This window comes from Lolium perenne, chromosome 7 (genome assembly GCF_019359855.2).
Source record: "Lolium perenne isolate Kyuss_39 chromosome 7, Kyuss_2.0, whole genome shotgun sequence".
In the NCBI taxonomy this organism is placed as follows: Eukaryota; Viridiplantae; Streptophyta; class Magnoliopsida; order Poales; family Poaceae; genus Lolium; species Lolium perenne.
The window spans coordinates 65,222,931-65,295,019 of NC_067250.2; the positions used below are offsets into that span (position 1 = coordinate 65,222,931).

General features: G+C 43.8%; 1 protein-coding gene and 1 long non-coding RNA gene across 2 annotated transcripts; one reads left to right on the forward strand and one right to left on the reverse strand.

Annotated features, from left to right (window-relative positions):
• The first annotated feature begins 4,875 nt into the window (after positions 1-4,875).
• LOC127317241 (achilleol B synthase) lies at positions 4,876-30,701 on the forward strand. The gene is made up of 18 exons (XM_051347765.2): positions 4,876-5,139; positions 5,873-6,055; positions 14,258-14,347; positions 14,436-14,630; positions 14,771-14,855; positions 14,985-15,151; positions 24,082-24,270; positions 24,349-24,462; positions 25,493-25,615; positions 25,709-25,828; positions 26,551-26,649; positions 26,949-27,005; positions 27,474-27,520; positions 27,669-27,812; positions 27,891-28,068; positions 29,786-29,860; positions 29,988-30,071; positions 30,401-30,701. Exons 1-18 carry the CDS (start codon positions 4,942-4,944, stop codon positions 30,515-30,517), a joined length of 2,265 nt encoding a protein of 754 aa, XP_051203725.1. The 5' UTR covers positions 4,876-4,941; the 3' UTR covers positions 30,518-30,701.
• On the reverse strand, positions 18,758-20,180 carry LOC127317242 (uncharacterized). Its single transcript, XR_007861001.2, has 2 exons — positions 19,875-20,180; positions 18,758-18,945 (listed from the first exon to the last, which is right to left on the reverse strand). It is a non-coding gene; the product is annotated as an uncharacterized lncRNA (long non-coding RNA).
• Positions 30,702-72,089: the final 41,388 nt, after the last annotated feature.

Here is a 72,089-nt window from a genome sequence, read left to right on the forward strand (position 1 = left end):
TCACATATGTACGCAACTTTCATTCAATTTGAGCTTTTTCATTTGAGCAAGTCTGGTGCCTCAATAAAATTCGTCTTTACAGACTGTTCTGTTTTTGACAGATTCTGCCTTTTATTTCGCATTGCCTCTTTTGCTATGTTGAATGGATTTCTTTGTTCCAATGACTTCCAGTAGCTTTGGGCAATGTCCAGAAGTGTTAAGAATGATTGTGTCACCTCTGAACATGTGAATTTTTGATTATGCACTAACCCTCTAATGAGTTTGTTTCGAGTTTGGTGTGGAGGAAGTTTTCAAGGGTCAAGAGAGGAGGATGATATACTATGATCAAGAAGAGTGAAAGTTCTAAGCTTGGGGATGCCCCGGCGGTTCATCCCTGCATATTTCAAGAAGACTCAAGCATCTAAGCTTGGGGATGCCCAAGGCATCCCCTTCTTCATCGACAAATTATCAGGTTTCTTCTCTTGAAACTATATTTTTATTCGGCCATATCTTATGTACTTTGCTTGGAGCGTCTGTGTGCTTTCGTTTTTGTTTTTGTTTGAATAAATGCTTGTGTGGGAGAGAGACACGTTCCGCTGGTTCATACGAACATATGTGTTCTTAGCTTTTAATTTTCATGGCGAAGGTTGAAACTGTTTCGTTAATTATTGTATGGTTGGAAACGGAAAATGCTACATGTAGTAATTGGTATGATGTCTTGAATAATTTGATACTTGGCAATTGTTGTGCTCATGTTTAAGCTCTTGCATCATATACTTTGCACCTATTAATGAAGAAATACATAGAGCTTGCTAAAATTTGGTTTGCATAATTGGTCTCTCTAAGGTCTAGATAATTTCTAGTATTGAGTTTGAACAACAAGGAAGACGGTGTAGAGTCTTATAATGTTTACAATATATCTTTTATGTGAGTTTTGCTGCACCGGTTCATCCTTGTGTTTGTTTCAAATAACCTTGCTAGCCTAAACCTTGTATCGAGAGGGAATACTTCTCATGCATCCAAAATCCTTGAGCCAACCACTATGCCATTTGTGTCCACCATACCTACCTACTACATGGTATTTCTCCGCCATTCCAAAGTAAATTGCTTGAGTGCTACCTTTAAATTTCCATCATTTACCTTTGCAATATATAGCTCATGGGACAAATAGCCTAAAAACTATTGTGGTATTGAATATGTACTTATGCACTTTATCTCTTATTAAGTTGCTTGTTGTGCGATAACCATATTCCTGGGGACGCCATCAACTACTCTTTGTTGAAAATCATGTGAGTTGCAATGCATGTCCGTCTTGTCTGAAGTAAGGGAGATTTGCCGCTAGAATGGTTAGAGCATGCATAATGTTAGAGAAGAACATTGGGCCGCTAACTAAAGCCATGAATCATGGTGGAAGTTTCAGTTTTGGACATATATCCTCAATCTCATATGAGAACATTAATTGTTGCTACATGCTTATGCATTAAAGAGGAGTCCATTATCTGTTGTCTATGTTGTCCCGGTATGGATGTCTAAGTTGAGAATAATCAATAGCGAGAAATCCAATGCGAGTTTTCTCCTTAGACCTTTGTACAGGCGGCATAGAGGTACCCCTTTGTGACACTTGGTTGAAACATGTGCATTGCGATGATAATCCAGGTAATCCAAGCTAATTAGGACAAGGTACGGGCACTATTAGTATACTATGCATGAGACTTGCAACTTGTAGGATATAATTTACATAACACATATGCTTTATTACTACCGTTGACAAAATTGTTTCTTGTTTTCAAAATCAAAGCTCTAGCACAAATATAGCAATCAATGCTTCCCTCTGCAAAGGGCTATTCTTTTACTTTTATGTTGAGTCAGTTCACCTATTTCTCTCCATCTCAAGAAGCAAACACTTGTGTGAACTGTGCATTGATTCTTACATACTTGCATATTGCACTTGTTATATTGCTTTGCATTGACAACTATCCATGAGATATACATGTTACAAGTTGAAAGCAACCGCTGAAACTTAATCTTCCATTGTGTTGTTTCAATGCCTTTACTTTGAATTATTGCTTTATGAGTAACTCTTATGCAAGACTTATTAATGCTTGTCTTGAAAGTACTATTCATGAAAAGTCTTTGCTATATGATCCAGTTGTTTACTCATTGCATTTACATTGCTTCGAATCGCTGCATTCATCTCATATGCTTTACAATAGTATGATTAAGATTATATTAGTAGCATGTCACTTCAGAAATTATCTTTTATCGTTTACCTACTCGAGGACGAGTAGGAACTAAGCTTTGGGATGCTGATACGTCTCCAACGTATCTATAATTTCTGATGTTCCATGCTTGTTTTATGACAATACCTACATGTTTTGCTTGCACTTTATATCATATTATAGCATTTATTGGACTAACCTATTAACAAGATGCCACAGTGCCAGTTTCTGTTTATTATGTCTGTTTATTGCAGAAAAAGCCCAAAAACCAAAGTGCTCGGAAAAATCCAGAAAAATTACAGAAATTCTATTTCGTCGGAAGACTCACGGAGCCAGAAGGGCAAGCCAGGGAGAGGCCCAGGGCCTCCTCCCAATAGGCCGGCGCGGCCTGGAGGGTGGTCACCCCACCCTGTGAGGTGGGCCCCTCGGGACTCTTCCGACTCCGACTCTTCGCCTATTTAAGCCGTCGTGACCTAAAACTTCGACACCAATTGACGAAACTCCAGAAAGACTCCAGGGGCGCCGCCACATCGCGAAACTCCAATTCGGGGGACAGAAGTCTCTGTTCCGGCACCCTGCCGGGACGGGGAATTGCCCCCGGAGTCATCTCCACCGCCGTCTCCACCGTCATCTTCACCGCCATCGCTGTCTCCATGATGAGGAGGGAGTAATTCACCCCCCGTGGCTGAGGGCTCCGTTGTAGCTATGTGGTTCATCTCTCTCTCTTTGTGATCAAGATGAATATCATCTATGTGCTACTCTAGTGATGTTATTAAAGTAGTCTATTCCTCCTGCACGGTGTAATGTGGACAGTGTGTGCATCGTGTAGTACTTGGCGTATGCTATGATTGTGATCTCTTGTAGATTATGAAGTTAACTATTACTATGATGGTATTGATGTGATCTATTCCTCCTTTCATAGTGTGATGGTAGTAGTGTGCATGCTATGTTAGTACTTGGTTTGGTCGTGTTGATCTATCTTGCACTCTAAGGTTATTTAAATATGAACATTGAATATTGTGGAGCTTGTTAACTCCGGCATTGAGGGTTCGTGTAATCCTACACAATTAGTGGTGTTCATCATCCAACAAAAAAGTGTAGAGTAGTCCTATTATGTGATCATTGTTGAGAGTGTCCACTAGTGAAAGCAGGATCCCTGGGCCTTGCTTCCAAGCATCGAATCTCCGTTTGTTTACTGTTTTGTTGCATGTTTACTCGCTGCCATATTTTATTCAGATTGCTATTACCACTCATATTCATCCATATTACTTGCATCTCACTATCTCTTCGCCGAACTAGTGCACCTATACATCTGACAAGTGTATTAGGTGTGTTGGGGACACAAGAGACTTCTTGCATTGTGATTGCAGGGTTGCTTGAGAGGGATATCTTTGACCTCTTCCTCCCTGAGATCGATAAACCTTGGGTGATCCACTTAAGGGAAACCTGCTGCTGTTCTATAACCCTCTGCTCTTGGAGGCCCAACACTGTCTACAAGAATAGAAGCTCCCGTAGACATCACCCCTCCATGCTGTGCATCTCGATGTCGTACTTCGCCTTGAAGTACGTCGTCCACCAGGCGTCGTTGTTGTCGACCGCCCACGCTGGATCCAACCGCTCCTGGGCGGTGAGTTGAGCCCGACGGGCCTTCACGGCATCCCACCATTGGTCCGTGCGCGGCTTCGGCGGCGGCGGAACGCCAATGCCGTTCACGGCCATCTTCCAGCCGCCGCTGCTTGGCAGCCGCATGTCCGGCGGGACTGGATACCGGGCGTGGTACAGCGCCCACGCCTCCGCCACGGTGAGGCTTCCGCGGCCGAAGCCGTTCGCCCTGGCGATCTTGCGGGAGGACGAGCTCGACATTTTTTGGAGAGACGAGGAGAAGATCTGGGAGGGGGGAGGCGGCGGCGACGAGAAGGTTTGTGAGCGGTGAGAAACTGCAGGGCGTCTTTAAACAGCGGCGACAGCGGGTGGTTGCACGCAATAACGCCGGCGCGGACGGCCACGCGGCCATGCACGACGAGACGCGTCCCTACGTCGCCTGGGAAAACAGGGACGCCATTAACTTCGCTTGACCAAAGGTAGGCGATGGGGTTTTAGGCTTCCGAGCCGCTGACGCGTCGGGCCCGCGTCGGTTCGCCTCGCTTTTCGTTGTGTCCGGCGTCCCCGGTGCGTCCCCTGTGGGACGGGGATGGGCTTGGGGCGCCGGACACCGTATGGGGGCGCGCCGGACAAAAATGGGCTTTGGGGGACGCGGCTGGAACGGTTTTTTTTGTCCGGCGCGCCCCAAATCCCTTTGGGGGACGCTTTGGGGGACGCGGCTGGAGATGCTCTTATGCTTACAAACACATTTCCAACAATCTGGTTCAATTAGGCCAAAGGTTGGATCATGTGTGCGTACACCTCTTAATTTCTCCGATAAAGTATACATCATAATTGAGTTCATCTGGGCGTTCATCGTTCCACATGGTGCTTCCACATGCCTACCCCACTTCTTTCTTCATGTTGATGAACTCGATTATGAGGTATACTGCAAACGTACCAAAAAATAAATAGTGTTAGTCTACAAGGCATGTGGACAAGATGTCGTCCTCCACTCAGAGATCATTCTCGAACCAAACTCCTTCTATTTAAGAAACGCTAGGCAACTTGCTGCCATATATTGTCCAGTGCTCATTGCGCCACACACGCTTCACTAGCTAGTACCTCATAGTTGAGTTCATCTGGGCGTTCACCGACCACCATGTGGAAGCTGACGACCGGTGAGGGCCGGGGACCGTGGCTGCAGTCGAAGAACGGCTTCCTTGGCCGGCAGGTGTGGGAGTTCGACCCCGACGCTGGCACGCCCGAGGAGCGCGCCGAGGTCGAGAGGCTGCGCGAGGACTTCACCAAGCACCGCTTCCAGAGAAAGGCGTCCCAGGACCTCCTCCTCCGGCTGCAGGTATATATATATACGTCAAATGTACCACAGTACCAGCTAGATCACATTGTTTCTCGCTTTGGCATAACCGACTGCAATTTGCTGCATCATCTAACATTTGCTTTGGAATCTGTATAATTCGATAAAAAAAATTACGTTTTCCACCAAGGAACACAAGTTTCGTTTTATTTCTAGAGACAGAAGGAGTGTCGCCTAGTCCCTCTCGACCTCATGGTCGTTCTCCTCTTCAAAGAAAATAGAAAATAGAATGGTGGAAAACGTAATTTTTTTATCGAATTATAAATAGAAAATAGAATGGTGGATAATCTGATATAGAAGAAGGAAAATTCTATCAGACTAGTCCCGTGCCATTAGATTGATTCTTACATTTTCCCTATAAAGGACGCTTTAATATTTAAGATTTAAACATTACACCCGCCATTAGATCGATTCTTACATGGAGGGTGATGTCCAAAGTTTATCATAATTTGTTTACTCTCATCAAAGAAAAATACGAAACACACATGATCTGCAAAGTTTATCTTAACTGATGAAAATATATACATGTTCTCTAATACATGGGTTAATTGAATTTCATATCGCTGGATGATTTACGTTTTTGCATCTAATTATATGTATAGGTTTTTCAATCGCTAGTCAAATTGAAATCTTGAAAAACATGTATGTCTAACAATTTTGGAACATCATCTTATATCTACTACTTGATCCTCATGGTGCTTATTATTTACTGCAGTACGCAAAACTAAACCCTCTGCCGAATATTCCAACACCGAAGCCTGAAAATATTACAGAAATCACCGAAGAATTTATCACTACTTCTTTGAAAAGAGCTCTATATCAATATTCCACTTTACAAGCAGATGATGGACATTGGCCCGGTGATTACAGCGGAATTATGTTCATCATGCCTATTATTGTAAGTATTTTGTTAAGAAAATTATTGTGCATTGAAATATGGATAGATGCTTGATATTTCTAACATTGGCACCGTACTTTTTGGTTGTGAAATCCCATATTTTTTTGTGTTACTATATACACCTGATACATTAATATATATTATAACATTAAACCAGGAAGATGTACTTGTATTAGTTGTTTATTTCATACATACACACGGTATTGTTGGTTGTAAAATCAAAGATTTGGTGGTGTAAGCATATAGAATTCACATAGGTAGCCATCCATAAATTTTATAGCAATACTTCCCAATAGGAATTTGTTTACCTGGAAAAAAAAGGTGGTCTACGATCTTAGGGTTTGAAAAAAATCTACGATTAGTAATATAGGAATGTCAGTCAAAATCAATAATATTTTTGTGGAGCATAATTACGACTCTGAAATATATTCTTGAGACCCGCATTATTCATGGTGAACAGAGCCTAAATTAATAAAATAAAATTTCCCTAAATGTAACCTTGCGATGGTGTTGGGGCCATTGTTGTGCAGAGCCAAACATCGTAGTCCAGTGTCTACATGTAACTATAGCGCTATTAAAAAAGGAATTTCGAGGTTGCAGATCCACGGGATGAAGATCACATCTACATCGTTATAACAACATTTGTACATCTGATACAGAGTAATTGTTACAAAAATTTCAAAAAGAAAGAACTAGCTGTCAAAAATAATTACAATTGGTTGCTCTGTGATGTAAGTTCTGCATACTTTAAAAATAATTGTTCCACTGTATTCTTCGCATTTTTGCGAATCTGCAGATATCTTGTTTACGGAACTAATATTACCAATTTTTCAAGTTATACATATTATTTGTATATTCAATCGATTGTCCAAATCAACAGAAAGTAGGACAGCACACGGCGAGTGCCAATGCCAATTCGGTGAGTGAGTGAACCATGGCCGTTGGATTTTTAGCAGATCTGACGACCGAGGTCTATTGTGCGGGGCTCACCGGCGATTACGCGGTGATTGTTTGAGGAGTTCAAAAAAATCGCATGATTGTATGCTCACCGGGGATTTTAAGAAGCACGGGATGGTGATTGTGCGGTATACAAAATATTAGTGGTGCAAAAAAATCAAAAACAGGTGTAGGTAATCTTTTTGATAAACTCCAAACAAATTATAGGTACACACGCAACACACCTTCCACTGATGAAGGGTATGTGCTCTTTAGAAACAAGCATGAGATTTTGCAGCGCATTTGGATTGCCTTTTCTTTTGAAAATATTTAGTCTGTTCACATTAACTTTAGATTTTATTTGTGTACAAAGTTTTGGAAGTACAAATTGAAGTGTAACCCACAATAGGAAATAAAAACTTTCACAACCGTGTGAGGAGTTCCAATACAGAAATCTCAACCCAATAGATGGTATGAGAGAAAGTACAATGACGGTTGAACGAAAAAACGATTCGCTCGGGTCGTCCCCCGCGGGCGACGACCGGGCGAACCCTAGCCCCTCTCGTCTCCACACCCCCTGCTCCCTCCTCCTCCGCCGCCGCCGGCGAGGGCCGCCGGGCAAAGCCCGCGCGGTGCTGGCGGCGGCGGGACCTCCCTTACCCGCGCGCGTGGCGTCTCTGCGCGAGGCAGTAGCGGACGGCGGCGGTGCTCCTAGGGGCTCTTTGAGCTCGGTCCAGCGGCGGCGGTACGGCGGGTCGACGGCGACTTGTGGCGGAGGGGCGGGCGTACGCGGCGTGTGGCGGAGGGCAGCGGCGGTAGGCAGCGGCGGAGGGGAGATGCTGGTGGCGGCGCAGCTCAGGTTGGGCCCAGGCGGGCCCCGATCTGGGCCGGAAGGGCCTCGTCCTGGACCAGGAGGGTCTGGATGTGGCCAACGCATCGCCGGCGGAGCCCCTCCCATGCTGCACCACTGCTGGTTCTGGATCTGGGCCAGGTGGGCTCGGTTCCGGCGGCCCTTGGCAGCGCGACCCGCGAGGTTCCTCCTACGTCCGAGAAGGTGGAGGCGTTGCTCTGGCTGCTGTTCGGTGGCGAGTTTGGAGATGCCGACAAATGGACCGGCTTGACCGGCGGCGTGGTGGCGTCAGTAACGGCGCGGCTATGTCCTCGGGCGTCGTGGCAGGGGTGCTTCTTTGCGGTGGTGCGCGGTCTCGGCCGGGCCGTCTTGCGAGGAGTGAGGTTGCGGCGGCGCCGTTCATGGCTTATGGCTAGCACATGGCGGCTCGGTGGTGGCTTGGGTAGGTCCGGCATGAAGCTGCAGCTGGATGGCGGCGGCAGCCTAGGCGCAGCAGCGCGGTGGCTTGGCTAAGGGGCTTGATCGTGGCCTGGCAGGCGGCCGGGCCTGATCTAGGCCTCCTCGGCCATGCTACTGCGTCCGGACAGCGTGCTCCTCTTGTGGCGGTGGGTGGATCCCCTCCCCTAGGTTGCCACTTGCTTTGACGGTTGCATGCTATGGTGCTGTCATACCCTGCCCGTTTCGTGTTGCGCTGTGATGATCAAGCCATGGGCTCGAGTTCGTGGGGATGCCGGGGCGGCGGCCTCGGAAGGTGGACTGCGCGGGTGGCTCTACGGCGGGCAACGTGGCGGTGGTGGTGGTCTTTCTCTTCGGTCATGGGGATGGCGAGGAGCAGACGATGGGGGATCCTGGTGTTGGCGGCGCTTCGGCTTTGGCAACTCCCAGATCATGTTTCGGGAGCCTGCCTTGGGGACAGGGGCGGCTTAGTTTCGGGTGCGGTGTGCGGATGCTTCCGGGTGAAAACTCAGCGCCTCGGCGCCAACAGCGGCGATGTCCTACGGGTGTCGTTACCCTCTTGGGGGCGTTGTTGTGGGTATCCGGCCCGTGGTAGGGCTCCGGGTGAAAGCCTTAGACCTCACGGTCTCGACGGCGGCGGCGCGCTGCGTCGTTACCCTCTTGGGGGCGTCGTTGTGGAGTTCCGACTCGACTTGGTTTCGTGCATCTATCTCCGGTGGCAAGTTTAGGTTTTCTGTGTTCTTTTTTTGTTTTATCTGTGATCTGCTTTGTAAGAGGTTCTCCTCTCCACCTTGTATCGGTTCGGCCGTTGCGGCTTTATTTATAAAGCGGGGCGAAAGCCTATTTCGAGGAGGATGAGAGAAAGTACAATAGAGTGATGTAAGCATGCTATAAGAATTGAAATAGTATATATTTTTATTTAGTTGAAGATGGGAGAAAAAGAGTCGGGTCTCATGCAAGATCTAGTTCTAGCACGTGCTCTCCTAGCTGTTGTGTGAGTGAAATGTGGATCACATATTAGTAGAGTAGTACATGTTCGTAGCTAACTATTATAGATATTGGTTATAGGGCTAGCTATAGCTGACATGTCAAATCTTTATAGCTAACAGCTAGCTCCACTATTAAACTTGGTGTGAGAAGTTTGAATAGACAAATCCCAACCCAACGATCACGCCAAACCCATAAAACAAGCAGTAGTAGGATATCTTGTTGAACAACGGGGAATGAAGGATGGCCCCGCGGGACGACATCGCAGAGAAGATCACAACAGCGATCAGCAGCATACATGAGAAATGGGGAGCGGAGATCAACAGGCAAGCAGGAGAGGAATTAATGGGCCATGCATTGGTGCGCCGTCTAATGACACGAATAATCCGCTGGTACGCCTGGTCAGCGCTTCAACTCTTTGTACGGACGCAATTACCCTGGACCGTGCCAAACTGGTCTGACAGAGGCCTATTTGACTAGTTCCATTGAAGATTCGATCGGATCACTGGAAATGCTCAACTGCCAATCTCCCAGAAAAATGATCCTAGCGCCTAGGTCTTAACGCCAGCGTTGTAACGGAGGTTAGAGCATCCCCACTCGTTGGCGCTCCCCACGCACAAATCCGGACGAAACAACTGCCGGATTGGACGAAAATAAGTCGTGGGGAGTACCGTATTTCCAGTCGTCCACCCGGAGTTCGGCGGATAGAGTTTAAATTCAAACAAATCGCCGTCGCGCACTACAAGTACGGCCAGTTGATCGGCAAAAGAAGCAAAAGGATCAGCCACAGATCGGCGATCGGAGGGAAATTACACGGAGACAGGCTCGTCGGCAGTCCCGGCCGGCACGGCGGTGTCCGACGGACCAGTTTCCTCACACGTCGTGGCCGAAGCGGCTGCGGCGGCCGACGATGAAGCAGCGGCAGTGGACGTCGAAGCAGCCGCAGTCGACGAGGTAGATGGTGAGGCCGACGAGGTAGGAGCCGGCGGAGACGACGAAGGACTGGCCGGAGTGGCTCGGAGGATGTCGCTGCGGTGGCCCTGGTACCAATTCCTCGTCTCCTCGTCCATCAGTTCCATGTCGCCGCCGCCCATGAGGAACGCCAAGTCTGTGTTCCTCTTCTTCGCCGCCGCCGTCGTCTTCAGCAGGGCGATCCGGACGCCTTGGTTGGCGAGCATCTCCCGCCACCTGCCGTCGAACTTGTCGTTCCTCCCGTCGGCGTGCGACCTCAAGTCGGCCCAGCACTTGTCGATCGACGCCTGCATCCTGTCGGCGGGATTGCCCGTCTTTTTGAGCTCTTTGAGCTTCTTCTGGCCGAGTTCAGGGCGCCCTTCCGTCGCGCTTGCCGCCGGAGCGTCGGGGTTGTACTGCTCGGTCTTGCTCTTCGAGAGGGTCGTGCGGACTTCCTTCCACTTCTCGCAGTTCTCGAGGCGGGCGTAGACGTTGAGGAACTTGAACTGCAGGCCGGTGTCGTCCGTGTACATGTCCAAAGCTCGGCGCAGCTGGGGAAAAAAGAGCACGGCGATACGGGTCAGCTAACGACGATGTACCTCGGTGATGCAGGGTCGACGGAGCATACCTTTTGCTCCAAGTCGTGGCCGCTGATCGGCCGTTTGTCGCACTCCTCTTGTATGCCGTGCCATTTGCTGCACGCCGTCTGCATGATCCCCCAATGGGTGGCCGTTGCCTTGTCTCCCCGGTACACGTTCATGTTCGTCTTGTTGAAGTAGGGATCGACGAGTTTGCGCTCCTCGTACGCCTGCTTCACTCGAAGCCAATATGTGTCGAACGACTGATTGGCCCCGATTATGCCGTTCGTGGACACGGTCTTCCAAGCTTCGGCGAGGCACTCCTCTTCTTTCGGCGTCCATTTGATACGCGGTTCGGCAGGCGGCGAGTCCTTCTTCCTCTTCTTCTTCCCCTTCGACAGGTTGGCGGCGGCTTGTGTTGGCTCTTCTTCTTCCTCGTCTTCTTCTTCGACGGCTTGGCTTCCGTCGGCAACATCCTCCCGATGCTCGTTGCGCGCCGCCACAGCGGCCGTCGCCCTCTGCTCCTCTTGCGTGAAGAACCCCGGGCACGCAGCGGCGGCGGCCATGAAAAACCCCGGGCTCGCAGCGGCGGCGGCGGTGCCGGAGGGGCTGATCGCGTGGATCTCCTGGTCGTGCGGCGCCGCCATCGCACCGAACGCGGCGACCCTCGTCGCATGGCCGGCGAGGTGTCCTCGGGCGGCCGCCGCCGCCGACGTCAAGCTCGGGCGGCGACGGCGTGGACCTGGACGGTTGGACGTGGCGCCCTCTTGGAACACGGCAGTCGGCGACGGCGAGTACGGCGAAGGGGAGAAGGACGACGGGGAACCGGTTGTACCTTGCGTCGGCCATTGGCCGGGGAACATGCTGCCGCCGCCCATGGCCATGCTGATCATCCTCGCTTGTTCGTCCTGGGCCGCCGCCGCCGCCCTCTTGGCGGCGGCTTTTTTCACCCTCTCCGCCCTGCCGCTTGTTTCCACCTCGCGCCGTTTCTCGTCCGCCGCCCACTCGGCGTTCGACATGCCCGGCGGCTTCGTCTTCTTCGCCCGCATCTTCCTCGCCGGCGCCTTCGGCGGCATTTTGGTGGACGAGAGGACGAGGAGGAGAGTGGTGGTGGACGAGAAGACGCCGCCGGGAACTGGAGCTGGAAGACGAGGAGATTGGGGAATTTCGGCGGGAGAGAATGGGGATATGCAAGCAAATTGGAGGGAATGGGGATATGCAAGCAAATTGGAGGGAAAATCGACAGGATTTGGTTTTCCAGTCGCCGACTACGTGGGTCCACACGACGTTTCGCGCCAAAATCTTTCGTCCGGAGTCCCCGAGCGCGCCCCGGGGGGCCGGGGATGGCGTGGGCTCGCCGGATGGATGAAGGGCCAAATCCGGACGAAAACGAGGAACCGGGGGCGCGACTGGGCCGAATTTCGCCGTCCGGATGGAAAAAACGTCGCTCGGGGGCCTCGTCGGGGGCACGAGTGGAGATGCTCTTACAGTCAAATAAGGAGTATTCCCTCCGTCTCGATTTAACAGACAAGCACACAGTGTAAGATAAATTTTAACTATTGATTTGGTTAATGGAATTTAAAATTTATATCTACAAAATCTATATCATTAGATTCGTATGTAAAAAAGGTTTTCTAATGATATAATTTTTGTGACATATATCTTATATTTTATTGACCAAAATAATGATCAAAGCAATCCTTAAACTATGTGCGCGTCTGTTAAACTGAGATGGATAAAGTAGTATGTTTAATACATGCCGTGGATGCACGCCACGGCGTGGCTGCCATGGGATACTAACCTCGAGGCTCTCTTGTCTCTACCCATATCCTAGCCAGTTGATGATGTGTTTCATATGCTCACCCCAAAATTTTGTCGAGTGTTCTATCTGAAATCTAAAACAAAATATGTTCTACAGAACTTCAAACAAAAACTTTTACGCTTATATTGACTGTTTGCGCCCTCGCATGACTACATCGACTAGTGACCAGTAGCGTCAGGAGAATTGGCGACAATTTCTCAGTATCCGGGATCAGGCGCCATGGATTTGTCGACAAAGCCTAACTTCATATCAAAATAGTGGCGCCTCCTGCGCTTTCATGGGGCTAGATGTCGGAAGACTTAAGTCACTCACCTTTCTCACGCTGCTCATGTCGTTCCTGGCCCAACACGCAGGTCCATGCACGAAGCAGAATCCTTCCACGACAAGAACAGCCCACGAGCACATGCATTTATTTATTTTCTTTATGTATACTTTCTTTTTTGCTTTTCTCTTTATTTTTAAATCCTTTATTTTATCGCAAGTTGCCTTCTTTAAAATGACAACGTGTAAAAACTTCATGATTTTTACAAAACATTCAGACTTTGAAAATATTCATGATATAGAAAAATATTCATCTTTTGAAAACTATTCATTATTTGAAAAATGTTCAGATTTAAAAAGTTGTTCACCTGGCAAAAAGTTTCAGATTCTAAAATTTCATGACTTAAATAATGCGTAGTTAGGAATTTTTCAAGGAATTTTTAATGTTTTTATAGAAAAAAGTTCAGTTTTAAAAATATGCATGCATTTAAAAAAGTTCAAATTTTAAAAATTGTTTCACCGAGTACAAATGAAAAATAAAAGTAGCAAAAAAATCATGAAATAAAAAATGATAAAGAAACAAAAATAGCGAAAAAATGAAGAAAGAAAGGAAGATTAAAGGAGAACAAGAAAGACAGAAAATTAAAAACTGAAAAAAAATTTAAAAATGAAGCAAAAAAATGGGAGAGGCGTACTTAGTTACTACTACCTCCGTTTCAAGAAATAAGACGCACGCGTATTCCAAGACGAACTTTGACCATAAAAATTAAACAACAAAATCTTGATTATATTATATGTAATTAGTATCGCTGGATACATATTGAAAAAAGCACTTTTTAATGATATTAATTTCATACAAATAATCCTTATCTATTTAAAGTAATTCTTGATCAAATAAAAAGCTCGTAAAATGAGGACGCCTTATTCCTTAAAACGGAGGTATTACTTACCAGGCAGCAGCCCCTGTTCCATGCGGATGAGTCGGTGCTTTTACTCACGACAACCGAGAAATTGTGTTTGCACTTCCATTGTGCCCCATTGGTGCCGCACACCCATGTTGCCAAATCCACCATAAACCATCTTCCAAGTTGTACTACCGTTTGTAGAAGCATCAGCTGATTCCGCTCGGACGCTCAATACCCCCTATGAGTCATCCAAGGGAGCAGTAGACCTAGCTGATATGTGGGACCATTAGCATTCAGAAATTTGAAGAGACTCGAACAATTACATGCATAGAGAATTGTCTTGCACGTTACTTATGACTCATATTTATATGGTTTTGGTATTTTGATTATCGTGGGGATTTATTTTCGCTTTATATTTATGTTTGTAAATAATCATATATTTTATTTATCTTGCAGATATTTTCATTATATGTTACAGGATCACTTAACACTGTACTATCGTTGGAACATCGTCGAGAGATATGCCGCTACATTTACAATCAACAGGCATGCATGGAATAGACTATACCATATAGTTGTGCGTTGCTGGTGTGAACGTTTTACCTTTTCCTTATGTCATCTCTATTATGGGCAGAACGAGGATGGAGGATGGGGGAAACAAGTTCTAGGCCCAAGTACCATGTTTGGATCATGTACAAATTATGCATCATTAGTGCTTCTTGGTGAAAAGCTAGATGGTGATCGGGATGCTTTGAATAAAGCGAAACATTGGATTTTATCTCATGGAAGTGCAACAGCAATGCCACAGTGGGGAAAAGTATGGCTCTCGGTACGTGAAAAAGAAACACATCATATGATACTCGATCCTTGTTACTTAGCAATAATGTGATAACAATATGCTAATTTTCTTTACTATCATTCCATGTCTAAGCTAAGATTAATGTAAGAAACACTTGTGTGTCATCCCAGATAATTGGAGTATATGATTGGTCTGGAAATCATCCAATAATACCTGAATTGTGGTTGGTACCAGATTTTCTTCCAATTCACCCAGGTACTTGTTTAAAACGATCAACATAGGACCATCACCAATTAATTTATTACATAATATGTACTCTTTGATCATGTTTTAGTATGAACTCTTTATTTTGTATATCATTGTGAAATATTCCTTCATATGCAGGTCGATTTTGGTGTTTTACCCGGTTGGTGTACATATCAATGGCTTACCTTTATGGGAAGAAATTTGTTGGGCCCCTAACTCCAACAATATTATCACTCCGTGAGGACCTCTATAGTATACCGTATGAGCAGATTAATTGGGAAGAGGCTCGTGATTCTTGTGCCAAGGTTTGTCAGCGGGTTTCTATATTTCCATATTTTGTATGCATTTGTTAATTCATAATGTAGTCTTAGTGAAGATTTATGGAGTTTTTTCTCGTAACGGGGAATATACCATGGCCATTATTATACACACAACCATTTTTTACTTCAGATTTTTTAACATTCGCGGTTTTACACTTCGTGGATCAGTAAAATTGGATACAAGAAAAAACCAGCATAAGAGAAAAGAAAATCAAGCTTCCACACATCATGAATTCTAATTAGTAGTCAATCAGCTTCTCTTCTATTGTGGGTTTTTTTTAGCTCGGCCGCAATGTTGAACAACTTTTCTTTGGTAAAGGAACTCCCATCCCAAAGTGTTTGCCTAAAACCGTTTACTGATTTCGTTGGTGTGGACTTTCTTCTGGTGAAATGAACAATAATTGGATCTTGTGATGGTAATTCAAACCATGAATTCACTTTGTGTTGATTAAACAAAGCTTTCATAGTTGTTACAAATTGTCTACAAAGTATAATAGGTGATTTGGAATATTTTGTCATATCTACAATAACAAGATCAATGATTCTCGGTTATTTTAGTAAGAGTATTCTTTTGCTTAGTTTGAGCTTACATTGAATTTTAAGAAAGTCCTATAGTGACCCGCGGTTCCTATTTTCTCCAATATTATTGTTGTAGTTCTTTGGAGCAACTGTAGGGTTACGATCCGGTATGTCGGTTTCTGAAAACACGAGCCATAGTTTTGGATCCTCCATGCCGGGTTAAAGTTTAATCCTTCAAGGTTGGCATCGGTGATGGCATTAATTTTAGTTTCCTCTTTACCTTTTATCATAACCACAAGCTCATATTCCGTTGCATTAAGTTCTCCATTATTCCTCGGTGATAGAGTCGAACTTTTTAGGAGGATTTTTTCACATGCTGTTAGGTATTGTTATCATGCATATTATTCGTGATCTTCTTATCTTTATAAATTTATTTTCCCATGAATATTCCTCCTAGTGCAATGTCGAGCATAGATTTCGACATTGGATTCATAGCATCATAAAACAAGTGTATAATTAATGATTCTCCCATTCCATGGTCAGGGTAGTTCCTTAGAGCATTCTTTATATTTTCCCATGCAACCGCTAGTGGCCAACGATATTCATGTCTAAAACGTTTGAAAATTTACCGTAGTGACATAGTGTTCACAGGTGACAAAAACTTAGTAATGAATATGTTGCAATTATTTTTCCCAAGAAGTTATAGTGCCTCATGGAAATGCTAGCAACCATTGTTTTTTCTATTTCCCTCTAATTGAGAAAGGAAATCAGCGTAGCTTCACCGCATCAGGGTCAACATTCTTTATGCGCATCGGATCTCATACAACAATGAAAATATTTAAGTGCATACCTTGCAGCCTTATAAGATGAGCTACCAAACTGATGTTGTTGACCTATCAAGATTTTATGTTTAATTTTATAGTTCTCCACTGTGACATTGTGTTGAGTGATGGGTGTACAAAGATAATTATCATTGGGAGTAGCAAACTCCCAAAGTTTCTTTGCAGCCATACTACTTAATTGTTTTCTGATTTTAGTTAAGATTAGATAAGTAAAATAAGAACAAAATAGAAACTAATATTTTTAGATTTTCAAAATAAAAAATGAATGAATAAGAATATATAAACTAAAATAGTAAGTAAACAAAATAACATAATCTCTAATGATCTCACTAGGGTATCAAAATTTTCTTCCCCAACAACAGCACAAAAAAAAGGTTGATACCTTCATTCCAGCTTACGTATGTAGTACAATTTATTTATTTTCCTATTGACCTAGGCTTATTGAATACTTTGGAAGTAATTGCTTGATGTAAGATCATTACAAATGAGCCTTTGAGAACTTTGTATAATTACTTGTTTTATCGGACCAATTTTTTACTTCATGGGTTTTATCAACAGATGGAAATAGGCCAGGATCAAGATTTCACCTATAGTTGTGCACACGCAAATGGGATAACAAAGATAAAATAAATTTAGTGACCAGGAGATACGTGAGCATAGTCTAGCCATCGTTAGATCAACATTGAGATTCTCTCTGTTTCACGGCGACCAAACGGCCGTGAGCGCTGCCATCCTCCGGGTTAGACACGCGGCCATAGCTATTGAACAGAACGAGACAGGCAAAGTGGCCCCACCCACGTTCTCATCCATCTTATCTTCCTCACATCTCTTCCCGTCGTCTTCCTCCACAGGCCCCTCGGCTTTCTTCACACGAAGGCTGCCATGGAGAGCTCTGCAAATCGTCTTCCTCGATACAAGCCGCCGCTGCCCAGCCACACCTCGCGCGTCGGCATAAAATCGTTCCCGTCCGCTCGCTCGTTTCTCTTCGGTGTAGCACCTCACCGCCCGCTCTGCGTGCGGCTGGCTGGCAGCGCGGCCCTCCCCGTCAAGTCCTAACTACTGTTGCGCCTCGGCGATAAACCGATAGGAGATGGAGAGCAAGGACCTGGGGCGTCAGCTGCGTCTCTCCTCCTCAAGCCGCGTCGTCGCCTCGGCCCCTTCCTCCCACGCGCCCTCCTCCCCGACCATGGAGGCCGCCCGCACCCGAGTGCGCCCGTCGACCTCGCATACCGCGTGCGCAACTTCCCGGGGTTTTAATTTTTGAAAATATGGGACGAAATACGGGATCTGCTAGACGGAATGGCTCTTCCATTAGCAATTTTTCGATACGGGGTGAAATGCAAGCATTATACGGGGCATAGGAATAAATAGGAATAAGCTCTAATATCCCCTCCTCACCCCGCGATGCAGCGACGGTTAGCGGTTAGCGGACTCTCTTCCAGATCCGTATTGTATAAAAATCTTGCAAATTGCCTTTTGGGTTCATTGGGGAAGGAGAGAGAGCACGAAGACACATGTGAAGGAGCTCGCTCAGTCAATTCAACTCGCGGCCAGTACTCAGTAGCTAGCAAAGCGTGTCCACGAGAGCTGAATGCAATCGCGCCGCCCCTACCTCGAGCGCCACCCCAACTAGCATGGTGGCCTCCCCCTACCTCGAGCTCCTCTGCAGCTGCTCCGCGTCGGCCTCCGCTGAGACGACCAGGTGCTAGCTAGGCTCCCCTACGTCGAGCTCCTCCGCGTGGCCCTACGCCCCTACCTCTACCTCCATGATGGTCCCTGATGTTCAATCCCTACCGAATCTGGCCTAGATGTGCTGCCCGTTCTCGATCCCCGGAGCGTCACTTCACCTGTACGAAATTGAACCAGGTCGCATCAGCTAGCTTGGGCGCGATTCAATTGAACCAGGTCCCGTGCCCTCCGGCCATGCGCAATCGAGCAGATTTTGGGGAAGGCGTTGTGCGGCGGTCGATTTTGGGAAGGACGTGGCTACACAGTGCCCAGGCACTGGGTAGTCTTCCACGGTGCCCCTCCCCAAATTAGAAAGAAAATGATGTCCGTTACCGCGCCTTACCAGAAAAGGAAAGTTGTGGTCCCCTAGTCCCCCATGTCCCCATTCTTTATTGTTTCCACAAGCCCGCCCAGACAACCGCTTTTTCGTGAGGTGAAAAAGATGCAACGGCAGGTCCGTTGCTAGTTCATCACAGAGAAATAGTGTAATCACTAATCAACGTACATGGGTTGGCAAAAGCCAAAAAAATCACAGGTACCTCGCCTGCTTTTTACTCCCATAGATGAAAATTTTGTTCTAGGTGATTTACAAAAGCAACGCTTCTCTAGACCTCTCGCCGCTCCGCCCCTGGTAGACGATGTAAAATATCACTGCTGTTACATCCTTGTGTCGATCTTGCATTGAAGAAACTGCAGGGAAATAAAATACGTTGGATCTAGTGTCTGAGGAAATAAGTGAATGAGAAAAAAATGAAAATAAAGAAAAACAGATAATAAATCATTACGTTTTACAATGAAAGTACATATTGGAAAAAAGCACATGGCAGTCGATAATTGCAAAACCACATCTAGATTGCTTGCGTGAAAAAATACTAGCAAATGCATTACATGGGAAAAATGCATGGCGGTATATGAACAACTACATTATGGCTGTGCAACCATTGCAGTTTAAAGCTAAAAACTACATGTAACAATACCCGCAGTGAATGGTTCAACCCATGGGAAGAAAATACATCCTGCACACATGATCATGTACAAAGAAAAACTCGTGCATGTAACAAACACACATCTACTAAATAAAAAGTACATGCTAACACAATAACTTACAGCAGGCATAAGTTTTATTTCGAGACTATACAGATTTGAGCATTGAAACTGTACATTATACAAAAGATCATGTAGATCATACATGTAACTAATGCTCTAATACTACATCCAACCGTTCAAACCATGCATCAGACCATGCCGATTTAAACATTCAGAATTTAACATCGTATACAAAATCATAATCATATAGGCTATGGTCTACGGATGTACAAAAACAGCTCGAGCACAACTAAAAATACATAAAAAAAACATGTTATTGCTGCATCAGATCAATGTGAACAATTAAATGCTAGTTGGGAGAACTACATCCTATACAGTTGTTGTACAGCTCATGGGTGTAACAAAATACAAAAATAGCTCTAGTACTGCTAAAACTACATGCAAGAATCAAATACAACTAAGTTCAGTTCATCATGGATCATCAGTCAAATTACCCAAAACAAATATCACCAATCAAAAACTATGCAACATTAACTTTATAAATATAAATTCAAGATGCGAGAATAGCTTACCACAACCCAAAGGACCATGCTGCTTGGTAATCAAATCGCTTCTTTCCTCCTCTATTAGCTTCCTATATTTTAATATGTCCAACACACCTACAGGACACTTGCAGTCAGTTGTAGGTTGAGAGATAAGACTCATAGGTTATAATAAGGAATTGATCAAAAGCACCTGAACCATGCCCAAAACACACAAAAAAGTGTTATAGCTGTGTAATAACATTCGTATTTTAAAGCTCCACGATCCGTTGTTTAGTGCCACTTGCTACAATACTGAAAATACTATCTGGCAATAGCTCTATAAAATTATCTCAAAAGTAGTACACAAGAGATTTATTTTAGACACGAAACAAGATGGGGAGCATCACTAGAGAACACATAATGCAAAGACCAGCAAGTGCTAGGCCAGAAAGCTCTTCTATGCCAGAAAACTCATGGCAGTACATAAAAAGGAGCAAGGCATGGAAAGTATAGTGTAAGGCATACGAAGCTAGCTCAAATATATAAAGAAGATTAACTGGGCAAGGAAACGAGATAAGCATATTTCTAAAGACTTACAAGAATGCAAATGTTATTAAGAACATAAATGACCAAGTTAAAACTGGATGAAATAGGACTACACTGGCTACAATACAACCCTTTGACGAAAACTACTATAGTTGCAAGCAGCAGATTGCTTCAAATATATTAGTCTGAAACAGTGGACCTACTTGGTTCATCAGGTGCACTAAATATATCATTAAGAGAGCAAGACGTTTAACTTGCTCGATTTCTGAAAATTAGTACTAACTTAACATGAATAATACATTATCAGAGAACTATTACAGCCAAGTTAAATTTCAAGGGATTAACACATCTATGAGACTATGACCAAACTGCCCCTCAGCAAACTAGTATCAAACAAGACTCAACGTGGTAGTTAAGAACAAACATGAATGGCATGGACGAAGAACCAGTCAAGCCCTGGCTGGGTTTCTGCGAGTAGTTCTAGTGCTAGTAGAGTGCAAGATCGTGAAGCTCAAGTATCGGTAGCTGGCTAGTTAACATGCCGATAGGAGGCAGTTGAGCAACATCATGTTGTATGGCACGCCAGATAAGTCCTCTGTTGATTTCCTCTTGTTGATCCTCGAGAAGGTGACCCTGCAACGCAACACAGCCCATGCAGAATTTCTCACCAGTGAGAAGAAACAACGGAGAAGGGCAGGAAAATGCAGTAGCGTTTCATAGAGGACAGAATTGGAAGCTTCAAAAATAATAATGATAATGGAGTGCGGCCAAATCATATGCACATATAATTGCAGTGTTCCTAGTTTACCACACCATATGTACATATTATTATATCACTACCAGCCTCAAATCATATCATCGTGAGCACTGGATGTGTAAATACAATCCTAATCATCCTGCCGTTAAATACAAGATGATATATTGCACCCACCTATATGTCTAGATGACCTTACTCTGCTTTATGTTTGATTCTTTCAAGTAGCTGAATGTGATTGATGCAAGTATGCTCACAGTTTTACTTTGAAGAAGTACATGACATCTGGCTTCTGTTAATGACACCGAGACAGGAGATTAAACACCCCAAGGACAGTATCATTCTTTGGGAAAACCTACTATTTGTTACAGCCAGATCTGGAGGAAGCTACTATTTGTTACATCCAATATCCTGGGGAAACCTACTAATCAAGATCCTAGATGTAGAAAAAGAAAAAAAATACATCTACCGCTACAAATTTCAGAGTTTCCACGAATTGCTGAACACTTCCATCTAATGCCCAAGTTGGTCAGGTAAAAAGGAGAGGTTCAAGCAGCTGAACCGGGAATATCTGCCAGCATTCAACCGGCAAAAAATATTACATGCTACAACAGAGACACACACCATTAAGAACTGAACCTTCATGACCACCAGTCCACCACCGTATCTGCGCTCGTAAATATACATCCTATAGTATTGACCACCACTAGCTCATCCATACTGAATGGCAACGATGTAGAGCCACGAACTGCTGCGAGTAAACCTGCTACAACACTAGTTTAGCTGGGGTTGTGTCTCCGCAACTAGAATCAAACGCGAATCAATCCCTAAGCAACTAAAATCAAACGGGCACGATCCTAAATTACCAACGCGGAAAAGCAAAAATCGGATGGGGAAAAGCTCAAGATTGAAGCACTCACGATCTCCAAAAAAGGAACAGAAGTACGCCGCGGTCTGGACGCAACAAGACGCCGCCGATGCCCTCTCGCCGATGCGTTCAAGCTCATCCAGCCCAACTCGAATGCGTCGAATTACATGGCCCGCGTCGGACGCGTCGATCCACACGTCCGCGACGGCGAGGTTGTTACAGGGCTCCCACCTACCAGGAGGAACGCCCCACAGCTTCACGGCGGTCCGCTCGCCGCCGTTGAGGTCGATCTAGTGGGGGATTGACGAGGGGTTGAGAAGAAGTGGGCGCGGATGAAGAGAAGAAGGGTTGAGGACGAAGTTGACTTTCAACAGGGGAACGGGGAAGAGGTAGTCGTCTTTTTTTCCTCGCTTGCGTTGCTTCGTCTGAGCCACTCGATCACGATCCGACGACTACGAGAAGGGAGCACCCTGTAAGACTAGAGCGTGCCCAGGCAATAATTAGAAATGGGCGGGGCAACGGGCCCGTGGCACGGATGCTCGTAGGCAGGCTGTAGGCCGACATGCTCTCCCGGGCGGTGCCGCCGGACTGGCGGTAAGAAATGGCGGTGCCGCCGGACTTCATTTTTTAACACTACTTTTTTAGAACCACATGCAGCAAACGACAAAGCAAATGACGTTAGACACGTGTCATGCAATAAATACGTGCTCACCTATACATGTGTTCACCGAGCTTCTTCCGATAAAATGAAACGGAAATATGTGTTACAAAATATAAATAGAGATTCATGACACATATAGGCAATGCTTCCTAGTAACAACATTGATTGCTGCCGTATGCAATACGTATTATGTTGTCAGACTATGACTCCACCAACTTGCGTGGGGCTTCCACATGTATTTTTTCAAAATGGGGAAGCCCCAGCCTTTACATCAATCGATGCATACGGCTCTTTATTGCATAGTATTACATATCAAAATATTAACAACTATGACATCATTGTTGATTCTTGAAGAGCCACTTTCCAACTAGCCTAATAACCAACTATCACCGAGGTTTGTGTGTACCTCTCCAGTTCATCTCCACTCTCACCTTTTACCATTAACACATCATAGGGTTGAGACAAACACTAGACACAAATAGATCGATATAAATTACTCAATTACACAAACAATACCATAACAATTAAATGCACATACTGCTATGAGGCTAGGCCGTAGGCTCGGCCCGTGAGGACAACCCACACACGATTAGATCAATAATCATAAACATTATACTAAAAACCTTTTATAGATAAATAGAAAATCATCTTAATATGTCGTCAACTGGGAAGGAATTAATATTACTAATAGATGGGTATGGAGATGGAGCGGCGATAGTGTTGATGGCGGTGTCATATATTTGGCGATGGAGAATGGAGATGGTGGCTTCTGTACACAGACTTGTGTTTTTGTCGTGCTCTATAGCTCCAATGACTAAGTTGCCATCACAAAATGTACTCCATATAGTACGGAGCCACCAAAAATTGGTATGGCGGAGGGTACAACGAGGCCTGTGTCGTACTGTAGGTCATTAAGTCTTTTTTTGATTGCTCTTGAGGGCTGGTTGACTTGGGAAAACTTCTAGCTCTTAGTTCTTCCTTGATTTTCTTAGATCTCATCAATATTGTGCCCATATCTACAAAAATATAACAAAAGATATTTGCACATCTATAAAATTAGCAGTGATTCATGGAAGGTCTAGAGAAATAATCTCATTATAATGGTGCATAATATCCGATTTAAATGATGATAAAACTGAGTCAACTTTACACTAATACAACTTTTTTGTAGATAGAATTGGACCTTAAACGAATCATTATTTTTTTGTGCCACTGTACAATGGTGTCACCCACCTACCAGCATCAAGAGGGGTTCTGATGTACATTCTTATTTATGTTTCTTTAAACTCGGGTTTTTGTCAAGATTGACCTGATTTCAATTTGTCACCAAAAACTTACTATAGAATAATGCCACATTGACTTGGTAAATCCGTACAAAGATATATCAAAATTTTGTAATGCTTATTTGGTTCACATTTCTTTACAGGAGGACCTTCTATATCCACGTTCACAGATGCAAAACCATGTATTTAGTTTCTTAAACAAGTTTGTGGAGCCAATTTTGAATTGTTGGCCAGTCAACAAGCTAAGAGAGAGGGCTTTGATTAACATCATGAAGCATGTACATTATGATGATGAAGAAACTAAATATGTTAACATTTGTCCTATTAATAAGGTTAATAATTTGTACTTTAAGTTGCATTTTATTTTACTAAAATTTACATTTAGTTATAAATTAAATTTTTGATTTCAGGCATTGAATATGATTTGTTGTTGGATAGAAGACCCAAACTCTGATGCATTCAAACAACATCTTCCAAGATTTTTCGATTATTTGTGGTTGTCAGAAGATGGAATGAAGGCACAAGTATGTACTAAGTTAAATTTTATGTAGCTCAAATGGTCAAATATGTGTCAAAGTTTCCTAGCTTCTAACTTGTTCAATGAATAACACTTTTTCGTTAAATAAAGTGTGAAGACCAGTAGGTTTAGAGGAATTTATTTTGGTCTCTAATTATGGACTCGTCCAATATGCGCGACTTAATGATTCCAATGTCCAACAACTATCAATTTGTGCTCAAAAATTGTATTCCTAGTTTGATTAGCTAGAAAGTTGATATCCCAAAGAAGAAAGGCCACCTTTAGTCCTTGAATTGTAGTGAAATTTCACTTTTGGTCCTAGAACTTCAGTTTGGTTCAAAATAAACCCTGAACTCTCAGAATCATTCACATTTAGTCCTTATCCCGGTTGAGCCAGATAAATATTTGCCACGGTTTGCAAGAAAAGGTCAAAGGCAACGGTTCATGAAAAGATAGGCATAATGATAGTGATATGCAAAGCAAGCGGACCTTCATGGCGCGACGCCTCAATAAGATCGGTAATGAGAGAAATCGAGGGTGAGACTGGTTCCGGGATGCAAGGGTTTCTAATTTTTTGCATTTAAGATGTTGGGTTTGACATCTCACCTGGCTTGGGCTTGGTCCGGTTCAAAACCAGTTCGGTTGCTTGCATGTTTCTTCTTTTCATGTTAGCGATTTTTTCAAGTCAACCAAAAGGGATGAGAAGTGAACTATTTCGAAAGTTCAAGGTCAATTATAAACTAAATATAACTTTTAGGACGAAAAGTGAACTTCTCCAAGAGTTCAAGGATGAGAATTGGACTTTCTTCTATCCCAAACTAACTTGAACATTTTTATCATCTTGATCAGTTATTATACAAGAAATGAAAGCATCATTCTCCCGCTTTTGATTGTAGTTTTTAAAGATGGATAATATATGGATATATATATGTCTATGTAATTCCCATTCTCATACTATAAAAATACTTTTGTAAACATTTAGCAAGTTTTTTTTCAAATTAAAACCATGATGGACTCAAGTTGCATATGAAAATCAGGTGTATGATGGTTGTCATAGCTGGGAGATAGCATTCATAATTCACGCCTATTACTCCACCGATCTTATTGAATTGTTTGGCCCAACTCTACAAAAAGCTCATGAGTTCTTGAAAAAATCACAGGTTTGCTATTTTTGAGCTATATAAAAGGTTCCATAACAAGTCTACAATATATTCCGTTTTTAACATGCTAATATGTCTTTCTTATACTTGTAGGTTCTAAGCAACCCTCCAAATTATGAAAGTTATTATCGCCATAGATCAAAAGGTTCTTGGACTCTTTCAAGTGTAGACAATGGTTGGTCCGTATCTGATTGTACCGCCGAAGCTGTTAAGGTTAGTTAAGTACATTATTCATTGGGTCCTAAAATTTGATAACGTTATCCAACACACAAGATGTAGAAACATTATTTTGCATCCAACATGTTTATAGTTACAAAAATTTATGTTTTGTATAGTAATTGTTACGTTCATATTGAACCACAACAACAATAACAAAAAGTAGAGCTAAGAAACATATTGTATGAGCCATTAGGGTGTAAAAACACAACAAATACGTATTTTATGTTCTATTTTTTGTATGTTACATAAATAATACAAAAAATGCACTGTGTATATTTTTTCTTATGTTCTTCTCGACCTCCAAAATAAGAAATAAACTACGTGATGTAAAAATCACGTACGATTGCAAAGAAACAGTTTATATATATACTTATATATTATACTATATATGCAAATATGTGTGTGTGTATATATATAATCTATTTACCTAGATATATAGGCACCGTACCCCAAATTCTATACATACCCTAGGTATACATGCAAAACAAAGTTCATACCCAAGGTATATGTACATGGTTTATGGCTATTAGATTTATAAAAGGTCTACATACCTCGAGTATGTACAATTATAAATGTATCGTAAGAGTATTGGGTATGGTGCCCGGCTCCATGGTGCATAAGTTAATTTACCTAGCTATATATATTATTTGTACCATACATTGAACTGATTACCCACTGCAAATTATATGCTAATGGTTTAATAACATTTCATCTAGGCATTGCTACTGTTATCGAAGATTTCACCTAATCTTGTCGGAGACCATATTGAAGAACACAGGTTATATGATGCCATCGACTGCATCTTGTCTTTCATGGTATGAATCTTTAAGTTAACTCAATAGCAATAAATTAGTATAGACATCATAAAGTATTATGAGAAAAATTTGTAGATATATATGAGCTCAAAATGTCAACATGTCTAGCTATTTAATCTATCTAAAGACAGCCGCAATAGTTCATATTGTTGGTAACTAACTATAATAAATCATTGTAATCAATACTATAGAAATTAACAAGTTAGAGTAAAATCATTTATTTCGGCACTATGTGTAGAATAGCTTGCTATTTCCAACTAATAAAGGGTTCTCTTTTCAAATTTTTATTCTTTTTGAAGAATAAGGATGGCAGCTTTTCGACCTACGAACGTCAACGGACATTCTCCTGGTTGGAGGTAAACCATTCACTTTATTAGTTTGACGTATTTAAATATGAAAATGATTTACCGGTTTATAGGCTTTTGCTTTTTAAATGACCATCCTAGGAGAGGTAAACACAATGCTTTACTTTAAAAATAAGAACCTAAATTAGTGTTTGTGAGGATTTGAATTTGGGTGGCTCATTTGTGCATAGACATTCCCAAATAAGTGATATAAGGTCAATCAGTTTATTGCTTTAGAGGAGTTCATCATAATCGTAGTTAAGCCACAACGGAAACATGACCTTGTAGAACAAAAAGAGGATAACTGCAAACTTATTTTTACATGCAAAATTTAGAAACAAATAGTGATTATTTGAGGTGTTGTTATTATATATGTTATTCTATTTTCGATCCATGAACTTCTAACTTATTCACTATGTACATTGTATTCCCAAACACCCTTCTCCACCATGACAATAAGTTTTTGTTTTTGCATTCTAGGTTCTCAACCCATCTGAGAGTTTTCGAAACATTGTCAATGACTACCCGTAAGAGAGCCAAATCCTTCTTACTTGACAAGTATATTTCTTATATATACACATGGACATGAAATATTTTGTAGTTCTGTTGAATGTTCTTAAGAGAGACAAATCGTTCTTATTTGAGCTAACTCATGGAACATGAACTATTTTGTAGTTCTGTTGAATGCACATCCTCGGTGCTTGATGCTCTTATACTTTTCAAAGAGACATATCCAAAATATCGAACAAGAGAGATAGAAAAGTGCATTCAAGATGCTGCTTTATTTATTGAGAAGAAACAAAACAATGATGGTTCATGGTATGTAATTTGTTTGGGACAATAATTTAAACACCTAATTTGGAATTTGCAACTATCCTTTATCTTTTTATCTTATAGGTATGGCTCTTGGGCTATCTGTTTCACTTATGGAACCATGTTTGCGGTACGGGGATTAGTTGCTGCTGGAAGAACTTATGATAATAGTTATGCCATCAGGAAAGCATGCAACTTTTTGTTATCAAAGCAACAAAGTACAGGTGGATGGGGTGAAAGCTTTCTTTCAAGTGAAACTGGGGTAAGAAATGTCTCCTTTTTGAGAGAAGAGGAATTATGCCCAAAATTCATCAACCAATTTTCATAAGTAGTAATTCCTAATTAGTTCTTATTTATGACTACACGTATAGCTGGTGGTTTATATCCATTTTGTCCAAGCAAAGTCCAAACCTACGAGGATAAATAATGAATTGGTTGTAGTGTGCTTTCTAACACGGTGCAAACCAATGCTAGTTAATGCATCTCTTAATCCCCGCTTGGTATACCTCAATGTACCTGAACAATATATTGCCACTGTTAAAATTCCCAGTTGAGGCACTTCAGGTAATAAAACCTAAATGTGTCATATTCTATTGAATCCCCCACTCTCTTATGCTATTAATTAAAAAATGGTAACCTACTTCTTATCACCTTTTCATTCCTCCATAATTCACAATAATCTTCTCTTTGCCGATAAACCTTAAGTAACATGCAATTGCCTTTCTCACATCAATACCAGAGAACTACACCACTAGAACAAAAGCAAACCATAGTTTATTTCATCTGAAACCCAACAACTAGAGTTCTTTCATGTCGTCAAGAACTATATCTTGACAAACTCACAATCACACATATGGCCCTGAGAAGATCCATATGGATACATATTGCAATATGAAAGTATATATACTATACCATAAGAGACCAGGCTCATTCAACACCACATAGACAAAAACAAATGAGTTATGGGAACCAATGTACTCCCTCCAATCTGTATCAATTCTCTCTAGTATAGATGTATCTAGACATATTTTAGTTCTAGATACATCCATACTAGCGATAAGTAATACGAATCGTAGGAAGTAAAACATTATAGAGAGATGGATAAGATTTAGTCGGTGAAGATACATTGATGAATAAAACAAAGATCAATATATGACGGTAGAAAATACACATTTCAACTCCCTCTCAACATAAATAACTCATGTGTTCCTCATATATTTCTTGAACACAACCACCTTCAACATAGACTGATTCCACATAGTAAGGGTTCCACTATATTTAAAAATAAAGGTCCACAGATACCCCCTATGAGGCCTATGCGCTAAAGCTTGGCTATCAGACCTGTCTTTTGCCTCATTCAAACGACTAACAATAATTATTATACAAAAATGATTTTATTAAATATGTTTGATGTACATTGAAAAGGAAATGAAGCATGATTACTCTAGTTTTCTTTAATTATGAAGTATATTAACATACATATAGCTTATTCATATAGTCTTTTTTCATACTTCATGGAATACATAATAGAATATGATACAAAGTTAAGCAGTTCAAAAATAATAATGTGCGGAATAGGAAACATTGTTATAACATAGAAGGATTCATTGGGTGGATAACAAAAAATTATGTCGGTGAAACGAAAGATCGGATTATATTTCTGATATGTATATCAAATGTATGTATGTGCGGAAAATCCATCAAATTGTACATATATCTGTACAGACAAGATTTGAATATCTATTTATCAATATATCTTGTATTTTGTTAAGCGAAATACCTATAATATTCATGATATCAGTAAATATGATTATTCTTCATATATACTTTATGTTACTTCATCCATGAAACTGAATTTAAATCAATATTTTGCAATATTGTTGTCAAATATTGTTTGCCAACATTGTAAGTTGAAGTTCATTTCATATTTTTTTTGAGAGTACATATTTTATTATGTTTTCTAATAATATTTTGAACAGGAGTATGTTGATAGTGGTAATCCGAATGCTGTGAACACTTCATTTGCAATGTTGGCTTTAATTTATGCTCGGCAGGTTTGTTATTTTTTGCTTGATAGTGTATTAAATTTGAATTAGATGAAGCTTTTCTCTTAAGATGCCATAATTATAAATCTGACACACTATATAGTACTAAAATTTAATATATGGGTATTCTAAATAGGTTGAACGGGGTCCTCTACCTATATATGGTGCAGCAAGACAATTGATCAACATGCAGCTTGAAACAGGAGAATTTCCTCAACAGGTAAATATTGCTTTACCTTATAGCTTCTCAAATAAACATCTACATTATTCTAAATATGATTATTTGGATGATAAGAACAACACAAAAAGACACTTGCTAAAATTTTAAGCACCTTATGTGGAAGCAACAAAACAGCATGACTAACAAATTCTAGATGGTGTTTGCATTCAATCATTCGTGAAATGTGCAATTACATTGAAATTTAACATGCATAATCTTATAATTTCATACTTGTTTAATTTATATAGTTCAACCAGATTCAATGATATAACAAATAATTACAATTTAAGTTCCCTTTACTTCATTGTTTCCTTCTACTATTATATCAGGAACATATTGGATGCTTTAATTCCTCCTTGTACTTCAACTACGCCAACTACCGCAACTTATACCCCATTATGGCTCTTGGGGAGCTCCGTCGCCGACTTCTTGCAAACAAGAACTAGTATGAATACAAAAGGTTGCGGTGTACATAATACAAATGTCCAAGATGGGTTGTAAGCAAGAGTAATAGTGCTCCCAACAATATTTGTTTATGATATAGTATATATGCAAAGTGTAAAAATTAGGACAGCTGATTGGGAGCGGTGTTTTGGAACATGGGTGCATATGCTCCCTATATCTCGAAATGCATCTTACATACATTTTATTTTTTTTTAAAAATGAAACTAAAAGTTCGCACTTACATCTTCACGTGCTACGTGCTCACAAATTCATTTCATAAAAAATCGACTTATCATGTGACGTGTGTAAAAATGACAAAATTCAGTGCTAAAAATAATGCTTTTTACAAGATAAATTTTCTCTTTTTTATATAGACCACACAAAATATTGGTTTTTCGTGAAACTTGACGAACGCATGTTTTTTTTTCGATAAAGGGAATATATTAATATCGAGAGATACCAATTACACCCAGCCTCTGCAACAACGCACCACCCTAATGGCACTACGGATGCACACAGCCAAAAAAAGGAAAAGAAAACTAAGAAACAAAAGTCCCGCTACAGTATCACGGACCTAACAACAGCAATACATCCACCACCATGACAACACCTGAATTGCAGACTCTCCAAAAAACGACGCCTCCAAGAAGGGAACAGTGCTCCAACACCGTCGTCGCCCGATCAAAGATCTTAGGTTTTTACCCTGAAGATAGTCCCCACTCTCAAAACAATGCCTCCACCAAGGTCACTGCCAGGCACAACCAGTTAAGGCCAGACCTTGGGTTTTCACCCTGAAAGGTAGGACTCTGCGCTTCACATGTGTTGTCGCCCCCACTTTCATACCGCTGCTGTGAAGCCCGGACACCAAGCAAGCCCCTCAACAGCGCGGAGACTTGAACCTCCCTTAGCTAGTCCTCCCCTCCGGCCTTCATGAAATTCTCTTCTTTCGACTTTCGTCATGGATCCATAGTCACTTGATGTCAACACAGAAAAAGAGCTTCGCGCCGCTCCCTCCAGAACCAAACGGTCGGAATAAACGCATGGGTGCGCACGACCGAATACCTCCGATCCAGCAAACTCCAGGCAAAGCACTGTTACATTCGCCGGCGGAGCCTTCCGGAACTCAACCCTCCGGCCAGATCACGAGTCCAGGCCTCCGGTAGGTCCTCCTCTTCACGCAAGAGAGGCCCTAGGACCGCCGCCTTTATTCAGGCTGGACCCCCACGTCGGCGTCCATCCCGAGCTGGCCAACCCAACCCTCCACCGGCGACACCATCGCCGGCTTCCATGCACCTCCATCTCACAGCCGGATGGCGATGATAGATCAAAAATCCACCACCACCAACCGCAGGCCGACCCTCTCCGGCGAAGAAGAGGCCACCTCCTCCGTCAAACCCAAGGCTGCTGCCTTGGGCGCCCTCGTGTCGCGGAAGATGCCCGAGATCGCCTCCACGCACCAACGAGAGGCGGGGGTGGATGGCATGGCGCATACCGAGGGTCTGGCCGCCGCCCACCACCAACCCCTGCCGGAGTGCTGCGGGAAGCCGACGAGAAGAGGGAGACCACAGCGCCGCCCAACCCACCCGCGCCGACCGGTCCGCCAGGGGACAGCCGACGGGAGGAGGGCCGCCGCCGCCGTCGCCCATCCCACGCGCGTCTGCTCCACCAAGCATCGAGGAGGTGGGGATCCGGCCGCGGATCTCCACGCGACGACGAGGAAGGGCCCCCGCCGCCGCCACGCCCCGAGGGACTTTGCCCCGGCGGCGCCACCGGCGGCGGCGGCGGCGGAGGGTTGGGGGTGGAGGGTTAGGGTTGGGGGCTGACGAACGCATGTATTATGGAGATGTAGATGTAGAATTTTTTATCCAATTTTTTTGACATTTCGAAATATAATTTTTTGATAGAGGGAGCATACGCACCCGGGAGCCGAATTGAATTTCCGAGATTTGTACTAAATACATCAATTGAACCCATCTTATTTAATTCCATTGAGAAAAAGAAATAAAATTAGACCTCTCTGCCCGTCGAGCACGATGTAGTAGATGCGCACCCTTGTGCACGAACGATGTGAAGCAGGCATGGTCCATGTTTTCTGCAATCGAACCATCGGGTGAAAAAAAAAAATCTAGCGCTACTGCTAGATGCTGGCAGTAGGTTTCTCAAGAGCCGTGCTAGCACCGCATTACCAGCTGCATTAGCTCACACAGCAGCCCCAGTCGTGGAGGAAGCATTTTGTATACCTTAATAAGATAACTAAAACGGCGGCCGGAGGGAGGAGATCAGGCTGGCATTGCCGACCGCTTCGCCCTGGACACCACCAGAGCAGCTAAGGGCATGCCCAATGCATAGCCCTAGGGGTGTTGCCTCACACCTTTAACTAGGTTTGGGTGGTCCAAAGTAGGTTCGGATGAGGAGGCAGCCTCTTCATCAGGAGGCAACCTCTTCAGCCATAAAGTGGAAAATGTGAGAGAGAAAGAGAAAAACCAAATCAGCTTTTGAGAGAAAGACATATTAATGGGACCATAACATGGCATGCATATGTCAAAAGTTTTATCCAAGCCTAGTTGGACAGCTGCCTCCATTGCTCATGCCCTAAGAGCATCTCCAGTAGAGACACTATATTGTAGCGCGTTAAAATCGATTTGTAGCGCGCTGGATTGTGTTATAGCGTGCGACACCCGCTGGTCCTTCACCGGAAGCGCTAAAATGCAGCCCGAAAACTCCTCCAATAGACGCGCTAAAATGCAGCGTGCTTCGCCAGCGCGTCATGTTTTGCAATATGTGAATGAACATCTTAATGATCAAACAAATCAAAATAAGAACAACAATGGGCCCAAATCTCAACCTAGATTGTTCAACACACATGGACATAGTTCAACTGACATAGTTCAAATGCAAAAGGACAAATTCATCACAAATGTGACTCAAACACAAAGAAAACACATCACTTGCCGCCATTTTGTTGTTCCTCTTCTTCGGAGTCTTGGGCGACGTTGTTGGCATGAACCGTTGAAGGTGATGGACATACCCAAGGAGGCCATGAACCCTCCCGGTGGTGCTCCCATGGCACCCATGTCACCCATGGCACCCATGCCACACATGCCACCCATAGTGCCACTTGTGTTGCGCGCATCGAAAATACTCCTTCATTCTCACCCAACAAGTATCTCTAGTTTGGTCTGTGACAACCGCCAGATCCATATCAATTGCCAATCATGTTTGGCAAAGCAACCTATCCTCTTAGATGGTGTAGTTGGATGCTCTACCTTTCGGCGGTTCTATCAAACCATCACCATGCTCATCCATTCCAATGTCCTCTTCTTCGTCACCATTTTCTTCATCCAAATGGGATTATGCAAAGGAAGAGCCAACATTCATTTGTGCCATGAACGACTCATCGTCGACACTATATTGCCAAGCAATTGAATAAACACATCATTTCACAAACAACAAACAATGTACGCAATGTATGTCACCAAAGAACAAGTTTTACCTTTTAGCCATTTCGTTGATCATGTTGCGCGTGGCTGTAGCAACTCCGGACGATGATTCGCACGGGGTGGCGGCGTTGGATGCTATGGAGCGCTCGCAGATGACGGTCCACCTGTTCGGCCAGGGTGACGAGAAGCGCTGACCTTCGGCGCCTTCTTCACCGGCGCTTGGGCGCCTGGCGCGGCGGCTGCCGCGGGCCGCTTCGAAGCTCTGGTCTTTCCTTTCAGCGCCGGCGCTGGCGGAGGCAGCGCGAAGCCGGGTTGCACATTCACCCGCGGCGGCACAAAGATGGCACGGGTGGCGGCGGTGGCGCCGTCGGCATTAGGGTTTGCCATGGGCAGCGGTAGAAATACCGTACCGCGGTGCCACCGTCTGTGGTGTGGACAAAGTAGGGAGGGGTCGGCGGAGAGGCAGACGCACCGTCCATCGCTTGAATTACGCCGACGACCGCGTGAAATCGACGGGGAAGCGAGAGCGCGGACGCAGGGGAAAGTTGAGCGTGGCGGTTGGTTCTTCGCGCGCGAGCGAGAGAGATAGCGCACGCCCGATTGGAAGCACCAATTTTGGGACGCGGGAGTAGGCAATATGCTGCGCGCGTAAAAATATTTAGAGCGCGCGATTTTACCGCGTCCTGCTGGAGGGAAAAAATGGCCAGGCATACTCTATACTAGCGGTTATTTTGGTGTATAGCGTCTCTGGTGAAGATGCTAAGGATTCGCGTTGGGTGAAGTGAAGATGGGTGAAAACTGCGGCGATTTGCAAAAAATAACCCAAAAGTTAAAGAAAAGCACAGACTGACCCTCCGGCGAAACTATTTCACCAATCTAACCCTTTTATGTGGCGCCCCTCTCACGGGCGCCACACATGCCCATGTGGCGCCCCTCCTGCCGGCGCCACTCTCCCAGCCGATCCGACGTGGCAGCATGTGTGGCGCCCCTCCCAACGGCGCCACACATGCACTTGTAATTTCCCAAAACATACTGTGAGACAATTCGTCTGGGACTTAGCCGTTTTGCGAGGCTCTATGTGTGACGCCGACGCCGCGGGTGCCACAGTAGCACGTGTGGCGCCGATGCCGCGGGCGCCACACATAGAGGCTCTCGAAAACGGCTAAGGACTTATCGTCCGGAGCCCATGGATGTTTTCGACCCACAAGTTTATATAAGTTGGCATGTGTGGCGTCGATGCCACGGGCGCCACACAGTGCAGTGTGGCGCCAGTGTGCAGGGCGCCACACATTGACTTGTGTTAAAAACATGAAAAATCCTACCAAACTCCAACAGTTATGAATACAACATTGGACACAACAAGTAGCAATTTCATGACATACACATATAACACTTCATAGGTCACATTGTAGCACGTAGATTCAAACAACAAGTAGCATTACAAACCATGGTTCGAAATGACATAGGGTTCACAAATCGATACTTATGAAGATAGAGTTCACAACAACACGTAGCACATCCTAGTATCGTCCTCGACGTGCCGTCCTCGCGGGCTGCTTCCGGACGGCCATCCTCTTCGTCTGCTGCAGTGGCTGTTGTTGCTGCTGCTCCTGCTGCTGCTCCTGCTGCTCCTCCTCCTGCTCCTCCTGCTCCTCCTCCTCCTCCTCCTCTGAAGAGAACGGCTCGTCGTTCCTCATCCTCGACAAAGCTGATCTCCGCGGCGGCCCCTCATCCTCCTCAGTGACAACCTTCTTTCCTCGGTTGACATAATCTTCCGGAGTGTACCGGTTTGGACCCTTACCCCTTGGCTTCAACTGGTAAGCTGACCGGGGGGCTTGCTTGGAGGTATGCTTTGGAAGTATGCCTTGACTCAGAATTAGCTCGTCCTCAGGAATCTTCACAAACATGAACACATGAGATTACAAAAGTTGAAATTAGTAAGAACATGTTTGACAGCAACAAAATAGTCCATACCTCCCGCTCTTCTGAAGAGGAAGATGTAGCGATTTCGCCTTCCCGGCAACCTAGCAAGCTGGCTAACCGCCGCATCTTTCGTGCAGTGTTCTGCGTCATGCCGTTCATGGTTACAAAGCCACCACATCATAGTAGCGTACATTCAAAGTTGGTGATCATACCTTAATGAAATACCGCAACGCTCCGACAGGCTTGTCATCTCTCCCGCTCTGCTCCCACATAACCTCGCACTCCTCAGCTGTTTTTTGGATCTCCTCCCGCTGTGACAAACATAGCATACACAATTGAAGCGAGCACATGGCAATGTAGATGATGTACTAGTTAGTGAGAGAATCCATTACCACGAAGTTCAGCTCGGAAGCAATAGAAGTCGATCTCCCTCTGCGAGCAAAGGTGTCATGCTGGCTTTGCCCAACCTCATCGAACTGGATGGGGTCGTCCAAGATCTCCTCAGGATACGCGTGCTTAACTAACTCGATACGCGTGTTCTCATGGAACCACTCGAGGTAGTTGTTGAAAGCGGCGAAGTCGTGAGGCACAATCTGCTCAGGGCCAGCATTCCGTGCCGCTTCCAAACAGTGTTGGAACGCTGCGACGTGGCCGCTATGATGGACTGGCCAATTTGTGATCTTCCTCTGCCGCTGCCTATCAAGCCTGCAAGAATCAACAAGTTAGTTTATACCTCTTCTATGAAGAATCTTCCATCGCATGATTCCAGAAGTTTACCTATGAAGCGCCTTGTCCGTGTCTTGCCACACTGGTGGGCACTCCTGATACAGCCCAAACTGTCTCATCACTCTTTGCGGCTGGTGGTGTTCAACAAGCCACATGCATATGAGTGGGCAACGCATACGCCAGAACCGTGCCTCCTCCGTGCATTTGTGGTTGAGGTCAGCCATCCCCAAGCCAATATGGTAGTAGCTACCATATGGCTCCCATTCCACCTGCAGCATACAAATATCTCAGAATTTAGAACATGCCACTAGAATCAATGAAAACTAGGATTGCAAAAGTGTGATCGGTTACCTGCTCAGCGGTAAGAGTGTCCAACTCCGCAGTGTACTGCCTGTACATGACCATTGGATCGCTCGTCATCTCCGATACATTATCCCAAAGGTATGCCCAAGTGGGCTCCCGATCAGGGTTGTTCGGGTGATGAGGCCATGGCCTCTCATTGAGTACCCTGGGACGCCCAACTGATAGGTGGTCCCAGCTCCATACGGAAAGTAGGAGCATGCATCCACCAATACCGCCGCTCCCAGTCCTGCGACAAGCTTCATCCAACTGCGCACATAAGACATTTGGTTAGTACTTTGTCTAGCACACTACTATAGGAAAATAGTACATAGAGCAAATCATCACCTGCCGGTAGAGGTAGGCAAGTGCCGCTGTTCCCCAACTCCACCGGTTATCCAACACCGTAAGCGCCTTCAGCCAACACCAATGGGCCAGCTTCCCCCCACTGTCAGGAAAGAGAGTCCTTGAAATCATGTACCATAAGTACACGCGGGCGTACGTCCTCCGAGTGTCCTCATCGGCCTCTTCCGGGCATTCTCCAAAGTTAGTCCTGATCCAAGAGAAAGACGCGCCGGCGGGAGCTCTCTTCTTTGGTTGTTCTGGCAGCGGAGGAGCCCTGCCAATAAGCACCTCCATCTGCTGGCACCACCCATCAGAAGCTGTGTTCATACACAGTGGCTCGCCCTGAATAGGTAGTCCAAGGATCATGGAAACATCCTGGAGAGTAGGGGCCATCTCGCCGGCCCTCAAGTGGAAGGTGTGAGTCTCCGGCCTCCACCGGTCGACAAGGGCGGTGATTGCCGAGGGGTTCATGTTCGGCCCCCCACGGCTTACAAGGGATATGAACGGCATAAGACCGGTAGGCTGGATGAACTTCGTGTACCTCTCGTCATACGGTATATCCACTGTGCCATGTGAAGGAGATATGCCCTAGAGGCAATAATAAAGTGGTTATTATTTATATCTTTATGTTTATGATAAATGTTTATATATCATGCTATAATTGTATTAACCGAAACATTAGTACATGTGTGATATGTAGACAACAAGAAGTCCCTAGTATGCCTCTTAAACTAGCTTGTTGATTAATGGATGATTAGTTTCATAATCATGAACATTGGATGTTATTAATAACAAGGTTATATCATTATGTGAATGATGTAATGGACACACCCAATTAAGCGTAGCATAAGATCTCGTCATTAAGTTATTTGCTATAAGCTTTCGATACATAGTTACCTAGTCCTTATGACCATGAGATCATGTAAATCACTTATACCGGAAAGGTACTTTGATTACACCAAACACCACTGCGTAAATGGGTGGCTATAAAGGTGGGATTAAGTATCTGGAAAGTATGAGTTGAGGCATATGGATCAACAGTGGGATTTGTCCATCCCGATGACAGATAGATATACTCTGGGCCCTCTCGGTGGAATGTCGTCTAATGTCTTGCAAGCATATGAATGAGTTCATAAGAGACCACATACCACGGTACGAGTAAAGAGTACTTGTCAGGAGACGAGGTTGAACAAGGTATAGAGTGATACCGAAGATCAAACCTCGGACAAGTAAAATATCGCGTGACAAAGGGAATTGGTATTGTATGTGAATGGTTCATTCGATCACTAAAGTCATCGTTGAATATGTGGGAGCCATTATGGATCTCCAGATCCCGCTATTGGTTATTGGTCGGAGTGAGTACTCAACCATGTCCGCATAGTTCACGAACCGTAGGGTGACACACTTAAAGTTGGATGTTGAAATGGTAGTGCTTGAATAAGGAATGGAGTTCGAATATTTGTTCGGAGTCCCGGATGAGATCCCGGACATCACGAGGAGTTCCAGAATGGTCCGGAGAATAAGATTCATATATAGGATGTCATTTTATGTGAATTAAAATGTCGCGGAAGGTTCTATGGAAGGTTCTAGAAGGTTCTAGAAAAGTCCGGAAGAAACCACCAAGGAAGGTGGAGTCCACATGGGACTCCACCTCCATGGCCGGCCAACCCTAGGTGGGGAGGAGTCCCAAGTGGACTCCCCCTTAGGGGGCCGGCCACCCCCCCATATGGGAGGTGGAACTCCCACCTCTAGTAGGAGTCCTAGCTTGGCTAGGTTTCCCCTCCATATGGAAGGTTTTTGGTTCGGGTCTTATTCGAAGACTTGGACACCAACACTTGGGGATCCACCTATATAATGAGGGGCATAGGGGAGGGGGCTGGCCAACACAAAGCCACAAGTTGGCCGCACCCCCTTGAGGCCGGCCACCCCCTCCCAAACCCTAGCCGCCCCCCTCTCCTCCATATCTCCCGCGTAGCTTTAGCGAAGCTCCGCCGGAGTTCTCCACCGCCACCGACACCACGCCGTCGTGCTGTCGGATTCAAGAGGAGCTACTACTTCCGCTGCCCGCTGGAACGGGGAGGTGGACGTCGTCTTCATCAACAACCGAACGTGTGACCGAGTACGGAGGTGCTGCCCGTTCGTGGCGCCGGAAGCGATCGTGATCAAGATCTTCTACGCGCTTTTGCAAGCGGCAAGTGAACGTCTACCGCAGCAACAAGAGCCTACTCTTGTTGGCTTTGGAATCTCTTCAAGGGTGAGACTCGATAAACCCCTCGTTGCTACCGTCTTCTAGATTGCATCTTGGCTTGGATTGCGTGTTCGCGGTAGGAATTTTTTTTGTTTTCTATGCAACGTTATCCTACAGTGGTATCAGAGCCGTGTCTATGCATAGATGGTTGCACGAGTAGAACACAATGGTTTTGTGGGCGTTGATGCTCTTGTTATCTTTAGTTTGAGTACTTTGCATCTTTGTGGCATAGTGGGATGAAGCGTCCCGGACTAACTTTACATGACCGCGTTCATGAGACTTGTTCCTCGTTCGACATGCAACTTGTATTGCATAAGAGGCTTTGCGGGTGTCTGTCTCTCCTACTATAGTGAAGATTCAACTTACTCTTCTATTGAAAACATTAGTATCACCGTTGTGGTTCATGTTCGTAGGTGTAACACCCCAAATTTCAATAAAAAGAAAGTTAGAGAATTCCAGAAAAAGCAAAATTTCAAACCAACAAAAACTTTTATATTTGCATATAGTACCCTGCATAGGACTTGTGCATTTGAGTGATATGCCATGATGATTGTTATTACTGGTATTTGATATGCTCTAAAACCCTAGTGTGATCATATGAAGATCACCAACCAAATAAATCAAAAAGGAAGAAAATCCATAAAAGGCAAAACCCTAAAAACCCCCACGTATGCCCTATGGCATTTTTATAAATTTTGACCCTAGACCTATTTGGTCTTCACCATTAGTTGAATAATGTTATTAAACACCTATTACAACTTTTGGAATCAAAGTTTCACAATTCAAATGAATTTCAAACACCAATCCCACTCACATATGATAATGGTCAAAACTGAAATTTATAGTCTGATCACCACTTTGAGCCCTTGCCATTCAATTTTCCCAAACCAACTCTTGATAACTCTTTGCACCATTTCAAAGTCAACATCAAGGTGAACAACTTTGATGAAGATCACCATGCCAAAATCATCTTTGATCATGAGCAAGGCTCATCCAAAGATTCAACTTTTTAACATATGCAACAATCTCCACTTAGCCAATTTTGGCAAATTCTTGAATTCTAAAATTCCACCACCACCTCTCCTCATCTCTGGTCAAATACAACTTATCTAAACCCACACATTTCAAATAGATGCACCATTTGAATTATTTCAAATTTAGACATTTTTCACAATTTCCAAATATGGCACTATTTACACACTATAGCAAATAGTGATCTACTCCACCTAATCTACCTCAAACCTACCCCAAATGGTTCCCTGGTCCCCTTAAACCTTTTCAATGCCAAATAGCACACTAGGGAGAGAGAGAGCAAGGCTAGACATGGCCATGCCGGCCATGTCGCCCAACCCGACGCTCTCCCCTCCCTCTTCTCTTCCTCTGCCCTGGCCCTGGCGCCACAGCTCGCCACAGCACACTCCTACACCTTCCTAGCACCTCCACGGTCGAGCTCGACGCCAACCATCGCCGGAGATCGCGCGCCCAAAATCGCCCGGCATGCCGCTCGCGTCGCGACCATGCGCGCCATGGACGCGCACTGGCCACGCGCCGCGCAGCCACCTCGCCCATGCCCTGGACCCCCTGCGAGCGCCTTGAGCACGCACTCGACACCGCGACGCCGATGGACACGCTCTCGACCACGACCCGCACCCGCCGTCGCCGGAGAAGCCAACCCTGGTCCGCCGCGGACGCGACGGACATGGAAGAAACGCGACACCGCCAGGCCCTCCCCGACCAAGCTGTCGCCACCCAGAGGACCGTGGCGACGCCACGAACACACCTGCGCCCTCGCCTAGTTCGATAGCTCGCCGGAGCAGCCGCGCCCATGTCGCCCACCTCACTGCCCCGCAACCCTCTCTCGATTCTATAAATAGGAGGTTCCCTGGACCAAACCAACGACACCAGCTCACTCCCCACCTCTCACTGCCACTCAACCACCCCACCGTTCGTCTGATTCACGCCGGAGAAGGGCCAATCGGAAGCTCACCGCCGCGGAAGCCCTGCAGCAATCGCCGGCGATCCCGACCACCTCAGGCGACGCCACCTGTACCAGGAGAACCGCCGTCGTCCACAAGTTCGTCAAGCACACTGCCAACCCTAGCTGGAGCCGCCGTAAGCTCTCCGACCCCCTACCATCGCCGCCAGCACGTCGGGTTCTCGTCGGCGACGATGATGAACCACGACCGTTGATCTGGATTCTAATCCGACGCTCCCCTTTAAAACGTACCGCTTCGGGCGTTATGAGCCACTGACGCCTGGCCCCCACCCTGTCAGGCAGCCCGCGCGTCTGTGGACCGTGGTGGGCTGGACTGGGCCGTTTTTATTCGAATCGGGCCCAGTTTCGTTTCCCGCCGGCCTTTTTATTCAAACTAGATTTAATCAATTCAAATAGTTTTGAATACTGCCTCCACTTTGAAATTCAATAGATTCAAATTGGCCAAACCAAATTTAGTGAACTTTATATGGTTGGAAAGCTACTGAAATTATCTAACCAATGCCACTGGCCCCATGGTCAGATTCTTTGTAGAATAAATGTGATAAAAATAACAAGACAGGGACTTTTCCCTATTCGAATAATTCTTAAAAATCAACCAAAATAGATATTAAGTTAATTCCAACTCTAATAGCTCACATTTGACTTACACTAATTGTTTATGCAATAAAATGGTGTGGTCACTTTGCATGATCATGCCCTAGTTTAATTAAATGGATGATATGGCTAGTTTAACTAGTTGATATTGTCCAAAACTATTAAAGTAAATTTTGTGAAGTCTTATACTTCATTTAAACTTGTCTCACATGGATTCATCGGATGTTTGGACCCCTGGTCCCAAACTCTCTTATATGAATTACTTGAGATTTAAATCAAATGTAGGGTTATTTAAATAGTATGAGGTGATCCACCTCATCTAAATCATTTTCTCAAATGATGATGATGAACATTTGACTTAGGTCAATATGAGTTCATCTATGATTGTATGAGAAATTAAATCTTAAGAAGATTTCAATGAGAGGAAATTATTTCTCAAGAACCCTATGGAAACTATCTTTTACATATGAAATACAAAGAAGTGAATTCTATTTAAACCCCACAACCCATGCACCCTAGTTAATTTATTTTGTGTGCATAGATTAGTTTGTGTGTTATATGTGATGTATGGAATAGCCATTGAATTAGTGAGTAATTATACTCGTATTCAAATTTAGACGGTAGCACCGGAGAGTACGCCGACGAAGAAGGTTGCTACCAAGAGGAGGAGGAGGAACAGTTTGAGAACTACCAAGGCAAGCTAATATTCTTGCAAAGTGCAAAGCCCCTTGGGGCAAGGCACCATGTTTCTTATTTTTTCTTATATGAGCCCATCCCAAGTTTTTACTTTACAAGTTTTTACTTGTTTTCTAAATGAGTTACTTTTATAGTTAACTTTGGTTCAAGTACAAGTTGATTACTAGAGTAGTGAGTTAGTCTTCTCCAAGCAAAGCAAGTTAGCACCCCTCATGAATTAGAGCTAGTGCAAATGAATTAAAACTTGACTACTCTAGATGGGAACAATGTGAATTTGAAGGATTTTTGAAACCTTGGAATGAAGATGCATTCCATTGAATGATTTTTGAAGGTGAATGTGAACAAGAGAAGATGGTGATTTTTGATAAAACAATGATGTTGGTTTGAATGCGATACCTTTCCAATTATTAAGTACCCCCACAATACCTGATTATGGGTAGGGCTTAACTGGAAGTTTATGCGTCTTAGTATGGGTTCCCTCTAAACAAGCGTCATCGGGGTTATGCCGAAAGCTGCCTCTACAACAAAAGAAATGATATGATATAATGCGAAATGAGGTGAATGTCCGGCCCAAGCCCTGTGCAGTTCCCAGGTTGACAGTTGGTCTTCACTGGGAGGCCAAGCTCATGGGGAGAGGTGCTCATACTAGAACTCGTAAGTGAAAGGTTATGGTTGATGATCCGCGTCGTGTTACGATGATTCGTGGTAATCCCGACGGATGAAATCAAATGTTGTGGCACAAGTGTGCAACCTCTGCAGAGTGTAAACCTATTCGAATAGCCGCGTCCACGGTTACGGACGGTTGGAAAGGCCATACAGTTTCCGATGTCATATCTTTGAAAATGATGTTGTAAAGGATGATGGTGAAATGACTTGTGGTGAATTGAATTGAAATCACCACTTGAATGGTGGGAATGACACTAATGTTCCCACTTGAGTTAGTTAGCACTTGAATAAGCTTTTCTCAAACTTTGTGAACTAAAACTAGCTTTATGCAAATAAACTAGAGCTTAGCAAACCATACTAGAATGTCTAGCACTTACATTAGTATTAGTTTGCGAGTACTCAACATACTCACGGCTTTGTCCCTGGCTATTCAAATGGCCAGAGTATGAAGATGACCAAGGAGATGACCAGCAGGACGCCTACGACAACTAAGCGCCTTCCGACGTCAAGCGTTGGCCTGTGGACTAGAGAGTCCTTGTATCTTACGCTTCCGCTATGTTGAACTATGAACTTGTGTTTGTTCGTTGATCAATAGATCAACTATTCGTGTAATATGGATCATGTGATTCCAATTTGTAAGACTTATGGTTTGTAATGAATGATGACTGTGATACTTAACTATTATGCCTCGCAACAACAATATTCCTGGGATTGCGATGTATGACATAATAGGCATTCGGACTTAAAAATCCGGGTGTTTACAAGTTGGTATCAGAGCCATTGTTTGACCTTAGAAGACCTTAGTTAGAATGGGCGTTCTGAAAATCTTAACTTTGAAATCAAATGAAAGAAACTATTTGTGAAAATTTACTACACTCTTGTCTTTGAGACTTTGCCAAAATTTGACGAATCATGTCTATCTTAATTGAATCAACTTAAAACTTTGCCACACTTTGCACTCTCTAACTTACTCATCCAATTCTCTTTCAGATGGCGTTGAATGAACCCATCAACACCAAGTTTTACCAGCTTGGGAACGGAGGAAGCTTGATCTTCGAGCACGACCTCAACGCCCTCTCTGACTTCCTTGGGCGCCCGCACCCCGAGTTTCACGGGGTTCAGCTGGACGACACGCCCGGAGGAGAGTTGCAGTGGGTGATCACTGCCGACTTGAGGGGCAAGATGGAGCCTCCCACTTCTGAGAGGATCCTCTTCTCCTTCCGCGAGAGCAACTGGCTCGACGGACTCGCCCGTGGCCTACAGGAGGCACTTGCGCGCCTCTGTGGACAGAACGTGGTGAGCATCCTCGCCTCTCGCTACGCCCACCTTGTGAGGCGTGATGCCGCGGGAGTGCCCATGGAGCTGCAGCCGCACCCGGAGTTGAGGCACCATGCTGAGCACCTGGATTTCATGCTCTACCAGACTCAGAGGGACCTCGACGCCACTCGCGCTTACGCGAACCAGACCCATGCTCACATCACCGAGCAGGGTGAGGCGATCAAGCTACTCAACAACGACCGCAAGAGCCTTCGCCAGTAGCGTGCCAAGAAGGACGCTACGATTCGTCGCCTTCGCGCTCGGATCGCGTCACTTGAGGCCACTGTCAAGGCCCAGGAGGATCAGATTCGCCAGCTAGAGGATGACGATGGAGGTATCGACATTCAGGGAGGAGACGCCTTCCTGAGTGACGACAACGACTTTGAGGAGGACGAGAACACCGAGGAGGAGGACTATGAGTTCCTGGAGGCAGGACCCGACGACTACGTCCCGATCGATGTCGATGATGAGGAGTAGTTGCACTAGTTCACTTATAGTAGGTTTGAGTTGTATCCCGTCCCTTGTATCGTAGCAGGAGAATGGTTCTTAAAACCATTGGAGTATGTGTGTAGTTTGTACTGTGTGTTGCATGAATGAATGAAGGTTATGTTTGTCATGAAAAGATTACAAGTTTTCAAAGTGTTTTCAAACTTAACCAAAATGAACCATAGAATGTTCCCTCTTATCTCATAATCTTCTACATCTTCAGATGGCCCCTCCGAATCGCACCAACGACGCGATGCTGCAACTTCTGCAAACCATGCTTGCAGACCGGGAAACCGAAAGAGCCGAACGCCAAGCCAACCTCATCGCCTTGCAGAACATCGCCAACCAGGGCCATGGAAATCATGACCACCCCGGATCCAAGCTCAAGAACTTCCAAAACACCAACCCTCCGGTGTTTAGCAAGACCGAGGAGCCCCTCGACGCCGACGATTGGCTCCAGACTATGGAGAACAATCTGGAGGTAGCTGGAGTGGAAGCCAACGAGAAAGTCCTGTTCGCCACTCACTATCTCGCTGGACCAGCCCGCGCTTGGTGGACAAGCACCCGTGCCATGAACGGAGGTCAATTCATGACTTGGGAGGATTTCAAACTCAAGTTCAGCAAGTACCATGTACCCCCGGGTCTTATCAAGAAGATGAGGGATGAATTCCATGAGCTGAAACAAGGTCGCATGACGGTGGTTGAATACCGCGACAAGTTTCTCACTTTGTCGAGGTATGCCCCTGATGAGACCGACACCGTTGAGAAGAGGAAGGAGAGATTCCTGAACGGACTGCATGATGAGATGCAGACTATCCTCGTCAACATCCCCTTCGCCGACCTCGAAGCCCTTGTTGACTCTGCCATCCAGATGGAGGGCAAGTTAAACCAAGCCAATGAGAACCGTAAGCGCCGCATGGCCAATCAGAGTGGATCAAGCCACCCCCAGAAGTTTCGCCCTAGCTCAAGCGGAGGTTTCACTCCGAGAAACAACAAACCCTAGATGCAGAACTCTCGCCCCGGTTATCAGAACCGGAGTGGAGGAAACTCCAAGCCAGGAGGCTACAACAATAACTACAACAACAACAACTACAACCGCGCTCCACCCCGAGCCCCTAGCAACAACACCACCAACACCAACACCGCTCCCAGAACCGGAAGCAATGCCGTTCCCGTTGCGAACAAGCAGGACAAGACCACTATTACTTGTTATGAGTGTGGTGTAGTGGGGCACTACTCCAACGAGTGTCCCAAGCGTCTTGCCAAGCTCGCCGGCAACACCGCTGCACCTGCCCAGCAGCAACGCCGTGTCTCCACCGGCAAGAAGTTCGCCCCCAACAACCCCAACAACCGCAACGGCCGCCTCTACCACATGAGTGCCGAAGAAGCCCAGGAAGCACCAGATGTTGTACTGGGTATGTTTTCTGTCAACCACATCCCTGCCAGAGTGTTGTTTGATTCCGGAGCATCTCATTCTTTTGTCACCGAAGACTTTGCATCAACAAGTAAAATTCAACCCCTCAGTTTGAAGCATGTTATGATAGTTCAAATCCCCGGATCAACCACCAAAGCCAGAAAATTTTGCAAAAATGTGCCAATCAAAATCCATGATGTAGATTTCTTTGCAAATCTAATCATACTTGGAACCAAAGGTTTGGAAGTTGTCCTAGGAATGGACTGGATGTCCAAGCACAATGGATTGATAGACTGCGCCAAGAAAGCCATAACCATGACTAGCAGCACCGGTATTGTAGTTGAGCACGTCTCTGAAAAACTACCCAGAAAATTCACCTGCAACCAAAGTGTATCCAAGCCAACTCTGGATCAAATCAGGGTCATTTGTCGCTACCCTGATGTGTTTCCGGATGATCTACCCGGTATGCCCCCGGATCGGGATATCGAGTTTATCATCGAGTTAATCCCCGGAACTAGACCCATCGCCCAGAGAGCCTACAGCATGAACGCAACCGAGCTTGTGGAGCTGAAGAAGCAAATAGATGATATGTTAGCCAAAGGTTTGATTAGACCAAGTGCATACCCCTGGAGATCCCCCGTCTTGTTTGTCGACAAGAAGGATGGTGCAAATCGTTTATGCACGGACTATCGTAAGCTTAACGATGTCACCATCAAAAACAAATACCCCTTACCCAAGATCGAAGACTTGTTTGACCAACTCACCGGATCCCGAGTTTTCTCCAAGATTGACCTTAGAACTGGATACCACCAACTGAAGATTCGAGCCAGCGGTGGTTCCAAAAACTGCCTTTACCACCAGATATGGGTTGTATGAGTACAACGTCATGTCGTTTGGACTGACCAATGCCCCCGCTTATTTCATGAATCTCATGAATAAGATCTTCATGAACTTTTTGGACAAGTTTGTCGTTGTTTTCATCGACGACATCCTCGTCTACTCCAAGTCCGAAGAGGAACATGAACAACATTTGGAGATTGTCCTAGAAACCCTTAGACAGCACAAGTTGTATGCCAAGTTTAGCAAATGTGAGTTTTGGCTGGAAGAAGTTGGATTCCTGGGACATATCTTGTCTGCAGGAGGAATTGCCGTAGATCCCGCCAAAATCAAAACTGTTATGGAATGGCAAGCCCCAACCACACAAACCGAGGTCCGCGCTTTTCTTGGATTAGCCGGATATTACCGCAGATTTGTAGAAGGTTTTTTGAGCATTGCTCGACCAATGACCCAACTGCTGAAAAAGGACAGAAAGTTTGAGTGGACCGACAAGTGCGAAGAGAGCTTTCAACAGCTCAAAAGTAGACTGACAACAGCCCCAATCCTGATCATGCCAGATATCGCAAAGCCCTTTGACGTATATTGCGACGCCTCCAAGACTGGACTTGGATGCGTACTTATGCAAGAAGGCAAGGTTGTATCCTACCTTTCGAGACAACTCAAGCAACATGAACAGAACTACCCAACCCATGACCTCGAGCTTGCAGCCGTGGTCTTAGCCTTGAAAGTTTGGCGTCATTACCTCATGGGTAATCGATGCGAGATCTACTCCGACCACAAAAGCCTCAAATATATTTTCACCCAGAAGGAGTTGAACATGAGACAACGCCGATGGATCGAACTGATCAAGGATTACGACATGGAGATTCACTACCACCCCGGCAAGGCCAATGTGGTAGCGGATGCTTTGAGTCGACTGCCGTGCCAGTTGAACTCCATGCTCGCAACCGAACAGCCCAGCTTGCACCAAGAGTTTGAACAGTTCAGACTTGAACTTGTTAGTGAAGGATTCCTAGCCAGCATAGAACTGCAACCCACCTTGGTTGGTCAGATCAAGGAAGCCCAGAAAGACAACACTAGCATTGACGGAATCAAGAAACAGATAGCCGCAGGAAAAGCCCCTGGATTCACCGTAGACGAAGCCGGAGTGCTTTGGTACAAAGAACGTCTCTGCGTACCATCGGACTCTAACTTAAAACAAGTCATTCTGCAAGAAGCCCATGACACCCTTTATTCAATCCACCCCGGAGGTACCAAGATGTACCAAGACCTAAAGGAACAATTTTGGTGGCACGGAATGAAGAGAGAGATCGGTAGCTATATCGCTAAGTGTGACATCTGTCAGAGAGTCAAGGCAGAACATCAACAACCCGCCGGACTGTTACAACCCCTCCAGATTCCGGAATGGAAATGGGACTCCGTAGGAATGGACTTTATCACCGGACTGCCCAAATCCAGCAAAGGCAATGATTCAATATGGGTAGTTGTCGATAGATTGACCAAAGTCGCCCATTTCATCGCCGTCAAAACTACCTATCAAGGCCCAAAGTTAGCTGAACTTTACATCTCCAGAATAGTCGCTCTGCACGGAACCCCCAAATCGATAGTGTCAGATAGAGGATCACAGTTCACCTCAAGGTTACGCGAGAAAGTGCATGAAGGACTAGGCACTCGCCTAAATTTCAGCACCGCCTATCACCCTCGTACCGACGGACAGATCGAGAGAGTAAACCAGATCTTGGAAGACATGCTTAGAGCATGCGTACTGGAATACGGATCCAAGTGGGAAGACTGCCTACCTTACGCAGAATTCTCTTACAACAATAGTTACCAAGCCAGCCTACAGATGGCCCCCTTTGAAGCCTTGTACGGAAGGAAGTGCCGTACCCCCCTGAACTGGTCGGAAGTCGGAGAGAGCCAAGTTTTCGGCCCAGACGTTCTTCGTGAAGCCGAAGAGAAAGTACACAAGATCCGCGAGTACCTCAAGACTGCGCAATCCAGACAGAAGAGCTACGCCGAGAAGAGACGTCGGGAGATGACCTTTGAGATCGGAGACTTCGTCTATCTCAAAGTATCCCCCTTGAAAGGAATGCAAAGGTTCCAACTGAAAGGAAAGCTTGCACCCCGCTATGTCGGACCTTTCCAAGTCCTTAGCCGCCGAGGTGAAGTATCTTATCAACTGGAGTTGCCAGAAGAAATGTCGGCGGTGCACGACGTGTTTCACATCTCACTTCTCCGGAAGTGCCTTGAAGTCTCGGAGAAGACCGAAGTGTTCAAGAACATCGATCACCGATCGGTGGATATCAACAAGGATCTGACTTACCGCGAAGTGCCGATTCGCATACTGGAAGAAGCCTACCGAACCACCCGCACCCGAAGCATCAAGTTTCTGAAGATCCAGTGGAGCAATCATACCGAGGATGAAGCCACATGGGAACGCGAAGACTTCATGAAGAAGGAGTACCCAGATCTCTTTAGTACCTAACTTTCTTTTCGATCTCGGGACGAGATCTTTTGTAAGGGGGAAGGGTTTGTAACACCCCAAATTTCAATAAAAAGAAAGTTAGAGAATTCCAGAAAAAGCAAAATTTCAAACCAACAAAAACTTTTCTATTTGCATATAGTACCCTGCATAGGACTTGTGCATTTGAGTGATATGCCATGATGATTGTTATTACTGGTATTTGATATGCTCTAAAACCCTAGTGTGATCATATGAAGATCACCAACCAAATAAATCAAAAAGGAAGAAAATCCATAAAAGGCAAAACCCTAAAAACCCCCACATATGCCCTATGGCATTTTTATAAATTTTGACCCTAGACCTATTTGGTCTTCACCATTAGTTGAATAATGTTATTAAACACCTATTACAACTTTTGGAATCAAAGTTTCACAATTCAAATGAATTTCAAACACCAATCCCACTCACATATGATAATGGTCAAAACTGAAATTTATAGTCTGATCACCACTTTGAGCCCTTGCCATTCAATTTTCCCAAACCAACTCTTGCTAACTCTTTGCACCATTTCAAAGTCAACATCAAGGTGAACAACTTTGATGAAGATCACCATGCCAAAATCATCTTTGATCATGAGCAAGGCTCATCCAAAGATTCAACTTTTTAACATATGCAACAATCTCCACTTAGCCAATTTTGGCAAATTCCTGAATTCTAAAATTCCACCACCACCTCTCCTCATCTCTGTTCAAATACATCTTATCTAAACCCACACATTTCAAATAGATGCACCATTTGAATTATTTCAAATTTAAACATTTTTCACAATTTCCAAATATGGCACTATTTACACACTATAGCAAATAGTGATCTACTCCACCTAATCTACCTCAAACCTACCCCAAATGGTTCCCTGGTCCCCTTAAACCTTTCCAATGCCAAATAGCACACTAGGGAGAGAGAGAGCAAGGCTAGACATGGCCATGCCGGTGATGACCCACAAGTATAGGGGGTGTATCGTAGTATCTTCGATAAGTAAGAATGTCGATCCCAACGAGGAGCAGAAGGTGTTGACAAGCAGTTTCGATGAAGGATTCACTGTAAATGCTCACAGACAAGTATTCAGGGGGTTTTGATGTAACAGTTGAATAAAGTACGAGTAAGTAAATTGCGAGAGTAACAATTGCAGCGAGTGGCCCAATCCTTTTTAGCACAAAGGACAAGCCGGTTTGTTTACTTATAATGACCAAACGTTCTCGAGGACACACGGGATTTTAGTCTAGTGCTTTTGCTACATACGGCTAAATAATCTTCATTGTTATGATAAGTGTTGTGTGGGTGAACCTATGCTAATGCACCGCCCTTCCTAGGACTAATACATACTTGTGATTATACCCCTTGCAAGCATCCGCAACTACAAGAAAGTAATTAAGAATAAATCTAACCACAGCCTTAAACTCTGAGATCCTGCGATCCCTCCTACATCGATATACCAACGGGGGTTTAGGTTTCTGTCACTCCGGCAACCCCGCAATTAGCAAACGAATACAAGATGCATTCCCCTAGGCCCATAAATGGTGAAGTGTCATGTAGTCGACGTTCACATGACACCACTAGAAGAATAACACCACAACTTAAATATCATACCATTGAATATTACTCAACCATAGTTCACTACTAACATTTAGACTTCACCCATGTCCTCAAGAACTAAAAGAACTACTCACGAGACATCATATGGAACATGATCAGAGGTGATATGATGATGAATAACAATCTGAACATAAACTTGGTTCAATGGTTTCACTCAATAGCATCAACAACAAGTAGAGATCGATACCGGGAGAGTTTCCCCTATCAAACATCAAGATCAAACCCAAATTGCTACGGCGGTGATGGTGTCCAGCGGTGGAGACGGCGGTGATGATGGTGGAGATGATGATGATGGTGATGGAGATGATGTCCAGCTCGATGACGGTGACGATGGCGTCGATTTCCCCCTCCCGGAGGGAATTTCCCCGGCGGATTCCTGCCCGCCGGAGAGCTCTTTTCTCTCTGGTGTTCTCCGCCCCGCAGAGACGGCTGTAACTCCTCGCGAGGTACCCTCTGTGGCTTAGGTTTTCGGGACGAAGGATTTCACGAAGAAAAGGAGGCGAAAGGGGTCATGGGCCCCCCAAACCACATGGCGGCGCGGCCAGGGCATGGGCCGCGCCGCCCTAGGGTGTGGGCCCACCCTGGGTCCTCCTGGCTCCTCCTTCTGGCTTTCTTCGTCATCTTGAAAAATAGGATTTTTGGTATAATTTCCTTCCACAGTTGATCTTCCGAAATATTGCGTTCTGACGGTGCTTTTTCCCGCAGAATTCTGGTTCCGGTGCTTGATCCTCCAATAATGATGAAACATGCAAAATAGATGAAATAACATAAGTATTGTGTCCCAATATGAAATATATCAATGAATAACAGCAAATTATGATATAAAATAGTGATGCAAATTGGACGTATCAACTCCCCCCAAGCTTAGACTTCGCTTGTCCCCAAGCGAAACTGAGCTCGATAGACAGGACCACATGTTTATGGAGTGAAGAGTCGATAAATAAAATACGGACAAGAAGCATCATATTCATTCACACAAGACATTATAGTAAACAACCTCTTATAACTCAACTTGAAACAAGTATAAGGTAATCACAAGTAAAGGTGCATAAGAAATCATAATTGGTGATGGCAAACTTCGTTCTTGGTCAGAGAACAATTAACAGATTATACTTATCTCATTGAGCAGCGCTCTCATGTTAAAGTTTATAAGGCACAACTTGCATACTCAATCATAATGGTCTTTTCATAATCATTGATAACTTGCAAAGGTATATTCATTCAGATAAAACTTGTACTAAACAAGGAAGAATAAAAGACATGATGAAGCAAATCACAATATAATGGTTTGATCACAACTACTCAAATGCTCGCTTGAGATGGAGGGAAATAGGTTTACTGACTCAACATAAAGTAAAAGACAGGCCCTTCGCAGAGGGAAGCAGTGATTAAATCATGTGCTAGAGCTTTTTCAGTTTTGAAATCATATAGAGATAATAAAAGTAACATTTTGAGAGGTGTCTGTTGTTGTCAACGACTGGTAGCGGGTACTCTAACCCCCTTGCCAAACAACCTCCAAAGAGCGGCTCCCATATTATTTTCATTTTATGTGGCACTCCTTCCAACCTTTCTTTCACAAACCATGGCTAACCGAATCCTTCGGGTGCCTGCCAACAATCTCATACCATGAAGGAGTGCCTTTTTATTTTGGTTTTATTATGATGATGACACTCCCCCCAACCTTTGCTTTCTCAAGCCATGGCTAACCGAATCCTTCGGGTGCCGTCCATCAATCACATACCATGGAGGAGTGTCTATTTAGTTTAATTAATTTGGGACTGGGAATCCCATTGCCAGCTCTTTTTGCAAAATTATTGGATAAGCGGATGAAGCCACTAGTCCATTGGTGGAAGTTGCCCAACAAGATTGAAAGATAAAACACCACATACTTCCTCATGAGCTATGAAACATTGACACAAATAAGAGATACCAAGTTTTGAATTGTTTAAAGGTAGCACATGAAGTATTTACTTGGAATGGCAGAAAATACCATGTAGTAGGTAGGTATGGTGGACACAAATGGCATAGGTTTGGGTTAAGGTTTGGATGCACGAGAAGTATTCCCTCTCAGTACAGGCCTTTGGCTAGCAAGGTTAATTAGCAAGCATAAGAGTCGAGGGAAACAAACAAATATACATATGGTAGAAACAATCGTGCATCTTCCTTGTAAGCACAAACAATCTTAACTTCAGAATAATAAGCTATGAGCTAACAAGAAAGACAATGAAACATCTACATGTATTTCTCTTTTCTACTTAAACCTCAAAGTGTTGTTGCTATTGACCAATGCTAAGTTTGCCAAAACCAAATAGATTTATTCAATGCTCCCAAAGTGATACCAATACTAACAACAAGGTAAATCATATGATAGAGATTGCAAACTAGAATAAGATATGCAATATGTAAATGATAAGACTTCTCATTAATATTCCATAACGATAACTCACACCAAGGGATACATAAATAACCAACTAAAGGAGAGATACTTCCAACTGCAACCCATCTTATATGATAACTTCCCTACTCATGATATGACACTACTTGACAATAAAAGTAAAAGGTAGTGATAATGTGATACCGCGGCACTCCCCCAAGCTTGGAACAAACCAAGGGGATGCCAATACCGATGATGAATTACTCCTGCGGAGATGGTGGTGATGAACTCCTCCCGCGCTTCTTAATAAACTCCTTCAACTTCAGCTTCTCAGCTTGACAATTCTGCACTAAGATTCGAAGAGATTCATTGTTATCTGAAGTTGGCGATGACGACCTTGTGATGCGAATCGAGTGGTATTCCAGCATTCTTCGGAGACGGCAATTCTCCTCTTGGAGTATCTCCACTTCTCTTCTTAGAGCCCGATATTGATCACAAAACTCATCGGTAATCCGTAGAACTTCTTCCAACATGGGGAAGGAGTCGAGGCTAAGAGCGGGTGGTAAAGGTCCCTGCAGGTTATGAGAAAAAGAACGTCGAGTGTCAACAGATCCCACCAAGATTTGCTTGCTCCCTCCGGCTTGCTGCTCTTGTCTTGATGGCACCTCCTTCACTTCTTCCTCCGAAAGCCCCTTGCCCTTGTTGTTGGAGGCCATGGTGCTTCTAGACCGAAAACAGATCCTGGCAGAAACAGCTCGAAACAAAACACGTCGAGAACGCGATATACGGACCTCCAGGGGTCCGGGGGATTATATAGCAAAAATTTTCACGACAAACGGAAAGTACCAGATCGAACCAGAGTCGGAAAGGGGCGACGAGGCGGCCAAACCATAGGGCGGCGCGGGCCCAGGCTTGGCCGCGCCGGCCTATGGTGGCGCCCCCTCGTGCGTCCTTTCCACTCCGTTTCGAACTCGTACTTTTTCATATTTTCCAAAAACAGCGAAAATATTGTTCGGAAAGTAAATTGCGTACTTTTCATTACCAGTACTGTTACCTATTCAAAGTCGAGTTACGCGGACTGTCAATTTGCCCTTTGATGAAAGCCTCCGGTGTTTCCACTTGAATAATATCAACATCAACATTATAGGAATCACCTGAGATATAATGCTTGAGTCTTTGTCCATTCACCACTTGCGTAGCATTGCCTTGGAGAGAGCTAATTTTGATTGCTCCTGAACGATACACCTCCTCGACAACATATGGTCCTTCCCATTTCGAGAGTAATTTCCCTGCAAAGAATCTGAGACGAGACCGATACAATAGGACTTTATCCCCAATATTAAATTCTCTTTTGATAATCCTCCTATCATGCCATTTTTTAACTTTCTCTTTAAAGAGTTTAGCATTTTCATAAGCTTCACTTCTCCATTCATCTAGAGAACTCAATTGCAACAACCTCTTATCACCGGCAAGTTTAGGATCTTTATTTAATTCTCTAACAGCCCAATAAGCTTTGTGCTCTAGTTCTAAAGGTAAATGACAAGCTTTCCCATAAACCATTTTATAAGGTGACATTCCCATGGGATTTTTATAAGCAGTTCTATAAGCCCATAGTGCATCCTTTAATTTACTAGCCCAATTCTTTCTAGTTTTATTAACGGTCTTTCCCAAAATAGATTTAATCTCTCTATTTGATAATTCTACTTGACCACTAGTTTGAGGATGATAAGCGGAAGCAATTCGATGATTAATACCATATTTAGCAAGAGTTTTTCTAAAACCTCCATGAATAAAATGAGAACCTCCATCAGTCATAATATATCTAGGTACTCCAAATCTAGGAAAAATAATATCTAAAAGCATTCTTAAAGAGGTCTCACCATCAGCACTTTTTGTAGGTATGGCTTCCACCCATTTAGTAACATAATCAACAGCAACAAGTATATGAGTGTTACCTTCTGAAGACGGAAAAGGTCCCATGAAGTCAAATCCCCAACAATCAAATGGTTCAATAACAAGAGTATAATTCATTGGCATTTCATTACGTCTGGAGATATTACCAACCCTTTGGCATTCATCACAAGATAAAATAAATTTCCTCGCATCCTTGAAGAGAGTTGGCCAATAAAAACCTGATTGTAGAACCTTTTGCGCGGTTCTTTCTCCGGCGTGATGTCCTCCATAAGCACTACCATGACATTTACTCAATATCTCTTGTTGTTCATATTCGGGAACACATCTTCGCATAATACCATCCACTCCTTCTTTGTATAAGTGTGGGTCATCCCAGAAATAATGCCTCAAATCATAAAAGAATTTCCTCCTTTGCTGAGCTGAAAAGGTTGGAGGCAAGTACTTGGAAACAATAAAGTTAGCATAATCAGCATACCAAGGACTGTCTCGCGAGCTCACCTTTATTACAGCCAATTGTTCATTTGGAAAACTATCATTAACAGAACAGGATCATAAGCAATATTTTCCAATCTAGACAAATTATCAGCAACAGGATTATCAGCACCTTTCCTATCTACAATATGTAAATCAAATTCTTGCAAAAGAAGTACCCATCTAATAAGCCTCGGCTTAGCATCTTTCTTTGTCATTAGGTATCTAATTGCAGCATGATCAGTATGAATAGTAACTTTTGAATCAACAATATAAGATCTAAATTTATCACAAGCAAAGACTACAGCTAATAATTCTTTTTCAGTTGTAGCATAATTTCTTTGAGCAGCATCAAGAGTTTTACTAGCATAATGAATAACATTCAGTTTTTTATCTACTCGCTGTCCAAGAACAGCGCCTACTGAAAATCACTAGCATCACACATAATTTCAAATGGTAAGTTCCAATCGGGAGGTTCAACTATAGGAGCGATTGTTAAGGCTTTCTTAAGAGTTTCAAAAGCTTCCTTACAATCATCATCAAAAACAAATGGTACATCTTTTTGAAGAAGATTAGTAAGAGGCTTTGAAATCTTGGAGAAATCTTTAATAAATCTCCTATAAAACCCAGCATGACCAAGAACACTACGAATACCTTTAACATCCCTAGGATAGGGCATCTTCTCAATTGCTTCAACTTTAGCTCTATCAACTTCAATACCTCTCTCAGAAATTTTATGTCCCAATACAATTCCTTCATTAACCATAAAGTGGCATTTCTCCCAATTAAGAACAAGGTTAGTTTCTTCACATCTCTGCAAAACTTTATCAAGGTTTCGCAAGCAACTATCAAAAGAATTCCCATAGACGGAAAAATCATCCATGAATACCTCTACAATACTTTCACAAAAACCATGAAAAATAGCAGACATGCATCTTTGAAAAGTAGCAGGAGCATTACATAAACCAAAAGGCATGCGTCTATAAGCATAAGTTCCATAGGGACAAGTAAAGGTGGTTTTCTCTTGATCTTTAGCTTTAACACAATTTGTGAAAACCCGAATAACCATCAAGAAAGCAAAAATGAGTATTTTTAGACAATCTTTCTAGCATTTGATCAATAAATGGTAAAGGGTAATGATCTTTCTTAGTAACTTTATTAACTTTTCGAAAATCGATGCACATTCTATACCCTACAACTACTCTTTGAGGGATGAGCTCATCATTACAATTAGGCACAACAGTCATTCCTCCTTTCTTGGGAACGCAATGCACAGGACTAACCCATCTACTATCAGCAATAGGATATATAATACCAGCTTCAAGAAGTCTTAATACCTCATTCCTTACCACTTCCTTCATCTTCGGAATTAGACGACGCTGATGTTCAACAACAGGCTTTGCATCATCTTCCATATTAATAGCATGTTGGCAAATAGAAGGAGAAATCCCTTTCAAATCATCAAGAGTATAGCCAATAGCGCCTCGGTGCTTCTTCAATATTTCCAATAACCTTTCTTCTTCAATCTCTGAAAGCTTAGAACTAATAATAACAGGATATATTTTCTTATCATCAATATGAGCATATTTAAGATTATCAGGCAAAGGCTTTAAATCAAAAACAGGATCTTCCTTTGGTGGAGGTGTTGTACCCAAATATTCCACCGGTAAATCATGCTTGAGAATAGGTTGGCGAAGAAAAATTTCCTCAAGCTCATCTCTTTCTTTCCTAAAAACTTCACTCTCGCTATCCTCCAAATGTTGCTGCAAAGGATTGTTAGGAACAAGAACAATAGATGCACACTGCTCCATTTTAAAATCATTACTAGGCAAATCAGCTTTATAAGGAGTTTTGGTAAATTTAGAGAAGTTAAACTCATAAGATTCACCAGCAAATTTAGTCAAAATTTTCTCTTTCTTGCAATCTATAATAGCTCCACAAGTATTTAGAAAAGGTCTACCAAAAATAATAGGACAATAATCACTAGCAGTGAACCAAGTACCAAAAAGTCAGCAGGATATTTAATCTTACCGCATAAAACTTCCACATCTCGAACAATACCAATTGGAGAAATAGTTTCTCTATTAGCCAGCTGAATAACCACATCAATATCTTCAAGTTCACAAGAATCAATTTCGTGCATAATCTCCGTGTAAAGCTCATACGGAATAGCACTAACACTTGCACCAATATCACATAATCCATAATAGCAATGATCACCAATTCTAACAGATAGCATAGGAACACTAGCTTGTTTGGGTTTATTAGGATGTGAAACAATATTAGAAGCATCTTCACAGAAAATAATATGACCATCCTCTACATTTTCAGTCACAAGATCTTTAACTATTGCAACAGCAGGTTCAACTTTTATTTGTTCTTCAGGTTCTACAGGTTTCTTTTCTCTTTTATGAACCGCACTATTTATAACAGAGTACTCCTTCATTTTAGCAGGGAAAGGAGTTTTTTCAATGTAAGCTTCAGGAATAACATGATCAGCAGTTTCAACTACAACGCATTTATTAATAGATGAATCAATTTTATCTTTATACGGTTCATGATACTTATCAAAATTCTTCTTTGGCAATTCATAATGAGAGGCAAAAGCTTTATAAAGATTTACTGACAACTTGAGAATCAAGACCATATGTAGCACTCATATTACGAAATTTATCAAGATCCATAAAAGCTTCAATGCATTTATAATCATAAATTATACCTGATTCTCTATCCTTGTCGTTCTCCCATCCTTCAGTATTTTCTTGGATCCGATCAAGAAGGTCCCTTTTAAACTCTTCTTTGTTGCGTGTAAATGATCCAGAACAAGAAGTATCCAGCAAGGTCTTGTCTTGAAAAGAAAGTCTTGCGTAGAAATTATCAATAATAACATTACCAGGAAGCTCATGAATGGGGCATTTGAGCATTAAAGACTTCAATCTCCCCCAAGCTTGGGCAATACTCTCTCCATCATGAGGCCAAAAATTATATATGCGATTCCGATCCTTGTGAATTTCACTTGGAGGATAGAACTTAGAATAAAACCGGGGCACAATATCATTCCATTCAAGAGAATCCCCATTATCCAGTAATTTAGACCAATGCGCCGCTTTACCAGACAGCGATAAAGAGAATAGTTTCTTCCTCACTTCATCCATAGCAATACCTGCACATTTGAATAACCCGCATAATTCATGCAAAAATAGTAAATGATCACCGGGATGGACAGTTCCATCCCCTTCATAGCGGTTATCCATAACACGTTCAATAATTTTCATAGGTATTTTATATGGTATCACTTCCTCACCTGGCGCCTCATCCACTACCGTTGCAGTAGTAGTAGATTTCCCAAATAAAAATTGAAGAGAAGATCTCTCCATAATGACTTATAGCAGCAGGCAGAAATAAAATCAGCACAACAGTAAAGGTTTTCCTTACCAATTCCACTTACCAATAGCGCTTCACTACCCGGCAACGGCGGCGGAGTATAGTCTTGATGACCCACAAGTATAGGGGTGTATCGTAGTATCTTCGATAAGTAAGAATGTCGATCCCAACGAGGAGCGAAGGTGTTGACAAGCAGTTTCGATGAAGGATTCACCGTAAATGCTCACGCACAAGTATTCAGGGGGTTTTGATGTAACAGTTGAATAAAGTACGAGTAAGTAAAGTGCGAGAGTAACAATTGCAGCGAGTGGCCCAATCCTTTTTAGCACAAAGGACAAGCCGGTTTGTTTACTTATAATGACCAAACGTTCTCGAGGACACACGGGATTTTAGTCTAGTGCTTTCGCTACATACGGCTAAATAATCTTCATTGTTATGATAAGTGTTGTGTGGGTGAACCTATGCTAATGCACCGCCCTTCCTAGGACTAATACATACTTGTGATTATACCCCTTGCAAGCATCCGCAACTACAAGAAAGTAATTAAGAATAAATCTAACCACAGCCTTAAACTCTGAGATCCTGCGATCCCTCCTGCATCGATATACCAACGGGGGTTTAGGTTTCTGTCACTCCGGCAACCCCGCAATTAGCAAACGAATACAAGATGCATTCCCCTAGGCCCATAAATGGTGAAGTTTCATGTAGTCGACGTTCACATGACACCACTAGAAGAATAACACCACAACTTAAATATCATACCATTGAATATTACTCAACCATAGTTCACTACTAACATTTAGACTTCACCCATGTCCTCAAGAACTAAACGAACTACTCACGAGACATCATATGGAACATGATCAGAGGTGATATGATGATGAATAACAATCTGAACATAAACTTGGTTCAATGGTTTCACTCAATAGCATCAACAACAAGTAGAGATCGATACCGGGAGAGTTTCCCCTATCAAACAATCAAGATCAAACCCAAATTGCTACGGCGGTGACGGTGTCCAGCGGTGGAGACGGCGGTGATGATGGTGGAGATGATGATGATGGTGATGGAGATGATGTCCAGCTCGATGACGGTGACGATGGCGTCGATTTCCCCCTCCCGGAGGGAATTTCCCCGGCGGATTCCTGCCCGCCGGAGAGCTCTTTTCTCTCTGGTGTTCTCCGCCCCGCAGAGGCGGCTGTAACTCCTCGCGAGGTACCCTCTGTGGCTTAGGTTTTCGGGACGAAGGATTTCGCGAAGAAAAGGAGGCGAAAGGGGTCGTGGGCCCCCCAAACCACATGGCGGCGCGGCCAGGGCATGGGCCGCGCCGCCCTAGGGTGTGGGCCCACCCTGGGTCCTCCTAGCTCCTCCTTCTGGCTTTCTTCGTCATCTTGAAAAATAGGATTTTTGGTATAATTTCCTTCCACAGTTGATCTTCCGAAATATTGCGTTATGACGGTGCTTTTTCCCGCAGAATCCTGGTTCCAGTGCTTGATCCTCCAATAATGATGAAACATGCAAAATAGATGAAATAACATAAGTATTGTGTCCCAATATGAAATATATCAATGAATAACAGCAAATTATGATATAAAATAGTGATGCAAATTGGACGTATCAGCCGGCCATGTCGCCCAACCCGACGCTCTCCCCTCCCTCTTCTCTTCCTCTGCCCTGGCCCTGGCGCCACAGCTTGCCACAGCACACTCCTACACCTTCCTAGCACCTCCACAGTCGAGCTCGACGCCGACCATCACCGGAGATCGCGCGCCCAAAATCGCCCGGCAAGCCGCTCGCGTCGCGACCATGCGCGCCATGGACGCGCACTGGCCACGCGCCGCGCAGCCACCTCGCCCACGCCCTGGACCACCTGCGAGCGCCTTGAGCACGCACTCGACACCGCGACGCCGATGGACACGCTCTCGACCACGACCCGCACCCGCCTTCGCCGGAGAAGCCAACCCTGGTCCGCCGCGGACGCGACGGACATGGAAGAAACGCGACACCGCCAGGCCCTCCCCGACCAAGCTGTCGCCACCCAGAGGACCATGGCAACGCCACGAACACACCTGCGCCCTCGCCTAGTTCGATAGCTCGCCGGAGCAGCCGCGCCCATGTCGCCCACCTCACTGCCCCGCAACCCTCTCTCGATTCTATAAATAGGAGGTTCCCTGGACCAAACCAACGACACCAGCTCACTCCCCACCTCTCACTGCCACTCAACCACCCCACCGTTCGTCTGATTCACGCCAGAGAAGGGCCAATCGGAAGCTCACCACCGCGGAAGCCCTGCAGCAATCGCCGGCGATCCCGACCACCTCAGGCGACGCCACCTGTACCAGGAGAACCGCCGTCGTCCACAACTTCGTCAAGCACACTGCCAACCCTAGCTGGAGCCGCCGTAAGCTCTCCGACCCCCTACCATCGCCGCCAGCACGTCGGGTTCTCGTCGGCGACGACGATGAACCACGGCCGTTGATCTGGATTCTAATCCGACGCTCCCCTTTAAAACGTACCGCTTCGGGCGTTATGAGCCACTGACGCCTGGCCCCCACCCTGTCAGGCAGCCCGCGCGTCTGTGGACCGTGGTGGGCTGGACTGGGCCGTTTTTATTCGAATCGGGCCCAGTTTCGTTTCCCGCCGGCCTTTTTATTCAAACTAGATTTAATTAATTCAAATAGTTTTGAATACTGCCTCCACTTTGAAATTCAATAGATTCAAATTAGCCAAACCAAATTTAGTGAACTTTATATGGTTGGAAAGCTACTGAAATTATCTAACCAATGCCACTGGCCCCATGGTCAGATTCTTTGTAGAATAAATGTGATAAAAATAACAAGACAGGGACTTTTCCCTATTCAAATAATTCTTAAAAATCAACCAAAATAGATATTAAGTTAATTCCAACTCTAATAGCTCACATTTGACTTACACTAATTGTTTATGTAATAAAATGGTGTGGTCACTTTGCATGATCATGCCCTAGTTTAATTAAATGGATGATATGGCTAGTTTAACTAGTTGATATTGTCCAAAACTATTAAAGTAAATTTTGTGAAGTCTTATACTTCATTTAAACTTGTCTCACATGGATTCATCGGATGTTTGGACCCCTGGTCCCAAACTCTCTTATATGAATTACTTGAGATTTAAATCAAATATAGGGTTATTTAAATAGTATGAGGTGATCCACCTCATCTAAATCATTTTCTCAAATGATGATGATGAACATTTGACTTAGGTCAATATGAGTTCATCTATGATTGTATGAGAAATTAAATCTTAAGAAGATTTCAATGAGAGGAAATTATTTCTCAAGAACCCTATGGAAACTATCTTTTACATATGAAATACAAAGAAGTGAATTCTATTTAAACCCCACAACCCATGCACCCTAGTTAATTTATTTTGTGTGCATAGATTAGTTTGTGTGTTATATGTGATGTATGGAATAGCCATTGAATTAGTGAGTAATTATACTCGTATTCAAATTTAGACGGTAGCACCGGAGAGTACGCCGACGAAGAAGGTTGCTACCAAGAGGAGGAGGAGGAACAGTTTGAGAACTACCAAGGCAAGCTAATATTCTTGCAAAGTGCAAAGCCCCTTGGGGCAAGGCACCATGTTTCTTATTTTTTCTTATATGAGCCCATCCCAAGTTTTTACTTTACAAGTTTTTACTTGTTTTCTAAATGAGTTACTTTTATAGTTAACTTTGGTTCAAGTACAAGTTGATTACTAGAGTAGTGAGTTAGTCTTCTTCAAGCAAAGCAAGTTAGCACCCCTCATGAATTAGAGCTAGTGCAAATGAATTAAAACTTGACTACTCTAGATGGGAACAATGTGAATTTGAAGGATTTTTGAAACCTTGGAATGAAGATGCATTCCATTGAATGATTTTTGAAGGTGAATGTAAACAAGAGAAGATGGTGATTTTTGATAAAACAATGATGTTGGTTTGAATGCGATACCTTTCCAATTATTAAGTACCCCCACAATACCTGATTATGGGTAGGGCTTAACTGGAAGTTTATGCGTCTTAGTATGGGTTCCCTCTAAACAAGCGTCATCGGGGTTATGCCGAAAGCTGCCTCTACAACAAAAGAAATGATATGATATGATGCGAAATGAGGTGAATGTCCGGCCCAAGCCCTGTGCAGTTCCCAGGTTGACAGTTGGTCTTCACTGGGAGGCCAAGCTCATGGGGAGAGGTGCTCATACTAGAACTCGTAAGTGAAAGGTTATGGTTGATGATCCGCGTACTGTGTTACGATGATTCGGGGTAATCCCGACGGATGAAATCAAATGTTGTGGCACAAGTGTGCAACCTCTGCAGAGTGTAAACCTATTCGAATAGCCGCGTCCACGGTTACGGACGGTTGGAAAGGCCATACAGTTTCCGATGTCATATCTTTGAAAATGATGTTGTAAAGGATGATGGTGAAATGACTTGTGGTGAATTGAATTGAAATCACCACTTGAATGGTGGGAATGACACTAATGTTCCCACTTGAGTTAGTTAGCACTTGAATAAGCTTTTCTCAAACTTTGTGAACTAAAACTAGCTTTATGCAAATAAACTAGAGCTTAGCAAACCATACTAGAATGTCTAGCACTTACATTAGTATTAGTTTGCGAGTACTCAACGTACTCACGGCTTTGTCCCTGGCTATTCAAATGGCCAGAGTATGAAGATGACCAAGGAGATGACCAGCAGGACGTCTACGACAACTAAGCGCCTTCCGACGTCAAGCGTTGGCCTGTGGACTAGAGAGTCCTTGTATCTTACGCTTCCGCTATGTTGAACTATGAACTTGTGTTTGTTCGTTGATCAATAGATCAACTATTCGTGTAATATGGATCATGTGATTCCAATTTGTAAGACTTATGGTTTGTAATGAATGATGACTGTGATACTTAACTATTATGCCTCGCAACAACAATATTCCTGGGATTGCGATGTATGACATAATAGGCATTCGGACTTAAAAATCCGGGTGTTTACAGTAGGTAGATTAGATCTCTCTCGAAAACCCTAAACCACGTAAAATATGCAAACCAAATTAGAGACGTCTAACATGTTTTTGCAGGGTTTGGTGATGTGATATGGCCATGATATGATGATGAATATGTATGAGATGATCATTATTGTATTGTGGCAACCGGCAGGAGCCTTATGGTTGTCTTTAATTTTCATGTTGAGTAGTATTTCAAAGTAGTTGTAATAGTTGCTACATGACGTGAACAACCATGAAGACGGCGCCATGAACTTTGACGCTACGCCGACGATGATGGAGATCATGCCCGAAGATGATGGAGATCATGTCCGTGCTTTGGAGATGCGGTGACCCAGCATACCACTGCATGTTGTAGTATACAAGTCGTTGATATGATCCTTGTGAAGGGGCTTCCTCACAAATTGCCATATCCCTCAGAGTGGTACAACAGAAACATTGCAGGTCATAACACTCCATACTTTATTACAAACATTGTCTTAACAAGTTGGTATTCTCACAGGTCCTATGAGAACACCCTAAGATACTACTTAAATACGATTACAACTCATAACAAATATAAAGAGCTCAACAACTTATTTAGGTAAGTTCTACGTTGCTCGGCTCTATGATGCTAGGGTATGTCACTACTCCTCCACCTCCGTGTCATCTGGTCCGTAGACTATCCCATAGTCTACGCCTTCCACTCCGCCGGTAAGATCAGGTTCTTCGTAGACCAGCTCGTAGCTTCCTTCTGGTGCTCCATCGTTGATAGCCTCCACTTCCGGATCACAGTCTAGCAAGGGTGTCGAAAGAAAGTGAGTATAGAGGTACTCAGCAAGTTCTAAAAGAATAAAAGGTGTTTGATGCACTAGCTACGACCATTGATCAGGAAATCGCAGGTCAATGCATGTTTTGAAAACATTTCTTCAAAAGGTTGCTTTTATTATGAAAACTATGCCCGTCAGTCTTCACAGGTTGACCAGAACTTCGTGGAGTTCCTTTCTGCCCGCGTTCGCGATTCCCTTCCCGGAACAGGGAGTGACAGCCACAATTTGATACACTCTGCAGAGGTGCGTTACTTTTCCCACAAGAGATCTCACCCTTTTTGCCATCCGCAGGGACTTGCCCCCGTTCACACTTCCTTTGGTGTGAGGCCAGGTATAAAGATCCAAGCCCACACCGCCTTCTCCGCGATCGCAAACCCACCCTTTTGTCCACCCGCACACCTCCAGACTTCCCCCGATAATACGGCTTTACTCATGGTGTACTTTGGATAATCCTTCATAGATCGTAGAGCCATCATCACTAATGGATGGGGATTTAAAAGGCTATCCCAACCTACGGCAGTGCCTCCAGCACCCCGCCGGCTCTACCAATCCGTTGGCGTGCAGAAGGGAAAAGATACAGCTGGCTTTTCCAGAGCCATTATAGATCTCATGGTCAACGCGGTTTGTACGGCTCTAGAATCCTTTGGATGGCATTGGTAATTAATCCTAGGGTGATATAACCCATTGCAATGGAACCTCCACCATATCAACACATACCATGGTTCCATTGCCAGCCACATAGTCATATTCATAGTTGGAAAATAACATTTCATTTGCGATGCAGGAATGATAAGTATATAGCTTTGCATTAAAGTAGTAGAAAATAATCAAGTTGACATGAGCAAGGGTGAACTTGCACGTGGATCATGCGAGATAGTGCGGTTCAATGCGCTTGATGGAACCTGGACCTCGGGTTATGTAAGTAGCATCATTGTCCGGTAAGGACAATGTTATAAAAATCCAAATAATGCAATCATGGATGGATTATTTTATGTTGAGTCCCTTTACCCCAATGAGTTATTACAATTTAGGGTTGTATTTAAGATTTATGTCTTTGACGGTAATTTACAATTGATTTAAAAGTATTAATCATTGTGATTCACACAAAGTACAACAATTTCAAAGTAAAATGATTTTACTTGATGATTACCTTAGTCATTCCAAAATAATTTGAAATTATAGAGTGAACTCTATAGTTTTTGGAATAAAAAGGAGTATAGTATTTTTTTAAGGAAAAATACCCTCTTTCAAAAGAAATGACTTGGATTAGTAGAATTTCATTTTGAAATGTTTGAAAATAAGTATTTGAACTTATTTGAGATTTTTCCTTGAATTTTAATTACAAGGAAATAATAATTCTAAATTCCAAGTTATTATTTAAATTCTGAAAATTCATAATTTTGAATTTGTTTCATAAATTCCATTTCATATTTTATTCTTGTTAAGATTTATTTTTCATTCATAAATCCAATTTTTATTGGATTTTTAGAGTTGTTTATGATTTATTAAAATTTGGTAAAGTTTTGATCTTTTATTAAATGTAAAAAAACCAAAATACCCCTGTGGACCCCTATTGGGCCCAGCCCAATAACTTAACCCAGGGACGGCCCAATAAGGCTGGCCCCCTTTTGGGTTCGGTGGCGCCGAAGCGGCCCACCTCACTCTCCTCACTCGGCCCTCTCACTCGCTCGTCTAACCCTAACCGTCTGGCGACTCCCGTGGCGATGGCGTCGCCGCCATGGCCGCCGCCCTGCTCCGGCCATCGCCGGGCTCCCCCGCCGTAGCCACCTACCGAACCTGAACCGCCACGAGCAGATCTATCGATCTGTCCGTGCAGTTTCTCCCTTCTCGTCCTCTCCTGGCGAATCGCCTCCTATCTGGATCCACTAGAGAATCGCCTTGGACGATTTGGTGGTCTCTGGTGAACTCTCGTCCTCGCCGTTGACGTACGCGCCCCCTGAGACCGACCTGGTGCGGTGCTGCTTGCAGTACCAGTGCCGTCGTCTCCGTGCCGTGCTGCTGTGGTGGTGGTCGTGCTCGTCGGTGTAACGCCGGCGTAACGTCGGCGCCTACCCTGGATTTGCAGCTGTTAGGGCCGCGCGAGCACTTCCTCGCCATGCCCTAGCCTCTGCTTCCAGGCGCAAGTAAGTGTTGTCTCTCCTCTACCTCTTCTGTGCGCCTCCCATGCTTCTGTTCTTCTTCCTCCTCATGCTCTGCTGCTCTCTGGTGATCCTGGGATCACACAGAGCTATGCTATTCCTATGCAATTTGCCTGTGCTTCTGTTAATTGCAAGCTCATGGCCCAATTACCATTTTGATCTTGGCACATGCTGCTTTGCTTGTTGTTCATGCTGTGCTTGCTTCTCTGCTACTCCTAGCATGCTCTACACTTGCCATGCTCTACTGTGCTTGCTCAATAGCTAACTATGCCATGCTATGCTTGGTTACGACTTGCTTATGCTTACTGGTCTATCATGCTTGCTTGTCTAGGTGTACTTGTGATGCATCTGTGACACTTGTGTGTGTGCCAGAGGTGCCTGTGATATGATTCAGTACTACCTCTGCAAGCCAATGATCCATTGGATCATTCCTTGCTTGTTGGCTAACTTCCCTGTGTAGCTTGGCTGGCTATAATTGATCCATTTGATCAATTGATTGTCAGTGATTGCTTACTGGCTAATACTGTGGCTATATGAGTTAATTATCTGGTGATGCTGATGCTCAAGCATCACTGTGCTGTTGCTTATCTTAGCTACCTAGACTTGTTCTAGTGGCTATAGATTAACTGTGTTGCTTAACAGTGTGCTACTGTCATGCTTAGCATGGATCTGTGATAAATTCATGCTTGTATTACTTAAATTATGATGAACTGCTTAGGCAGTGATGATTTAAATGACTTGCTTGCATATGAATTTGCTGTTCATGATTCTTTTACAAGCAATTAGAGTCTGAATCCATTACTGGATAGTGATGTGATCTATTTGGCTTTCTTTTAATTGGTGCTAAGTGTGATGTGACCTCAGTAGCCTTGCTACTGACTGGTTGCTCACATGATTGGTTGGATCTTGTTGGCTACTCAACTTTGCTTGCATATTTGGGGATCATACTAACTATGAATGCCAATATGCTTGCCTGTGAAGAAATCTAGGGTTTTACTGATGGTTATGTGCCTAGGATTTTCTGTGTAGTCTATACTAGCTGCTATTTATTGTAACTCATCTACTGGTGCTATCTGTGCATCAGATCTTGCTTCTGTGCACAAGATCTGTATCTGGATGGTTTCTATTTTGGTGGCTTTTTAGACTAGCAATGATCCTTGGTGAAAACCAAGTGATGATTCACCCTGTTGAGCATCTGCTCAACCCCATGACTATGTCATGCATATGATGGATTAGATCCATTGGATCTTTTCCAGGAACTAGGTATACCTTGTTCCAGCTCCTAGAAAGAAATGTTTTGTTGATGCAGACTTGGGTTTGTTCACAGCCCTTCACCTCCAGATCTTGGATGATCTTCTAGGTCACCATGATTTCTGGTGGCTTAAGTGGTTGTGTGGTTTGATTCTGTTCTTGCTCCAGAACTGGATGAACTGAGCTTGTTCTTGCTTCACCCTTACCTGGTGAATCTTATCTGGTCGACTGGTTATGATTTCTAGGGTTTGTGCCCCTTTTATATGAACCCTGCTTCTATCCTTGCATTGACACACAAGCCTGGCTTGCTTGGTGACTATGCTGTTGCATGGCCTTGCTGTTGCTGCCTAGCACACTTGAGCTGTGTGCTCTCATATTCTGAAACTTGAGCCCCCTGGTGTGCTCAGGTTTGGTCTGCTGCTGCCCTTATCTTGTGCTGTCCATGGTTTTGGACAAGCACAAGTGTGCTGTGATAGTTTACACTGTCCAAACTGAATCTTGTGTTATTTGCTAACTGTCCAAACTGAATCTTTGGCTAACACTAACATTCTGGCTAGTGTTGATTCTTTGTTTTGCAGGTTTGAAGATGGACATGACCATGAAGAAATACTTCAAGTCATATAGTCTAGGTTTTAGTTTAGGAATCATATTGTAATCTTCATTTTTATTTCTGTTTATTATTCATCAATTCTTGTATCAAGAATTTTGTAAAGACAATGTAATTTGTGTTGTGATATCAATAAAGCCCAAGTTTTTGTTTATGAGCTTTTGATGTATATAATGTTTATATTCTGGAATATACATTGTATTTAAGATTCACTTTGAAATTCAAAGTTGTTTGAATTCATGAGTTGTGTTTAAATTATGCATTCCTTTTATATTGTTCAATGCTTATTGTTAAATGTATTAGCACTTGTCAAATGAAATCAATTCCCCAAATCAACAAGATACAAAAGAGATCATGTCGAAATTGCCCTAACTCACATTGCCTAACCCTAAGTGCAAAATGAGAGAGAACCTCGATCCCTCTTAGGTTTAGTTGCAATAAAGCGCGAAAATTTCCCCCGTTTTGCGATGAAATGCACATCCCATTTCTAAATCTACCCTTCGTTGTTCCTATGTTCTGGGTTATTACAGCCTCTCCCCCTTAACAGAAACTTCGTCCCGAAGTTAAGATTGGTACCTGAACATCTCGGGGTAAGACTTCCTTAATTCTTCTTCCGTCTCCCAAGTTGCTTCTCGCTCAGGATGATGTTGCCATTGCACTTTACAGTATTTGATTGCCCTGTTTCTTAACTTCTTCCATTGTACTTCTAAGATCTTTTCAGGCCTTTCCACATAAGTTAAATCAGATTGCAATTCTATTTCCTCATATGTGATAGGATCATCCGGTGCCTTCAAACACTTTCTGAGTTGTGATACATGAAATACATTATGAACTTGACTTAGTTGTGCCGGTAACTCCAACTCAAAAGCTGTTCCTCGATTCTGACTGATTATCTTAAATGGTCCAATATATCGAGGGCTTAACTTTCCTTTCACTCCGAACCTCTTAAGTCCTTTCATTGGGCTAACCTTCAGATAAACCATGTCTCCCACTTTCGGTTCCCAATCTCTTCTCTTTAAGTCAGCGTAACTCTTCTGACGACTCTAGGCTATTTTGAGTCTATCCCGGATCACCTCGATGACGTCTTGTCTCTCCCTGATGTAGTCCGGTGTAAATTCCTTGTTCTCTCCGGTTTCATACCAACAAATTGGCGATCTACACTTCCTTCCGTACAATGCTTCGTACGGTGCCATCTGGATGCTACTCTGATAACTATTATTATATGAGAACTCTGCTAAAGGTAAATGATCCTCCCATGAGCCTCCAAAGTTCAGAGCACAAGCTCTAAGCATGTCCTCAAGTATCTGATTGGTTCTTTTGGTTTGTCCTCCGGTTTGTGGATGGTATGCTGTACTGAAATCCAACTTGGATCCCAAAGATTCTTGTAGTTGTTTCCAGAATGCTGATGTGAAAATCGAACCTCTATCTGAGACTATCTTCTTTGGTACTCCATGCTTACTCACAATTTCCTTCACATAAATATCCACAAGCTTTTCTGCAGTATCTTTTGTGTTTACGGCTATGAAATGAGCACTCTTGGTAAGTCTGTCCACTATTACCCATATCATATCCTTCCTCTTACTAGTCATTGGTAAACCAGTAACAAAATCCATTCCTATTTCATCCCATTTCCATTCCGGTATCTCTAGTGGTTTGAGTAATCCCGCAGGACTCTGATGCTCTGCCTTCACTCGTTGACATGTATGACATTCCGAGACATATTGTGCTATTTCTCTTTTCATGTTGTTCCACCAGAACATCTCCTTCAAATCCATATACATCTTAGTACTTCCCAGATGTATGGAATAAGGGGTTTCATGTGCTTCTTTTAATATGATTGACTTCACTTCTGGATCATCTGGTACACAGATCCTTTTCTGGAATTATAATGAATCAAAATCCCCTAGATGGAATTCCGATGGTCTTCCTTCGCCAATCCTCTTGATTTCCTCTTGGATGAACAAATCATCCGCTTGCTTTCGGATAATCTCATATTTCAAGTCGGAGTACATCTCATCCATAATCCTCATGGTTGCTATACTTCCTTTGACGTTACCTTGAATAAACAAAATTTGAGCATCTTCTAATTCTTTCCGAAGTTCTTTTGGAATCTCCCATTCCGTAGGTTGATTCTCCGTACTCTTCCTACTTAGGGCATCTGCTACTACATTAGCTTTGCCTGGTGTATAGTTGATCTTAAGTTCGTAATCCTTAATCAACTCCAACCATCTCTTCTGTCTCATGTTTAATTCTTTCTGGGTGAAGAAATATTTCAAACTTTTGTGATCGGTGTATAACTCACACTTGGATCCATATAGAAATTATCTCCAACTCTTCAAAGCATACACAACTGCCGCTAACTCGAGATCATGTACTGGGTAGTTGTGTTCATGTGGTTTCAACTGTCTTGATCCATAAGCTATTACCTTCCGATCTTGCATAAGAA

What these genes read in the sequence shown, in the direction of transcription:
- LOC127317241 (XM_051347765.2), top strand. Translation starts at nt 4,942, where the DNA reads ATGTGGAAGCTGACGACCGGTGAGGGCCGGGGACCGTGGCTGCAGTCG. An exon ending in GCTACATTTACAATCAACAG is followed by an intron (nt 14,348 to 14,435) that starts GCATGCATGGAA and finishes TATTATGGGCAG; the next exon opens with AACGAGGATGGAGGATGGGG. An exon ending in ACTGCATCTTGTCTTTCATG is followed by an intron (nt 26,650 to 26,948) that starts GTATGAATCTTT and finishes TTCTTTTTGAAG; the next exon opens with AATAAGGATGGCAGCTTTTC.